Consider the following 72,089-nt stretch of genomic DNA (forward strand, 5'->3'; position numbering starts at 1 on the left):
GTTGGGAAAAAAAACCACCCCCGGTTTTTTCTCTTTTTTTTTGTCATCTCTCTCTTCGCCACCTCTCCAACCACCGCAACCGTAGAGCCATTGGGAACAACTACCACACAACCCCCCCCCACCAACCCATCTCCTCACCAGTAGTAGAGACAACTTGTAACATCCTCTATTTAGAGATAAAAACAACACTCATATCAATCAAATACAGAGTAATTTTTTTCTTATATATATATATATTCATGGTACGAAGTACCCCCTATACCGAAAGGTCCCAAATTATTGATTTGTAACCTGTTTACACTTCTAATAACTCGCATTTCATAACTTAATCCAGACACAATCATTTTGGGTTTCAATTTCCACAATATTCTCACACCTATTACCCACGATATTCATGATATACATTATATAACAAAATATTATTATGGATGAAAATATAAGTAAATACTTAGACATGAAAAATGGTTACATGAACTACAGAGATTAAGTTCATTCAATCAAGTTTAAACATTAATTATACAAATTAAGTTATACAAACATTTTCATATTTACAAAATATAAAGGTATACCCCCTATGACCTAAATTACAAGAAGGGAAACATAAGTTAGGATCTACTCATGCCGTGCATGTGATGTTCCTGAAACAAAATACATATTATTGAAAGGTGACTATCACATAAAAAATAACAACACGAATATCAGATAATTTAAAAAGGGTAACATGCATTCATATTTTGTTCACTTCTCCTTTCTGGTTTTCATTAGAATCTCTTTCTTATTCAAACCATTAATAATCGTTCCCTCTTTCACTATTAACTTCCATTCCAGACTTTATAAGATCAAACATGATTATCTTCGTTTAACCCATTACCGATACCCCTTTCACTAGTATCATCATCATCATCCTATAGGAGTCGATGCAAGACGATCCCCTTACCCATTATCCTAACATACACTGAATGTATGCTAGTCGAAACATGGCGATCCCCTTACCTGGGATCCTAACATACACTGAATCTATGCTAGCCGAAACATGGCGATCCCCTTACCCAGGATCCTAACATACACTGAATGTATGCTAGTCCAACCATGGCGATCCTCTTACCTGGGATCCTAACATACACTGAATGTATGCTAGTCCAACCATGACGATCCCCTTACTCGGGATCCTAACATACACTGAATGTATGCTAGTTTACAACTCAATCACACTTCTTATATTTCATTTGTCAGTGATAATTTCATCACTTAGCAATTCACACAACAACCTTTCCCCTTGAGTACACATACATTCGGTAATTCACATTTCATATCAGTAATATATATTAAAACGTGGAATTTACGTAGAAGGTAAAGGTGTGATTCACCTACCTGTAATAGAAGCTCTACTCGTGCTCCCCTATTGTTGCTGTTGCACCACGCCTGTGGTCCCTCCTGCAAATTATAGGTTTATCTCATAAATTTTCCTCACTCAAGGATATGTTTTATAATAACCATATCAACAACCAATAAGTCTTTCTTTCAGTCCTTTCTTAATACTTTATGTTTTTCTCATTTCACTCATTATTATTGTCGTTCTTTGTCCAATCCTAGTTATCATTCCTTTCTTTATATTTGGATTGTCACTGTCCAACTATTACTGCCTCGTTTTTGAACTATTACTGTCTGACATCTCCTTAGATTTTTAACTATATTTGGAGTTATAGAACTCCGATTCAAGTGAAATTAGTGTCGTTGGAAAGCTAAGACATGAGGCTACTAGTTCTATGATTTAAGGAGAACCCAGTTATGCCACTAGTAGTCAAAATCGCTCATCAACAAACACTTGGATTGTTACTGTCCGTTTTTGAACTGTTACTGTCTGACCTCTTCTCAAATTTTTAACTATATCTGAAGTTATAGAACTCTGATTCAAGCGAAATTTATGTCGTTAGAAAGCTAAGACATGAGGCTACAAGTTCTATGATTTAAGGAGAACCCAGTTCTGCCTCTAAGATAGTCAAAACTGCTATCAAACACTTGGACTGTTACTGTCCGTTTTTGAACTGTTACTGTCTGACCTCTTCTTAAATTTTTAACTATATCTGAAGTTATAGATCTCTGATTCAAGCAAAATTTATGTCGTTGGAAAGCTAAGACATGAGGCTACATATTCTATGATTTAAGGAGAACCCAGTTCTCCCTCTAAGATAGTCAAAATCGCTCATCAACAAACACTTGGACTGTTACTGTCCAACTGTTACTGTCCGTTTTTGAATTGTTACTGTGTGACCTCTCCTTGGATTTTTAACTATATCTAGAGTTATAGAACTCAAATCTTAATTTAACATCCAGGCATCAATTCATAATCGACTTTAAAACAACTCATAAGACCATGTTTAGAATATCTTACCTGATACAAATCAAGGTTTCGATCTCTCATTTTCTTTCTAAGGACAGCCGACCCTCCCCTCTTCTCTTCTTGTTCAATTTTTTTCTTATAAATCCCTTGCCTACCAGTGTTTATTTTTACCTATAACCCTTAATCTTGGATGGGTTCTTGAAATTTAGTGTTTCTCTCTTGATCTGTAAAAATAGATACCAAAACTCCCTCTCTTCTTTCTTCACGATAGTTGCAGATCTGTTTTTGGTAAGAAGAGTAGTATTTATGCTCTATAATTATTCTTATTTGTATTTAGACCTCATTTTCTTTAAATGTATTCGTTTTGCCTCCACTTCTTTTTAGTTTAGTTTATTTTCTTTAATTTAATCCATGCTTGATTATCTCGGGATTTACACAACCACCGCAAACTCCTCTCTCCTCTACAAGCTTCTTTTTTTTCTCCTTCAGTAGCTAACGCTGGCCACCATTTCCTCCACCAATGCCTCCTTAGCCACCAATCAAGCCTCTTTATCACAATTGAAGCCCCACGCCAAGTAACCTTCTCCCCCTTGCTCCTTTTTCTTCTCCATCCCTTACCCTTCAATAAGGTTATTGCATACAGAACGATAATTCATTCTGCATGCATCATAAATAATTAACATGATTGTTGTGCTGGACCAATAATCACGTGGGCCATGAGTTGTACCCGTTTCAGCGCAGCCCAACACATTAAAAAAGGAGACCAGGTTTGTTGGGCCATTGTCGGCCCAACCTACCCAAGTTAGGTCTGGCCTAGATGGTTGGGCCAGGCAAGCTCATAAAAAAAGGGGGAACAAGTTTGTTAGGTCGTTGTCAGCCCAACCCAACCCAATATATTTAATAATAATATAAAAAATAAAAAATTCAAATTTTCCAATTGTCATTTTAAAAATATTTGGGGGCCCCTTGCATGTTAAGAATTAGTTATATTTAGGAAAGAAATGTGATGTTATAATTTGGACTTTAGAACTTGACACGACCAAAAGATTGATGTCTTCTCCCAAGTGTAGGAGTGTCGAAGTAATAAATAACCCGGCAAGACTGGGGTCGAACCACAAGGAGGTTAACTATATAAATTATAAACAACAACAACAACAACAACAACAATAAGTTAAAGAGAGCTTTGAGATGTGATATTGATGTAAGGATTAAACAAGGATAAAATAATTGTCAAGGTTAGAGGATCCACTAATGGTATTTCAAACAAGTATAGTATAAACTCTTTTTATTACTCAACTGGAAACCACACACAAAGGAGGTTCCAATCGAATTATAAATTGTTAACATGATTACATTACTTATCTTATTCGAATAATGCTAATACTTGTAAATGTTGTCAGGCATTCATGATTATAACTTATGTTCACAACAAATCAAGTTCCTTTCATAGCACAGGTGTCGGTTATACCATACAGTTGGGTTATGAAAGTGCCAAGTATTTGTTGTATCAAGGGTTACACAACATAAATCTAGATTACCATTTAACAAGCAAAGTATTAAAAGTGAACAAGATAACAAATATAAAACATGTTAGTATCAAACATTAAGGTCCATGTTGAGTTTATATTATACTTATTCTTACACCATTAGTGTAACCTTTTCACCTTGACATGATAAACTTAGCTAAACATAATGAAAGAGAGAAACATAACTAAATAAGGAAAGGAAATGAAAAGCATAAGCAAGAGATTAATATAAGCAAAACTTAAGCATTACAAAATATAAAAAGAGAGCAAGAGCATGATCTTGATCTGCAAACCAAGATGCCTAAATACATGGCAAATGCCTCCTTTTATAGGTCAAAATTCGGAACTATTGATTTGTTGACTAATTGTTGAGTGGGTAGCCACATCTTGACTTGGTAACAATCTTTATCTTCTTGTCTACCAAAAACGTCATTGATAACGTCATAATTTGAACAGACTTAAATCATGAAAGTTCTAGAAAAAATTTTCTCAGCTTTTCAGGTAAAAAATGTTGAGGTCATTTGGACTTCTAGAACTCGAGATATGGGCTAAACACTGAACAGTGTCTGGGCTGTAGGACAAATTCGGACTTCTCCATTGTTTCTACAATTTGGACTTGAAAACGACCTTTTTAAATCTTGAACTCCCCATAAAAGTTTTAGGCTTATGTCTTAGCTTTCCAATCATATAAGGCAGACCTAAATCCAAGATCTACAGCTCTAGATATTACCCAACGACCGAACAGTGTTCCAGTTTGGACTGAACCAGCATCTCTTTTCTAAGTTTAGCCCTCTCTTTGTCCTTTCAATTTTCGTACTTAAACTCATCAATTAATCCTTTTATTTATGTGATAGGCCTGCATTTAAGATGAACATTTACCATAAATTAAAAGTATTTTATGGTATCAGACTTGTTATTATAAAACATGATTTAGTTAAGGAGTTATTGATTCTTTAAGTGCGGAATGATGATATGAAATCTTGATAAAAATGCACTTTTAAGCAAGGCATTCATCATTCAACTTCCATTAATCTATCCAAATAAACAAACTCTCATTAAATTTATATATCTGCTCAATACCTCTTAAACAAAATATTAATAAACCTTCCTTTTTATGTGGTCATTGTATGAAAACATAGATGATTGGGCTTTTATTGGAAGAAAACAATATTTTGTTCTAATGTTTAAAGTTAACTTCCTTGGGTTGGGATTATTTCATCATTCAACTTCCATTAATCTATCCAGATAAACAAACTCATTAAATTTATATATCTGCTCAATACCTCTTAAACAAAATATTAATAAACCTTCCTTTTTATGTGCTCAATGTATGAAAACATAGATGATGGGGCTTTTATTGGAAGAAAACAATATTTTGTTCTAATGTTTAAGGTTAACTTTCTTGGGTTGGGATTATTATCTTTTCTTTTTCTTTTTCTTTTTTAATATATATACATATAACTTAAAACGCAATGTATTTTTAACCTATGTAACGAGCTTTCGACTAATGACTCCCATACCAGTTGGTCTTAGGGCATTAGGTGTTGAGACACCCCTACGAGCTTAGTAAATTGGGTTACAGATATTGATACGTAGATAGTGCAATATTTGATTCCCTTAATCTTTTCTCCTTAACCCATGTAACAAGCTTTGGGTCAATAGCTCCCAAGCCAGTTGACTTTAGGGTATTAGGTGTTAAAACACCCCTTAGGGCTTAATTGCTTAGGTTAGGGAGGCTACAAAACCAAACTTATCTATGTTTTTATTATTATCAATATTATCAATTTGTTTTGTTTTTTTGTTTTGTTTTTTTTTGTTTTGCAAATTATATACTATCATTTTCCCTTAGTTGTTACATTTAACAAAAGAACATAAATAATGTAATAATCTAATGTGCAACCCACAATCATATGTTAGAGTGTGTGTGTGAAAATAAAGGTTTAAGAATACTTATTAAATGAGTATATGAGCAGAATCAAGTGATAACAATGCGAGAATTTGCAAGCCTGAATATTTCAAAAAGTATTCTGATAGACCTTGATAAGACTATTTACTAAGATGCGTCTCAAGAGTCAATAAAATTCCTCCTTACTCTGTCATCCTAATAACATTTTTGTCAAATGGTTTTAATAATAGCAAAAACAGTTAGTAAATTAGTTTTTTTTTAATATCAACTACTACCTTCTCCCCCCAACCAGAACGAGACATTGTCCTCAATGTCATAAGGTAAAAAGATAGAGTATAAAAGACATCACCTGAAATAGCGAACACTAACAAACCTGAAACACACTTAAACAAGTATAAGAAATAACAAAACAAAATAATATGTTATTAATAAAACCAAAAGACATAAGGATTCACAAACGAAGGCTCAAATCCAATCTAAGCTTTTTACGGCTTTCCTTAGTTGACCAATTTATGTGACTCATTGAAGGATCAATTACAAGGATGAAAAGATTGTAGTTGGTCTATCAATTGTTCAGTAGTAGCAGCAAAGATGATGATTTGTTGTGCCGCAGATGTTTGAAATTCCTGTTCCACAGCGTGATCAAGAAAAGATAACAATTTATCATAAAAACCATTAACATTTAACAGACCTATGGGTTTATGATGAATGTGTAGTTAGGCCCAAGAGGAAATATGAAAGATCTCTTTCAATGTGCCCAAACCACCTGGTAAGGCAATGAAAGCGTCAATATGGTTAAACATTGCATTTAATCGATCAGACATTGTGGAAACCTGTAGTTCCTCTCCAAATGTCCCTTTTTGCTAAAGCTTTAGGGATGACTCCCAAAACTTGACTACCTCCTAAAAATAAAGCTATTGACACACCCCTCATTAACCCAAGGCTGCCTCCCTCATACACTAAATGAATTTTTCTCTCAACTAGTACCTGACCAAGATGATTTGCTTATTCTAAAAATTCTTTTTCTTTCCGAGGACTAAATCCACCGAAAACACAAATATTTCTTATGTGATGACTTGAGAAACCTGTCATTTCTACATACTTCTATATTGTTGAATGTATGGGTTGAGTAGAGATAAAGGGAAGGAAGAGAAGATTTTATAGATGAGAAATTGAAAATGCAATCATACCACCAATATGTAGGCCAGCTGGAGTCTCACACACACACTCTTTCTCTCTATGTATTTATTTATTTTGAAAAAGCGTGTGTATGTACAGCTAGTTGTGATTGTGGCTCACATCTTCCCTTGATTTTACGTCCAAGAACGGCTTAAACGCCCTTTATGGGTCGGGGATAGGCTTCCCATCCAGTTTTCTTAAAAACTGGCAAATAGGGTCTTTTATAGTCAGATTCCCAAAACTAAGTCGATCATGTTCTTTATGGAATTGTGGCCATATATCATGAATTGCACGATGCACATTTCCACTAGGATGCATCTCAAGAGTCAATAGAAGATTATCTAAAGACCCTTTACTTAGGCCATCCTTAATGAATTGTATTTTATCTTCACGGTTTATAGATACCATTCCTAAAGAATGACATGTTGCATTACAAGTCCATCTAGCACATCGGTGACAGACTTTCAGTTGTTTTACATGGCGTTTCTTTGCAAAGATGCTTTTACTTGTTCCAGGCATGTATGAAATGAAAGAATTGGAGGACTCACCTGATAATCGGACCTTTGCTTCAATTAGCCAGTGAATATCTTCAGGAATTCCATGATTCATTAACAACCTCAATCTTGCACACCTAGTACGGTAAATTTTTGTAATCGCATTCTAAGGCAGAGCGGGAAAGTACTTTTTCAATTTTTCAAGAGTGGTGTTCATTTTCAAATATATACAGATATCAGTTATTATGGGAAACTAAAAGAACCGACTTAAGTCACGGAGTACCGTTATCCGCCATTTGACCGGGGTGAGAGAGACTAGCAAAACAAAATTCACACCAAAATGAAACACAAAACGATGTGAGAAAAAAAAATCAATCTTTATATACAGGATCACTCAATTCAATAAAGTCATTTTTAACTAAAAAATTGTCAAAATAAACTTTCAAACAATGTCCATTTACCTTGAAAACATTGCCATTCTTTGGATTCTCCATATCACAGGCCCTATATAGATACACATGTTTCACAATAAATGGACCGCTCCATCTTGATCTTAGCTTTCCAGAAAATAAATGGAGTCGAGAATTATAAAGCAAAACTTTTTTACCAACATCAAATGTTTTTTCTCAAGATTCTCTTGTCATAAAACTCTTTGATTCTTGCTTTATGAATTTTTGAATTCTCATATGCATCATATCTTATTTCCTCAAGCTCATTTATTTGTAATTTTCATAGCTGACTAGCATCATCAAGGTTAGAATTGAAAGCTTTAATAGCCCAATAAGCTTTATATTCAAGTTCCACAGGCAAGTGACAAGGTTTTCCATAGACTAATCTATAAGGTGACATACCTAATGATGTTTTATAAGCAGTTCAATAAGCCCAAAATGCATCATTAAGTCTTAAAGACTAGTCTTTTCTATTAGGGTTCACTGTTTTCTCCAAGATCTGTTTGATCTCCCTATTAGCAAGCTCTACTTGTCCACTTGTCTGAGGATGATAAGGAGTGGCAACTTTGTGTGTGATTCCATATTTTTTCATTAAAGACTCAAATGGCTTGTTACAGCAATGTGTTCCACCATCACTTATCATAGCTCGATGGATTCCAAATCAACTCAAAATATTTTCTTTCAAGAACTTTATCATTGTTTTGTGGTCATTGTTTCGACTTGGAATTACCTCTATCCATTTTGAAATATAATCTATTGCGACTAATATGTACAAGAAACCAAATGATAGAGGAAATGGACCCATGAAATTTATACCCCACTAGTTAAAGATCTCAATGACAAGAATAAGATTTAAAAGGCATCATGTGACGTTTTGAAATAGATCCCAACTTTTGACAATTTTCACAAGTCTTGCAGAATGCATGTAAGTCGTTGAACATGGTGGGCCAGTAAAATCCACTTTGTAAGATTTTTGCAGTGGTCTTTCTTGATGAGAAATGACCCTAACATGCCTCAACATGACAAAATTTAATGACACTACTTACCTCATTATCAGGAATGCATCTTTGAAATATTTGAATAAATAAAGGTCATCGCAATAAAAGTTCTTCACTTCCTTCAAGAACTTTCTTTTATCTTGGGTACTCCAATGAGCTGGCAATTGTCCTGAAACAAGAAAATTGCCAATATTATCAAACCAAGGCATTGTAGAGACAGAAAATAAAGATTCATTTATGCAACCATATTATTCGATAGTTTCACCCACATTTAACTAGTGTTTTGCCTATGTTTTATATATAAAATGCCTTGATATTCTTTGTTTTATGTTTTGAAGGCACTTTTGGATGAAAGATGCAAAAATGAGTAAATTGGAGATAATTGGCAGATTTGACCTTCAGTTGATGTTTTGTGCAGAGCGTGAGCTCTAGAGGTTGAAATGAAGTGGTTCTAGTGGCATTAAAAAGCTAACATCCATACCTTTCTGGACATCTAAGGCAAGAAAATAAAATAAGGAAGAGCATGGAAATCACAGCCATCAAAGTCAAATCTCACAATCTGCCAATGTTGACCTTCGGCCATTCTGACTTGAATGGAGCTACAGAAGTCTAATTGATGCAAACTCAATTTTTTTCGATTCCTTACTCAAAGGTCTATAGACGCTCCAAATTTCAGCCAAAAAAGATGTCATATGAAGGAGATATGATTTTTCAAAGATGACAACTGAATTCTACCAGCAAACAGGTTTCATGAAGAAACGAGTCCAAATTACGTTCCGAAGCATCTAAATTGATATCCAAGTTTTTATTTCAGTAATTTAGCTCGTTTAAGTCAAAGCTTGAAGATTTCATGCAAGGCTATTTCTCCTTTTTTAGGAAAATAGTTATTAAAGTATTTAAATGTAAACAGTCTACTTAAAGGAGGATTATTTTGTAAAATAGAGACTAGGGTTTCCTAGGATATAAAAAGAATGAGAGAAGAGAAGAGGGCAGCCAGCCAAGAGGAGAAAAATGCCCCCTTCCTCTAGAAACCTAAAATTATGCATTCTTCCTTTTTTTGATTAATTTTTCAACAAACATGCAAGGCTAAACACTTTTTCTTGGTTGTAAGGACATGGAAACCTTCGGATTTCAAGAACTGTGAGATTTATATTACCTTTTCTTTTCAGTTTATATGATGAATGTGTTTGTTCTCCTATGCTTATTTTTCCTATGATTGTTTATTTTAATTGCTAGAACGAACTCTAAGTTATTATTGTAGACAATCTATTGCTAAGTTTGATATCAAAACCAGTGTTGTGGTATATGAACTTGTGAAGCAACTGAGTTTAATAATTGTGCCGGATCTACGTTATTAATCTTAGGCAGAACATTCAATCAAATCAAACATAGACTGCAGACAATTATGTTTTCTTGATTAATCAACTTATCTAGTTCTTAAGGCTGTCATTGAATTGAATTACTAGTGTGAACGCTGTGGTTGTTTGATGGTTAAGGTTAGTTATACGGCGGATCCGTTAACTAACCAATGTTAAGAAGAGATAAATATTTAGAATATAAATTGATGTTTCGTTTCCATGATCAATTCTGATTTGTGTAGGTGGATGTGTGCTTGCGACCAAGGTTTGTTCTCTTGATAATTTTCTGATTTTATTAAATTTTGTTTGATAGTTTTCTGTTTTCTTTTGCTTTAGCCTAGATAATGTCCAAACCCCCCCCTCAAATTGCATATCATCTAGCATAAAAATCTGACTTGAACCTTCCTCGTGGAATCGACTCGTTACTTGCTTTATATTATCTTATGTGTTGTGTTTGAAGCTAGGGTAATTAATTTGTGCGACCGCGACATCGCAACATTCATCAGGAAAGTAGTCATCGATTGGTGTGATGTCAGATCTTGAATCTGTTGTCAATCTTGACAAATGTCTGCGACAACATTTTCGGTGCCTTTCTTGTCTTTGATTGTGATATCAAATTCTTGAAGTAACAAAATCCACCACACCAATCTAGCCTTATAATCTTTCTTAGACAGAAGATAAGACCTGAATTTTTCACATGCAAATACTACTGCAAGTAATTCTTTTTTAGTGGTGGTGTAATTCATTTGAGCACTATTTAAAGTTTTACTTGCACGGTAAATCAAATAAGGTTTCTTGTCTTTGAGCACTATTTAAAGTTTTACTTGCATAGTAAATCTAATAAAGTTTCTTGTCTTTGAGCACTATTTAAAGTTTTACTTGCATAGTAAATAGTGCTTGAAAATACATTTCCTTTTTTCTCAAAGCGAGCAAATATAGGTTAGATTAATTCAACTCATTACAAGCTTATTAAACGTGAATAATGGCTTTTAAACACTTTTTCACTGTAATAATTAGAAACAAATTCAAGCTCAATTAATCATTTACCATCTTTTTATATCCAAAGCTTGTTATCGTCAAAAGTGAGGATCAAGTCTTTTTTGGTCCAAATCCAAAATCACTTTCTTTTAGGTTTATTTAGTTTTTACGATGATAATAAACACATATATTAATTTATACAACATTGCATAAAGCATAACTTATAACATAGTCTTTAAAACAAACTCTTAGCAACTTAAAGAAATCTTGCCAGAAATTACTAGTAAATAAAGCACCACGATCACTAATAATAATACGAGGAATACCATAGAGACGGGCTACATTTTCCACATATAATTTTGTTATTTTTTTTGCTATAAAAGGGTGGCTAACACCAATAAAATGGGTATATTTCGCTAATCAATCCACCACCACGAATATGGCATTCTTATTGTTGGAGTTATGTAAGCCTTTTATAAAATTCATAAAGATATCCTCTCACATTTGTGATGGCATTAGGAGAGGTTGCAAAAGGCCTGCAGGTGATCGAGAATCAACTTTATTCCTTTGGCACACATCGCATGTTGCCACATAATTCTGCACATTTTTCTTAATATCATTCCAGTTAAAAGTTTGAGCAATCCTCTTCCATGTCCGTAGTACTTTTAAATGACCACCTGTCTTAGTGTCATGAAACTTCTTGAGTAAACATGGCTTAATGGTAAATTCTGATGGAACCACTACATGCCCCTTATACCATAACAAATTATCTTTCCACATATAGACAACCAATTTGTCAAGTTTTTCTTCCATGTAATTTTTCACCTTTTAGACCCATGGACTTTCAAATGTTGCCTTTCTCATTTCAGCCTACACATTGAATTAAGGCTTACAAATAGCCCAAATGGTTGGTAACCCACTTTCTCTAAACAATGAATCTGCAACATTATTCTCCTTGTCAGACCTGTATATTATTTCATACTCACAACCAAGCAACCTAATCACTATTTCTACTATTCTGGAGTAGAAACTCATTGTTCAAGGAAGAAAAGTAAGTTACACTGGTCAGTCAAAACTTGAATATTTTTTTGCAAAAGATAAGGCCTCCAACAACGAATTGCTTCGATAATTGACAACATCTCTTTGGAATAAATATGCCAAGCTTTCTTTCTTGAACCCAAGGCTCACTTAAATATGCTATTGGCTGACGTTATTGAGGATAAACAACCATTATTCTTGCATTTAAAGCATCGATTTCAATTGCAAAGATTTAATTGAAATTAGGAATAGTCAATACCGAGGTTGTGGTCATGATGACTTTTAGCTCTTCGAATGCCTTTTCTGGCTTCTCATCCCACTAAAATTCTCCTTTCTTCAGTATTATGTTAATAGGTTTACAATAGTACCATAATTGCACACGAACTTACAATAGTACCCAATGAGTCCCAAGAATCCTCGTAACTTGGTGACATTATCAGGCCTTGGCCAATTCTTTATAGTTGCAATTTTGCATTCATTTATTTGTACTCCTTCATTAGAAATAAAATGCCCCAAAAATTCCACCTTAACTTGCTTGAATGCACACTTGGAGTGTTTAAAAAAAATTGTTGGCTTTGCAAAATTTTAAAGACAACTCTAATGTGTTTTAAATGCACTTCCCACAAATGACTATATATCAAAATATCATCGAAGAACACAAGAACAAACTTACGCAATAGTGATGTAAAAAAGGCATTCATGGTTGCATGGAATGACGATGGCGCATTACACAATCTAAAAGGCATGACCAAATACTAGGAGTGAGCAAAAAATTCGAAAAACTGATTAAATTGAGAAAATAAAAAAAATTAATCGAAAAAACCGAAAAGTGAAAAAAACTGATTAAACCAATTAGAATATTTAAAAAACCAACTGGTTCGGTTTGGTTTTGGTTTCATAAGCTTGAAACCAAAAAACTAAATCAAATTGAAATTAATAACTGAACCGAACCGGGAAAAAACTGAGCCCAACAGAAAAAAACCAAGCCAAACCAGGCAAAACTGAGCGAAACAAAAAAAAACCAAGCCAATTAGTTGGGTTATGGTTTTTGCTCTAAAATAACCAAACCGAAAGCGGTCAGTTTGAACCGGTTTCAGTTTGTTTTTTAAAAAATTTCAGTTTGGTTATTTTTTAGGTAAAAACCGAACCGAACTAAACAAAAAATGATCACCCTACCAAATACTCATAATGCCCATTATGAGTTTGAAAAGCCGTCTTGTGCACGTCATCTAGTTGAACTCGAATTTGATGATATCTCGCTTGAAGATACAACTTTGTAAAATACTTGGCACCATATAACTCATCAATCATATCATCCACCGTCAATATAAGCGATCCTTGCTCGTAACTTCATTTAATGCTCAATCTGTACAGAAGCGCATGAACCTTTTTTTTTAACTAGTAAAACTAACGAGGAAAAGACTACGACTAGGATGAACGGTCCCACTTTCCAACATCTTAGATACTTAGCATTCAATCTCATTCTTCTAAAAGTGTGCATACCTATAAGGGTGCATATTAACAACTAAGACTCCTTCTTTAAGTGGGATTCAGTAGTCCACTTCTTTGTAAGGAGGTAAGGATTGTGGTTCTTTAAAAATTACAGCAAAATTTTCTAAGAACCTACCTGTGCCAACGGCACCGAAGCACCTCTTCCTTCACTATCTATAATTTCCTTGACCACTACTGCAAATAAGGCCTTTCCACCTTCAATTTCTTTTTCAAGAGACTGTACAATAATCTTTGTAGAAAAAGAATCCTTTTGGCCATGCAATTCCATTGGCTCTCCTTGCTAGTTAAATCTCATAGTCAAGGTGTGCCAATCACACAAGACTGGTCCCAACTCCACTAGCCACTATATACCTAAGACTACATCCAGTCCTTGTAATGGGAGAGAAAATAATGTGACCACAAAACAAAAACCTTGGATCTCCAGCTATACTGCTTCATATTTCTCATGGCAAGAAAGTTATCCTCCATCAATAATCTTCACATTGAATTTCTCGGTAGAAGTAATTGGTAAATGAAAGTGTCGAGCAACTCTGTAACTTACAAAGTTATGGCCCGAGCCACTGTCAACCAGCATAGTAACATGTTGTTTACCAATGAATGCCTGCAATTTTATGGTACGAGGTCCCTTCCAACTTGAAAAACATAGGGGGTGATTTATGTTTGCTCTCCTCCTACTTTTTGCTCGAACTCTTTAGTTATTTTCCCAAATTTGAGTCCATGTCCATTAGTTTCACCCTCCTTGTCTTCTCCTTCTTCAATAAAAACAATTGTAGGGTCTGACACCTATGGCTAGGGGTGAAATGTTTGTTGCAGTTGAAGTAGAGGCCTCTATCTCTTCTTCACTACATTTCTTCCCATGATAGACACTTAACTAGAAAGCTAACCACCTATTTTGGATTTGCAGGTGTTGTTAAAAATGGTGGTGCTACGAGAAGGCGCTATGGAAGTGCAGGTCATACTGCTTCTGTTTACCTTTGTCTTCATCTTCTTATGAGCTGGTTATCTTTCATATTGGCTATCTTAATAGCTTCTCGCAAAGTTTATGGTTTAGCCATGTGCACCTTATCTGTAATTTCATCCCTTAGGCCTTCAATGAAAGTGCCAATAAGGGCTGATTGAGGCCACTCAACAACCCTGTTGGCCAACCTCTTAAATTCACATTGATAGTCCCTAAGAGTACTAGTTTGCTTAACTCAGAACAAGGCTTCATCAAAGCACTCATAGTAGGATCAAAACGAGTTATGATCTCCCATTCAAATAAGCTCGAAGTAATCTTTAGTCCCTTATTTTTTTTTGAACCCGTTTGAGCTATTGCCATCACTGTTGGCTTCATCCTCTAGGTGAAAAGATGCTAGAGTAACCTTCTGTTCCTCCACAGTCTCTTGAAATTTAAAGTACCGAGAAGCTTTATTAAGCCATTTAGTTGGGTCATCACCAAAAAAATTTGGAAAATCCATCTTGGTAAATCATGAGTGGTTGTGCTAGTGGAACCCTCCTTTTTTAGTGTGCTCTCCTCAAGAACTAGTGCCTTTCTCACCATAATTCTAGGATGATTTTTCCCAAGAAAGACAAAATCCAGATAAAGAGTTAAGGACCTCGTTTAATTGGCCCTCCATCCATTACATTTGAACTTGTGTCTCCCCCGTCTCAGCTGTTGATCTCATCAAGCCATCATGTACCTCTAGAAATTCAAACTCTAGCCTGTCAAGTCTCTTTTTGTTAGTGGCTATAATCTGCTTTGATACCAAATATGATAGAACCCAAAAATTGACTCAAACTAAAATAGTAAATTGCTAAATAACTCTCCAATTTATGCTGGAGATAACACCATGATTACAATCAAATTATATACCTAAACTACTTGTCCTAAAGAGTTATATAAAGAAATCAACCAATGACTATCTCCTAAATAATTTTAACTAACCTTTAAACAAACTTAACAATATTTCCTAACCCTACGCCTAAAGACAAGCATCTGGTTCATGACTTCCTTTCTTTTGAATAGCTCCAACTCTAACATTAACATCAATCTGACTTGATCTTCCTTGTTTTGTGGTTAACACATCAAGATATCTTGAATTAGGCTTTTTAAGTCTTCGTGATCTATCAATATGTGTTTTGTTTTGTTTTTGTTATGCCTTGGTATTTTTAAACAAATGTTTGCTTTTAAAAATACATTTTCTTTTTTCCAAAGTGAGCAAATTTATGCTAGGTTAATTCAACTCATTGCATGTTCAGTAATCATTTACCTTCCTTTTATATCCAAAGCTTGTTATCGTCAAAAGTGAGGATTAAGACTCTTTTTTTGTCCAAATCCAAAATCATTTTTTTTTAGGTTCATTTAGTTTTTACCATGATAATAAACAGATATATTAACTTATACAACATAATATAAAGCATAACTTACAACATGGTTATTAAAACAAACTCTTAACAACCTGTGATAAGTAAAATATTTCAGGATAATTTTTATATTTTTTTAATAACAAAACCCTTATGTCATGATTATATTAACAACTCTTTTATTATTTTTTTACCTGCCTAAATTTCCACTATAACAAGTTAAATCTTAATAACAAACACAAATTAAAAATTGAACATAAAAAAATAAAAAGAAAAGGATTTATTTAAAGAACTCATTATCAAATACATGTTTATTCAATTTTTTCCTTTAAAATATGATTAGTAAATAGTATAATTATAAATCATTTGTAATGCATATTTAAAAATTTTATTTCAATCTTTTAATTTGATTAATCAAACCCTGTAACAAATAATTGATAGTAATATCAATTGTTTTTATCAAATATACTATTGATTTATTAATTAATGATTATTGGTTTTATGTTTGTTAGTGATTATTGGTTTTGTCACCATATTGTTGATTTATTAGTTGATGATTATTTCCTTGTAACATTACAAAAACGTAAAAATAGTCTTCCTTTGAGCTTTAGGGTTTCTTTTATTACAGTTCTAATCTTTAGTGGTTTTCATAACTTTTCAAATTATTTCATGATTTTTCTTCATTTTCAATATAAACAATATTAAAAAATAACAAATTTTATATTTTATATTTTTAATTATGTATGCGATATCATTTAAATATTAACTAAAAGTAGAAGTTTGATCTTATCAAACTACTGTAAGAGGGTTCTATTGAATCAAAATTTAAAATTTTAGGGATTGACAAGCTTTTTTATTAATGAATTAAATGAAAAATTGAGAAAAGGAAAGTGAAATAAAAAAGCTAGAAATTCAAAGTCTATATCTCTCCCCCTCTCTGCTTAAAATTCAAGCAGTCTTTCGCGCATATATAAATATAAATCATCCTCTCTCTCTCTCTCTCTCTCTCTCTCTCTCTAAACTGTTCGCTCACTACAACGAACATAAAACCCTTCCACTTTCTCTCTCTTTTTTCCCTCTCTAGAAACACCGCCTTCCCGTTTAGTCTCTCTCTTAGGGTTTGCTGGTCGAAGTAGCAGTGGTGGAAGCAGCGAGGGTTTTTGTGCGGGTTTGAAATCCAGTAATAATGGCTTCTTTGGTTATGGCGGCCGAGAAATTTAGGGATTTAAGTCAAGCGATTGATGTTCCTTTACTGGATGCTACTGTAGCTGCCTTCTATGGCACTGGATCCAAAGAAGAGGTCAGGTTTTCTTTATTCCATTTCAAATGCGAAGGCCTATATAACAATTCAACTCTTCTTCAATCCCAGGTTTAGGGTTTAGTAAGAGTGTTTCTACTTAGCTAGTCAGCAATGGACTTTATATATTTTTTTAGGGTTTAAAGCTCTCTTAAGAGGGATTTTGCTATTTATGTTGTATTTGGTACTGTAAAGTGTGAAAATAAACGGACGAAGGAACGGGCGAGCGACCTGCTTAATTATTATTGAATGGAAGTGTATTATATTTTGTTTCAAAGATGGGTTTATTTCTATTTTGAATTTGAAATGCGGTAATAATGATTATTATTGTTGCTCAAATTGTCTATTGCACCGGGGGTTGGTGTTTCTCATTTTTTACTAGACGTCTTCGAATTTGGTTCCTGTTTTTGGTTGTTTTGGTTTTGCTTGCAGAGCTAAATTTCTCCCCTCTCTATTGTCTACAGAGGGTAGCTGCTGACCGTATTTTGCAGGACTTGCAAAACAATCCAGATATGTGGCTCCAAGTGGTGCACATTCTACAAAATACAAAGAACCTCAACACCAAGTTCTTTGCCTTGCAGGTTAGTTGTTATATGATATATTGGAATTTTGTTTTTTTATTTATTGCTTAGGAGGATATTCTTTTTGTAAATTATGAAGCAAGTCATCATGGGTTCAACTTTGTTGTCTGCTGTTACAGATATTTTAGTCATAATTTGGCATCTAGCTGTAGGCATTACTTGTGAAAGCTCTAGAACACTTTTATATATATTTGTTTAAATCTAGCTGAGACTGTTGCATTCATCTGTTGTGACTGAGCTAGTATTATGGTAGTTGGTGCTTGATGACTTGTTTTCTTTTTATCAGTTTTTGAGATGTTGTAGTAAAGAACCTAACAGAACTTAGCTCTAATTCTCACTTGTGCTGTACAACCAATCTTTTATCTACCATTGTAGTGATAGAAAATGATGTTTCCAATTTGTATGAAAGAGGCATGTGTGTTTCAATGTGTAGAAGAGAGTCATGTGCCGCCTTGAGCTTTTGACCTGAATCCTGTTTTCATTTCTACCATTCCTGCAAAGAAATTGCGCATTGCTTGATTGTTATACATGCTTATAGGAATTGAATAGAAGGTTAATTTAGCCATTTGGATGATGCTGAAAAAGATCTTTCAGAAACATCATGGGGCATAAAGACATCTGCTATGGTCAAATTACCTCCTCAAGAACTTTCAAGATGGTCTCTCTCTTGTCACTGGCATGATACTCCTGGATATATGCCCAGGTGCTAGTACTATAGATGCACCAAGATCCTGCAAGGACATAGGAGGGCAGCCTCACATACCCTATCAGTGGTTGGATGGACTATGCCGAGTGTAGACACGATAAAATGTTTGTGGATGAGTCTGTATGCCTTCTCAGGGTCGGAATTATGGATGCTCATCCATTGCTTACACATCTAATGATCTACTAAAATAGATATTGTTTGAGGTACGGCTAGAAGCAATGGAAATAAACATAAGAATACCCTTTTCTTTTGGCTTTAGCCTAGGGGATTATTTTCTTGGTTGTGTTAATAAAAGGAACAACCTAATGACTGATGTCTACAAAACATACAGGAAGCTTATAGACCTCAAAGGTGATGTCTGGCTTATGTACAGGAAGCCTATTACTCTCAAGGGAAAAGGCACAAATTGATGATGTTTAAAAGGCTCAAGACTGATATTAAATAATGTTTTTTCTTCATCTGCAATAGAAATTAGGGAGAATATATGTCCTTTTGCTTTGACTCTTCTTCTGTATTTTTTCTAAAATAAGTCCATAGCTACCCTTTTCACATGAAAGGGGAGTTCTGTAATTTATGCAATGTAATGCATACATTATGGAGTATTTATTTATTCATTTATTTTTGTTTACTCATATCTTTGAGGTGATGATTTTACAAGAGATTATTCTGTGTTTTTTCTGTAAGTCTTGTCCAAGATGTGGATTGATGCATTTACTTTTGTGGTATTGGCAATTAACTAGATGATGATTTAGTGCTTTGGAGAACCAAGTGACTGAGCAGCTGTTTTTGGATGTTTTACATTTTTATGTAGGTCCTAGAGGGCGTTATAAAGTATAGATGGAATGCATTGCCTGTCGAACAACGAGATGGAATGAAAAATTACATTTCTGAAGTCATTGTACAGGTATTTACTTCTCAAAGCTGTAGTTTTGGGAATGATTGAGCTTCACTATGTTCTTTCATAACTTGAACTTCATGTTACCTGTTATTGATAATTTTACCATTTTTTTCTCTTACATAGCTTTCAAGTAATGAGGCCTCTTTTCGGATGGAAAGGCTATATGTAAACAAGCTCAATGTTACTTTGGTTCAGGTATGATTAAAACTAAGAATCCATTGATGGTTAGTTTTGGTGATTTTTTGGATATCCTATCTCGTGCCATGCACTATATTATAGCAATTGGAGACGCTTATTTTGGGATTGCTTTTTATTTATAACTAGTCACTCTAGTGTGGTTTTTCAAGTTTTCATTTAATTCAAGAAATCTTTAATTCTCAGTTATTATTCAGATTAAAATTTTAAGTTTTCTATTTATATTTTTAGCGTTAATTAATGTAAGTTTTGGTTTGGTTTATTTGAACACATTTTATTACCTTATTATAACATGAATAATTTCTGTACTGATAGTTAATGCTTGTTTTGGTTTGTTTTATTCAAACACATGTTATTACCTTATTATAACATGAATAATTTCTGTAACTGATCATATATAGATACTCAAGCATGAGTGGCCTGCTAGATGGCGAAGCTTTATCCCTGATCTTGTTGCTGCAGCAAAAACTAGTGAAACTATTTGTGAGAATTGCATGGTTATATTGAAAGTAAGTCTCTCTCTCTCTCTCTCTCTCTCTCTCTCTCCTCTCTGTACATAAACACATATTTGGATGATACTTTGTTTTGCAATATGTAGCTAATATAAGCTATTGCAGCTTCTTAGTGAAGAAGTTTTTGATTTCTCACGAGGAGAGATGACTCAACAGAAGATCAAAGAGCTTAAACAATCATTAAACAGGTAATTGCTTTGGGCTTTCACTTCTCTAGGTGCTGTAGTGCCATCTATTTCCTTGTGGAGGTTTGAAGTTACAGGATAGTCACACATAAAAACTAGTTGTTTTTGCATGGCTTGTTTTTCAATTCAGATCATCATTTATAAGTTTCTGAAATCCCTCACTTCACAGAACCAAAATCCATGGTGTTTCAAAATGGAAACCATTGTAAAAAAAATTATAAATAACAATGTCGATCATTCTAATTTCTTTTATGTGACAAACACTTTAATTAACCATGCATATGATTTGTGTGATATAATGCCAAAGACCGTATAATTGAAATTTTCTACTAAAACAACTACAACTAAGCACCTTTCTTATGTTTCTTGATCATAATTCCAAGAAAATAAAATACAATGAACACTGTAATATTCTATATGTCTATCCAAATGGAGCTCGTTCTTGTTCACATGTCAGCCCTAAACATAAAGCTCCCCCAAAGCTACTCTATATGTGTTTATTGTGTTTTTGTGTCTGTGCACACGAAGGCAGTTAATATTGGCACCAGCAGCTGCTGAAATCTACAGGAATTCTAGTTGTTTGATTTTTTTGAGTTTAGTTTCTAACTTAAGTTGGAAATGGTGGGAGTCATCTTGACCTAGTGTTAAACAATGAGACAAATATCACTTGTCTTTCATTCGAGTATTTCTTGAAATGCTTTGTTTTCTTGCTTGATTCTTGACAGTTAGCTTATTGGTAAATGGTGTGCCAATATAACTTTGTAATGATTGTTTAGAATGTGCTGCTTCCCTAGTCTTGGTGTGTGTATTGCTTGGACTTCACTGACAACTTATGTTATATGAAACTGCAGCAATTCTTCTTGACCTCTTCTCTGTTATCATACTGTCCCTTTTTTTGTTATGTATTTGTGCAATTTATTTCACTAAGAGTTGTGTTTGGTTGTTTACAGCGAGTTTCAACTCATCCATGAGCTATGCTTGTATGTCTTGTCAGCTTCCCAAAGAACCGAGCTTATTCGAGCAACATTGTCCACCTTGCATGCTTTTCTTTCTTGGATTCCTTTGGGTTATATTTTTGAATCTCCCTTGGTATGTAATATTGTATGTAAAATCTTCATGAATAGCTTTCAGACAGAAAATTTCATGAAAAGAATAGTTGTTACAGAAACAATTGGATTTATAGGTGTCAACTTGCATTAGTTATTCTTGTTCTCATGGTATGTACTCACATCACATTTTGTCTTCCTGCTATGCTTTACAGCTTGAAACACTTCTGAAATTTTTTCCAATGCCATCTTATCGGAACCTTACCCTTCAGTGTTTGACAGAGGTATGCTGTTAACATTTCAAAAGAAGAATGTTTTCTCGTGGACTGTTAAGTGTTGATTGGTTTATTGTCTGAAATTTTCAGGTTGCGGCTCTTAATTTTGGGGATTTCTATAACATACAGTATGTTAAGATGTATAATTTTTTCATGGTCCAGTTGCAGGTACAATGGGGCATCTTAGTTCAGATATGGGAACTCCAACCCAATTGGGATATGCTTATCAATTTATATAATTGTGATATCTGTTTCTAAGCTGCTTCTGTTTCCTCTTTTTTATTTTTTTTATTTTTTTGTAGGCTATTCTTCCACTAACCACTAATATCCCAGAGGCTTATGCAAATGGATCTAGTGAAGAACAAGTCTGTGTTGCTAATAAAATGCAATTTGTTCTCTCAAGGATTAATGTTCGATACTGATTTTCTCTTGACTTTTTTGTTGCATGCTTAGGCATTCATTCAGAATCTGGCGCTGTTTTTCACCTCATTTTATAAGGTAGTATTCATTTCTCAGCAAGTTAATAATTCCTCTTGTAAATTCTCAAGGGCTTAGCCTAAGAAATGCTAATGTGAATATTAGAACAAAGAAAAATTATGGTTTTGTAGTTTTTGTTTTGATTGCTTCTTGACAATAATCACCTTTTGTTCTAAGTAGTTTTAACACACATATGTTAGATATAATTAGACTCTTGGATGTCAGTAATGGTTAGCAATGTGGTTGTTTTGATTAGAATGGAATCAATGGACAATGAGAGCAGAGGAGGGACCTTTGTTGGGGTGGGTTAAAATTGTAAGAGATGATATGGTTTCTGAACCTCTCACAAAATGTGGCCCAAGATAAGGACATGTTTGACATAGAAATGTGATGCAGGATAGCTTTGAGGGCTGTTCTGGATCTGCATTTCATGGCTGTTTAGGGCTATCAACAGTGGCGTGGAAAGTAATTTTAGGAGAATTTAGGCTGAATCTTTGATGGGTAATTGTTGTAGGGTTGATTAGGTGTGTGTGAGAGGTTGTTTAGGGATTATTGGTAAGTGTTTTAAGGTTAGATTGAAGGGTTTTGTATGCTGGGAATTGTATAAACTATTAGTCACACTAATAGGGTTTCTAGGAGTAGGAGTCACAACTAGAGGACAGAAAAACCTAAGCTTCAGACCTAGGGTTTTTAGGAGTCACACCTAAGGGAGATTGAGTAACACAATCAAAAGCAAATTGCTGGAATTTTATTCATCAACTGTAGTCAAAATATTGAAAGATTAAATGCTTATTTATAGAGTTCTAGCATTCCTAATCTAATAAGGACTTGGGATCCTAAACCTCCAACATAACTAGTCCTGGTGTTGTCAAGAGGAGCCGAGGAGCTTGCCTAGGCGAGGCGAGGCCCCAATGCCTTTATTAGCCTTAGGCGTTGGATTTCAATGAGGCGTCGCCTAGGTAGGCGCCTTGTGAGTGGGTGCAAGGCACTAAGGCTAGTGCCTGCTTGAAGCTCTTCCTTTCTTGTTGGATTTTTTTTAAATGATTTATGTTTTGACCTATTTCTCCATTTTTTAAAATTTACCCCAAGAAACAACTTAGGGTTTTTTTTTGTAAAAAACAAAGATTATGGTAAAAAACCTAAGCTTCAGACCTAGGGTTTTTAGGAGTCACACCTAAGGGAGATTGAGTAACACAATCAAAAGCAAATTGCTGGAATTTTATTCATCAACTGTAGTCAAAATATTGGAAGATTACATGCTTATTTATAGAGTTTTAGCATTCCTAATCTAATAAGGACTTGGGATCCTAAACCTCCAACATAACTAGTCACGGTGTTGTCAAGAGGTGCCGAGGCGCTCGCCTAGGCGAGGCGAGGCAAGGCCCCAATGCCTTTATTAGCCTTAGGTGTTGGATTTCAATGAGGCATCGCCTAGGCGGGCGCCTTGTGAGTGGGTGCAAGGCACTAAGGCTAGTGCCTGCTTGAAGCTCTTCCTTTTTTGTTGGATTTTTTTAAAATGATTTATGTTGACTTATTTCTCCATTTGTTTTTTAAATTTACCACAAGAAACAACTTAGGGTTTTTTTTTTTGTTTTTGTAAAAAACAAAGATTATGGTAAAAAAATCATTAAAGTGGGAGACAAATGGACAATGAAGGACACTTAGAAGAGAAACACCAACCACACTTTCTTTTTTCAACAGTGGGAGTCAAAGAACAACACATCTGTATAGTTAATACTTTAATTTTTTCTAAACAAGTGCTATATAGTTTGAGAGATGAGGAGTTTGACTGTAATCATGAAATGGAGAATATGGAGGATTCAAGTGAAGGAGAGGAAATCATGGATGGAGATGTTTTCGAAGATTAATGAATAATGATGATGATATTTAATTTTACTTTTAATCTATTTGGTACTTCCTACTTAACATATAACTTTATATGACTGTAATGGTAATTTATATTTTCTTTTGATTTTCTAATAATCTAATTTTAATTGGGAAGATAAATATTTTAGATTTATATAATATAATATAATATATATATTTTTTTAATTTATAGCATATCGCCTTCGTTCTTTCGGGCATGCGCCTAGCGCCTCGAGCTTCTTACAAGCTTGGCGCCTTTTGCCTTTGACAACACTACCTAGTCCTATTTAGAATAGGAAAACCTAATAACTTTAAGAGAACTAAAATACTAGACCTAGACAATTTTCCAGTGAATCTGGAAATTTACTGAAATAACCTTGTCCAGAAAAAGACAATTTCTGCTTTTGTTGTCCCCATCAAAATGATTCCAATTTGTTTCCAACTGCTGTACTGTTGAATTGAGAAATCTCTGTTATGTTTCATAGAACAAGACAAAAAAGATGACTTAAATGTGCTATCATTCAGGAAAAAAAACAGGTTAATCTCATATGTGAGCTCATTGCTTGTTGATGGAATATTTTGAACTTGACTGTTGATGCAATTTTGGGTCATGATGAGTTTGCAAAGCAGATCCATATGGTAGAATTTGTGTGCTTAGCTTGAGATATTTTTGCTTTCTCTGTATTTTGCATCAAGGCCTCTAGGCATTGTCTCAAGATTGCATGTATATCCTGTTAAAAAAAAAATGTTTACCCTGTTAAAGAGATGAAATTACAGATGCCTTCATCTCTTTGCAGTCTCATATTCAAGTGCTGGAGTCTACGCAGGAGAACATAACTGCTCTGCTAATGGGTCTCGAGTATCTAATTAACATCTGTTATGTTGATGACACAGAAGTTTTTAAGGTGAAGTTATTTTCCTTCTCTTGCTCTCCTTCATCTTTCTCGATGTGTATGTGTGGGTGCACACGTGTACTGGTGTTGTAGTATGCATGTCTGTATATGTGAATTATTATGTAATTCCAAGTCTGATAATATGACTAGTCTTGCTGCCTTGCACGCTTTATAGGTGTGCTTGGACTATTGGAACTCCTTGGTTTTGGAGCTTTTCGAGGCACGCCATAATTTGGACAACCCTGCAGTGGCTGTAAACATGATGGGACTGCAGGTAGAATGTATTTATTACCAGATGGTGGTTGGCAAGTGGAGTAATGTGGTGTTCAGCTATTGTGTCATTCTGCTGCATTGTGGTTCTCCTTTTACTAATTCTGACTTCTGTTTTTCGTTGCCTTACTATAACACATACCATTATCCCTTTGCATCTCTTGTGAAATACACCATATTTCAGACAACCCTGAAGTAGCTGTAAATTTTCTAGGAGTCTCTTTAATGGATCGATTTTATATAGATAGTATTCTCATGTTTTATTGATGTTTTTTTTTTTTTTCTTGTTTGTTGTGGAGGATATCCATTACTATGTATTTCTTCTCCTCCCTTTTTCAAAATGCCTTTTCCCATGTGGGATACTATCTTATCCCACATATTTTTCAGTAAAAAAATGTGGGTAAATATCCAATAAGAAGCGTGACAATATTTTAGATGTTTGAAAATTTTCTTGTGTATTTTGTTTGATGTCTTGCACTCTGCTCATATTTGTAGACAATCTTATCTGCTTCATGTAGTTCATTGTTTTCTCATTTTACATATATAATGTGCAGATATTAGAAATTCTTGCATTTTCATCATTATGAATCGGTTACAAGTTTCTTGTTTAACACTTCCATTCTTCCATGGAGATTACTGATTCTAGACTATCAATTCTCGGAATCTGCAGATGCCTTTGCTGCATGGCATGGTTGATGGTTTAGGGTCACAAATTCTGCAGAGGAGGCAGCTTTATGCTACTCCAATGTCCAAGTTGCGAATGCTTATGATCTGTCGTATGGCTAAACCTGAGGAGGTTTTGATAGTTGAAGATGAAAATGGTAATATTGTTCGTGAAACCATGAAGGATAATGATGTTCTTGTTCAATACAAGGTGATATATCGTTACTTGGCTGGTGCATTTATGTAATAATTTCTTATTGGCCTTTGAATATGGACATGGAGCATTTTTTTGAAATCAATTAGTGTATTTAGGGCCTTGTGCTAGCTCAAATAGAGTGTTGATTAAAGTGTGTACTGGTGATTATTTTGAAATTTTGAAAAATGAAACTTTTATGTCCGTGATTGAACTGTGGATAATCAAGATATAGACTTGAGGTGCATAGGGCATGATTTATTGGTGCAGCTTCATTTTACATGCTGAAAAAGATCGGTTTATATATAATGTGCATAATTTGCCGTGGTACTGTAAATTTTTTTAATACAAGATTTCAAAACATTTAACATTTGGTTGTTAGTTGTAATGCTTGCTTTAACAATGTCCAAGGCTAGGCCTATTCTGTTAATGGGCAGGATGTCAAATTTCAAACTGCTTTTCAGTATCGGTATGTTTTTGTTGTGGAGATCTTATGTTTTAGTATATATATGCATTGGCCTTAATTCTCTGTTTTCGACTATTTTACGACACCAGTTTCTAAGGTTAATCAAAATGCAATTATGCAGATTATGAGGGAAACACTAATCTATTTGTCACATCTTGATCACGAGGATACTGAAAAGCAGGTAAGAGCTTGTCACTGAACTCATTGACTGTGGAATTTATTTTAGGAATACTGTCCATGCATCTTTCAGCTATTTTCTTTTTAGTTTAAAGCTTTAGATTCATAATGTGTGATTAATAAATGAATTGTTTACTTCTTAACCTCTTTTGTGAAGTACATCAAGATATTCAGATGAAAAAACGAGTATAGTGAATATAGTACATTAAGGTATCAGATGAGAGAACAAGCATATCTTTAGTGAATGTATATTGGTTTTTTATTTGCTTCTCTTCTATACGATGAAGTGTGGTATCTTAATATAGATGTTGCTGTCTTCCCTTTTCGGTGCCACACAGATGCTGAAGAAATTAAGTAAACAACTGAGTGGTGAAGATTGGAATTGGAACAATTTGAACACTTTATGCTGGGCAATTGGATCCATATCTGGTTCCATGATGGAAGAACAGGTAACTGCCTTTTCTGGATCAATAGAGGCTTAGTTTGTTGAAATATCCTTACTCAAAATAGGAAAGTTTATCAATTAACACTTGGATCTTTTTGTAGTTGCATAATGCCTTCAAGACACTTAAGTTTTTGTATGAAATTTTGTAGCGTGTACAAATGGAAATTTTTTTGTAGCATGAGGACACATTGTTTTTAACCTGGACCTAATATAGAAGTGATGGAATTCTAGTTTCTTATTTGCTTATAACTCCTTGATGATGATATACCAGTGAAATGTCCGTGAATTTTGTTCTCATGATTCAAAAGAAAAAATTGTGTTCTCATTGTCTTGCCATATTATAGGATCCTTCATTATAAATCATTTCATGACCTCTTAATTTCTTCCATGGATACTAATTGTTTGTTGTTCATTGCCTAATGTTTTGGGATCTCATATATATGAAAGAGTGTGTTCCATGCCCATATATTAAACGGTTGCAATTTATGTTAACACTTGTTAGCATGTCACATCACCTGTTCAAATTTTTAGTTTAGTACTAGCAAGCTTGCTGGTGATTGTTATTTTGCTTTTCTAAGATTGTAGTTTCATCCTGGTTGTCAAATCTTTTTAATCTCTGCTTTGTTTTTTGCAACTGTTTCATACCTTTTCTCCCTGTTGCCACTTCCTGTTTGATATTATTTTTGGTTTAGTACCAAACAATTCAATGACAATCGGTCGAGCACAATCCTTTAATGATGTATTGTTATATAACCCAACCATTTCAGATTTTGAAGATTTCTTAATTGGCTAATGCTTACTTGTTTGTTGCAATGATCGTATGTTCTTCAATAATGCATTAACACTTTTGACCATCTTTGTTCTGTTGCAGGAAAACAGATTTCTAGTGATGGTCATTCGTGATCTACTGAATTTATGTGAAATCACGAAAGGGAAAGATAACAAAGCTGTTATTGCAAGTAACATCATGTAAGAATTTATGATTGCAGAAGGTGTTCGAGAGCTTCTTTCGTGGAGTTATACGTCTTCGATTCTTTTTGTACCTCATAGTTATCACCAATTTGGGGTTATCACTTTCTGATGTTTCTCCAGCACACAATTGTTTTTAAAAAAGAAAAAAATAGGGAGAGAGACAGGTAGAACTTTTCTACGGACTGTATTTCAATTTGAGTACACACTTGTTCCTTGACAAGGGTTGTACCCACTGAGATTGGTAGCTGTAGAAGCATAAAGTAAATTTGTCAGGGATGTGGTTGTACAAGTACACAAATTTCATATCTGTTTGTTTCAAACTTACTGGCTCTGATTGCCTGATTGCAGGTATGTTGTTGGTCAGTACCCAAGATTTCTCAGAGCTCACTGGAAGTTCTTGAAAACTGTTGTCAATAAATTGTTTGAATTTATGCATGAAACTCATCCTGGAGTGCAGGTGATTTTGTTTTCTCTATAATCTATATACTATTGTCTAGACAGGCTGCATATACTGTAGACTATCTTATCATTTTTGTGTCACATTTATCAGTGGTACATAAACCCCTTTGAGTGATTGGAGGACTAGCAATTATGTGTTATAGTGTGGTGTTGCATTTGTTATATTTTCTTGTATAGCTTCACTGTAACTTGCATCTCTAAATTTTCCAGGACATGGCCTGTGACACATTCTTGAAAATTGTACAGAAATGCAAGCGGAAATTCGTTATTGTACAGGTGACTTATATTTTTCCACTGGCACTTTGCCTTTGGGTTGTAATTGCAATGCATCAAAAATTCATTGATAAGCTGCTTCTCTGGTTATCAGGTTGGAGAAAGTGAGCCATTTGTATCTGAACTTCTAGCAGGCCTACCAACGACTGTTGCTGATCTTGAGCCACATCAGATTCATACATTTTATGAATCTGTATGCATCTATATGTTTTGAGGACTAACATATTGACACTACAAATGTGTGAAGCTTGTGACCTTTGCTTTTGTTCTTTTTTCACCAGGTTGGCCATATGATTCAAGCAGAATCTGATCCACAGAAGAGAGATGAATACCTGCAGAGGTTGATGGATCTTCCTAACCAGGTTTGTTTGAGATCCCCCCCCCCCCTCTCCTCTCAATTCTGTGAAAGAAATCTACACAGGATAAAAATAGCTTAAGGTATAATTTTATATAGAAAAAAAGGTCTCAAGGTTTTTCTATATTTTCACCATGTAACGAATAATGATGGGCCCTATATATACATTAATGAACCCCTCACTAAAATATGAAAGTTCCTTGTTCAGTTACAATCCAACTTTTTTTCCTTTGTTTACTTAGTTTGATTGCAATTCTTTTCCATTTAAAATCTTGCCACAAAAATCTCCAAACAAATCCAAGCCAGTATTTGACAAACATTTAAATAATCAAATTAAATTAAATTGGCATATGATTTTTTCGAAGATCAATTACCATCTGACAGTTTGAAAACTGCTCCCTTTTCATGAGAAATGATTATGTTCGATTTGTAAGTATTTTGAAGTGATGGTTTTTGTTGGAGAATAGATTCCTTTACCAGACATATTTTAGGACCGAACAAAATGGATGCCTGGAAACTGTCAGATAGGAGTATTGCTTCAGTTTACTTGCCAACCGTGAGAGCTATTCAGGATCAGTTTCATTTTAGTATTTTTATTCTTGTTTATAAGAGCTAAGAGGCTAATAAGATTGCATTGTTTTCCAGAAATGGGCTGAAATTATCGGGCAGGCACGTCAAAGTGTAGATTTTCTGAAGGATCAAGATGTGATCAGAACTGTCCTTAATATAATGCAGGTATGGCTTTTTTTTTAATTCACTATGAGGATCCAAATCGTGTTTGTAAGGGATTTGACAAAGGATATTGTTTTAAATGACCTTGATGATTCTCCTTTAGTCATAGTTTGGTAACTTGATTTACTTGCAATTACCTTCTCAATGTAGGCTTTTACTACCCATTGTTTTAAAACAAGGTTGAAATTTAGGGATGGGTCAGGTCAAATTGGGGTGGGTTTTTTATGTACTTGCCCTCAACATGGTGTACCCATAATCATCACCCACCCTCGATGTACATTTGGTCATTTTGGGTGAATGACTTTATATAATTAGCATAGCTATAAAACCCAAACCAGCTTGACAAGTCGACCTGGGACTTGGCCAGCCTGGGGCCTAAACTAGTCCAGGTTGAAGAAAAAATAGAAGGAAAAAACCAGCTGACCTAGTCAAAAACCCAGGTTGACCCTTGACATAGTCAAAACCAGGCCTTCAACCTGTTTTTTTTTTGTAAAAAGAATTTTTTTGGTTAAAACAACATTGTTTTAATCCTTTTGTTTTTGAGGTCGACACCGGGTTGGGTTTAATAATTATGATAATTAGTTGTATATCGACCGGATACCCGACTTTGATTTTTTAAATTCTTAAAGTACATTTTTCACTCTTGAAATTTTATTTAACACTGCCAAATCACATCTTTATAAATTAGTCTGAAAAATCTAACATGCTCAATTTTTCGAAGTCACAATTAAAATATTAACAGTAGATGTGATTTAAAAATACATAATTATGTCATTAAACATCACCAATGATCTATATTAATTAGTATGGTCATATGGATATGTGAATCATGGAAGATCTCTTTTGTCTTGAGAAATCATGTCTATGATAAGAAGATATCACATATCATGCCTAGGTGAAACTGGGTTGGGTTTTCACTTGGCTTTCTTTGGCTCTGGTCAAACTTGTTAAAAACCCAACCTAACCAGGTAACCTTGTGACGCCAAATACGTAGTGGGTTGGGTGAAATTGCCATCCCTAGGTTAATTTTCTACTGTCTTAAATGATCTCGTTAGGTGTCTCACTAGTTAATTTTATTGCTATGTCATGATCTAATGCCATTGACTCAACTCATTGTTGGTTTGCAGACCAATACAAGTGTTGCAAGTGCCCTTGGGACATACTTTTTATCCCAAATTTCTCTTATCTTTTTGGACATGCTTAACGTATACAGGTGTGCTTTTCACTGTTTTCTTGAATGCTATTTTAGAAACAGCTTTGAGCTTGCCAGAGATATTTTGCTTGCTCTTATTAGCTAATACATTTCTCTTGATTTCAAATTTTATTGGCAGAATGTATAGTGAGCTTATATCAAGCAGTATTGCAGAAGGAGGGCCTTATGCATCTAAAACATCTTATGTGAAACTTTTGCGGTGAGTCATCATTTGGGTTTTGTTTTAGATGTAATGGACATTTAAAATTTATTTGGCTTTTAATGTGCTACCAAACAGATCTGTTAAGAGGGAGACACTTAAGCTCATTGAGACATTTTTGGACAAGGCCGAAGACCAGACACAAATTGGGAAGCAGTTCGTGCCCCCAATGATGGATCCTGTTCTTGGTGATTATGCTAGGAATTTGCCTGATGCTAGAGAATCAGAAGTTTTGTCACTTTTTGCAACAATTATAAACAAGTATGTTGCACTTTCTTAGTATTCTTTGCTTGCAATGTAATGATTTGGTGTAAGATCAGATCAGTAGTTCTTGAATCTACTATTATTTAGTGTTTACATCTGAACATTCTGCTCCTTGTAGCACGATAGATTTTATTCATCTTCAAGAGAATTTTCTTACTGCTAGCTCCTGTGGTTCTTGTTAATTTAATTGAATGAGTAGATGGGTTGAAAGATAGTGTGAGGGTTGGACTAATTAATATCAACTTAACTAAATGTTGATCTCAAACATCTAGTCAGTAGTGTCATTGGTGGAAGGTGACAGTTAGATTCTCTATTTGTGAAATTGCAAATGCACATGCATTTATACTTGACCAAATGGATAGAGTAAGAGTTGCCTTTGTTGCATCTGTGTTATATGCAGTTAAACATCACTGCTCTTTAAGGCATTGCTAGTTTTATATTTTTTACTAATGAGTCTGAGCCAACCCCAACTAATTTGGGATTGAGGCTTTGCTGCTGCTGCTGCATCAGTCTTAGATCTTCACACTCTCTGCTGTGCTGGCAGCCTGGAGGCAATATAGACCACTGCAAAATGCTCTGTTCCCTGTTAGTTTCCTGCTGTCAGATATCTCTTTCTGATGTTTTCCTTTTCTGGACAAAGGTACAAAGCTGCAATGATAGAAGATGTACCTAGAATATTTGAAGCTGTTTTCCAGTGTACGTTGGAGGTAAGTACAAGGACTGTAAATCTTTGTGCTTGTTTATGTGGCTTCTATATGTTGAAATTTTCTGTCAATGCATCATCTTTCATTTCATTACATCTTGCAACAGCAGTTGAGGACTGATTTTCTGCAACTCTATCTTAATGTTTAAAAGGAATTTGTGAAATGGACAGAAATAATGTAGTTGATGGAACAATGAAACCGGTAGACTATTGTGTGTGCATGGAATGCAAAATTCCAGAGTGTTCGCTTATTGTGTTTCAATAGTTGTTTAAAAGCATCCAAAACTAATAGATCCTTGTATAGTATCAGTCTATCCAACAATATTCTCTTCTATTTATGATTTGCTCTTTTAGCTTCCTTATGCACTAGGAAATCTTTTCCTTATTAGCCTTCCGACCTGAGCTCATATCTCTCTTTCGGAGAATAACCAATCCTGTCCATCACTCATTGAGTGGCTACATCGTGGTGAAGCTCATTCCCCGGAGAATCATACATGTTCTGAATCAATCCCCTTCCCAAATGTAAGAGCATCGATTCAATAAGATTGTGTATATATATATATATATATATATATATATCCATTGGAAAGTCAGTAGAGCAACATTACATTGATCTTTGGTTAGGAGTTCAGACCCTGTCATTGTATAATCCACTTGCAGTTAGTGGAAAAATTCTCACATGATGCTTTTTTTTTCTGTTTTTTTTTTTTTGGAGATTAGTTATGCCTACACTATGCTTATATCTTAGGAGGATGTCATGCTATCATCAAATATTGCTTATAGGAATGCTATCTTGCACATCTTAGCACTTCTGCACAAAATATCTCCCACTCTTGATATCTGGCCAGAAAAGGTGCATTGGTTCATGTTGGTGTTAAATATTGCATAGCATAGCATATGCCATTGAAGATCAATATATATATGAGCGTATAAGATCAAGGCTGAATTTTTTTTTTAACTGTGTATTAGAAGTTGTGCAGCTGAGATGAGTAGTTCTGTGCTGCAGATGATAACCAAAAATTTTGAAGATTATCCAGAACATCGCCTTAAGTTCTTCTCATTACTCCGTGCCATTGCTACACATTGTTTCCCTGCCTTGATTCGTTTGTCAAGTGAGGTTTGTGTTTGAAGTTATTTTGTTTCTTCTACCAATCCTAATGTGTTGCTCAGTTCTACTTGCAATGATTCATTAGATTGGTTTTGCTATGTGATCTTAGAAGAGTACAGTTTTCTTTGATTAAAATACGTTAGAAAAGTGGAAAAAATTGAAGGAATGGACCGCTAAGTTCGATTATATTAGTCAGAAAAGGCTAAGCTTGAGGAGCAACAACCTTTTTACACCTTGGGATAAATGCTATTTTTTAAAAATATTATTATTTTAAAATTGTCAATTATAAAACTTCCATTGAATCGAAATCTTTTGTTTCATGTTATTCAATATCAGCAACTGAAGCTAGTGATGGATTCAATCATATGGGCATTCCGTCATACAGAGAGGAACATAGCTGAGACTGGTCTAAACCTATTGGTGGAGATGCTGAAGAACTTTCAGGTGCGTTTCCCCCTTGCATTCTTGTTCTATCAATATCATGCTGTGGGATACTTTGTTTACTCTTCTGTGTTATTTGACAGGCTTCAGAGTTCTGTAATCAGTTCTACAGGTCATACTTTTTGACAATTGAGCAGGAAATATTTGCTGTCTTGACAGATACATTTCACAAACCTGGTTTTAAGTTGCATGTCTTGGTGCTGCAACACTTGTTTTGCTTGGTATGTGCCTTGTTCTTATCTTTTCCTAGTTTTAGGCATGACCAACTATGGTTAATGAGGATGCCACCTTTCAGGTCGAGAGTGGTGCTTTGACAGAGCCTCTGTGGGATGCTGCAACAATCTCTTATTCATACCCAAATAATGCAATGTTTGTTCGTGAGTATACCATTAAACTTCTGGGTACATCATTCCCAAACATGACTGCATCAGAGGTGAGATCATTTATTTATATTTTTTTCTGTTACTTTATTATGGTCTTTATTCCAAAGCCATCCATTGGATATCACTAATATGAAGACACTTTCAGGTCACTCAATTTGTTAATGGACTATTTGAGTCGAGAAACGACCTGTCTGCATTTAAGAATCACATCCGAGACTTTCTCGTGCAATCAAAGGAATTCTCCGCTCAGGTAACTCTTTGAATTGCCAACCATTTACTTAAACTGTCTCCTTTCTTCCTCGTTCCCACAAATTAGTGAATGGTATAAAAGATGTTAAATACTTGTGGGCACACAAGGGAAGGTCACACTTGTCTTTTACAGACCTTCTGGACTTCCACAATTATATGGTTTTTTAGGGGTGGCAAAAGCTAATGGGTTGGATAAGGGTTATTCATAGAATCCCCCTTTTTTTTTTAAGAGAGAAGGAACTTTTTGCAGACATCCATCCTAGTTTCTGAGATTTTTTTTAGTTCCAAAATAAAATGTTTTTCTCATAAATTAATCCTTTGGTAGTTTTTTTGCTTCTACCTGCTTCATAGTAAATACACTTTCGTCCTTGAAAGAAAATGATATTATTATTATTATTATTTTGCAATTAAAGTCCCTACAAGTCAAATAATAAAATGGGTAAAAAATAGTTTAAACAATTTAGTTAAAAAATAAATGGGTAATGGGTAAAAACATTACCCATCCCCATCAATTTCTCACCACTATGGTTGAGATAGCAAGTGCAATCTGAATGCTTGGTTGTTTGTACAGGATAATAAAGATCTCTACGCTGAAGAGGCTGCTGCTCAGAGGGAAAGAGAGCGACAAAGAATGCTTTCCATTCCAGGGCTTATTGCCCCTAATGAAATACAAGATGAGATGTTAGATTCATAGAAAGCAATTTTTGCAGCAAAAGCTAACTTTATGAAATATAACTCAGGGAGTTGCTGTGGGCATCGTATATGAGCAGATGCAACATTTTCCCCTTGATTCCCCATAGTTTTCTTGTTTCGAACCAGTGAGATCATGAAGGTGGCTTGGTGTGGGGGTTAGGCTGCTGGCTTTACTGCCTTTACTGGTTGGGCTAGGTTTAGAGTATTTAGGGGTTGATGTAGGATCATTTGTACGGTTTGTTGGATCCAGCTTAAGACTGTATTCACATGGACGGGTGGGATCAAACTGTTTAAATGACACATTTTGCATTGTTGATTGATTCATCGTAGTGCATACTAATGTTGGCGAGTTGTGCAGGAATTGTTTCCTTTCGAATGCTGTTCTCTAGTTTAGCGGTTTTTGTTTGGTTGTTTAGTTCCGTACTTAGTCAAATATATTATGATTTCGTTTTAAAAAATGGCTTCTTATTTACTCGATTTCCATATGCAAAATGTCGTGATAACTTAACGTTAAACATTCCGTGCTTTAGAAACACGAAAACTTAACATATCGTGCTTCATGTTGTGAAATTTAGAGTGTTTGGTATTGTGGTAGTGGTTGCGGTTGTGATTTGAAAAAAATTATTCTATAAAAAGTATTTTTAATTGAGAATGGTTTAAAAAAATAGATGTTTAGTTAAAACTGTGGTTGAAATTGAGATTGAACAAAAAGTAGTTTAATTTGTTTGGTTAAAAAATGCTTTTCAAATTGAGGTTATAAAATAATTAAAAAAGACATTAATATTGATGATTTTTAATTGAAATATTAACGATTTAATTACTGTTATTACATCATGAAATAAACAATATTTTATATAAAGTATTTTTATTGTCAAATTAAATTATGTTTAATTTTATCATGTATGAAATCTATTCAATAAGGACTACAGTTTCCATGATTTCCTGAGCATGCAACAACATAAGGTAAAATATCATTAGAAAAAAATTGGGATTGCGATTAAATTTTGCAAATGCTACGCCATCATACGATCTCCTTCAAATGTAATTATTTGGTGCCATTGAATCATGTGAAACATTAGTTTTTCAAATAAAACACAATATTGAGAAATTTTTTTAGATTTCTTTTATTTTACTGGGTCACAACCGGTTCAATGCATTTAGGTTTGGGTCGGACCGGTTCAATGTATTTAGGTTCGGGTCCGGCTCATTAACAATGGAGCTGATCTCCACTGTTCACGTAGCTGAACAGTGGAGACATGGAGAAGTGCAGAACAAGAAGAAGAAGAAGGAGAAGAAGAAGAAGAAAGAGAAGGGGAAGGGGCGGCGGCCTTGGGTGGTGGTGAGGGAGCCGCGCTCCACTGTTCTGCAACGTGAACAGTGGAGACTACACTGTTCACATTGCAGAACAGTGGAGACATGGTGCAGAAGAAGAAGAAGGGGAAGGGGAAGGGCTGGTTATTTCTCTGCTGCAAAGCGCGCCATTGTTACTATGTTGTAACACAGTTGCAACAAAAGTAGCCCAAGCTGCTTTGAAGAAGGGGAAGGGGAAGGGGAAGGGCTGATTATCCCTCTGCTACAAGGTGTGCCATTGTTTACTGTGTTGTAACACAGTTGCAACAAAAGCAGCTCCAAGCTGCTTCGATCGTTGCTACGTTGCGATCACTTGTTTTTTTTGCCATTAAAATATTAAAAAATTAAACCTATCTTAATCTCCACGCATCCTATAACATTTTTCTCTTCAAAATTTCCCTTTGCCATCGTTGCGTATTTGCTGCTATCATCTTAGCTTTTTTTTAAAAAAAAACTCCTACAAGTAATGAAAACATACTATATTGCTATGAAGTTATGTTCAATTTAGTTGAATTGAAATCATTGTTTAGAGTTTAGGTTGAATTTAGAGTTTGTTGAATTAGTGATAAATTAGCTATGAATAACATCAATTAGGGTTGATTTGATATAGTTGAATATGACAATAAGTTAAATTAATTACAAATAAATTATTTCAATTAATTATGTGTTGCGTTGAATTTTAGATATGTTGCTGAATTAGGGGTTTTAAATTGTTGATTTTCGTTATTAATATTATCAACTATGCTTGATTATTTCATGCAATAAAATTATAATGAATTACATGTTGTATTGTTGTATTGAATTGTGGATAAGTTGTCAAATTTGGTATTTTCTTTGAATTATTTTAATTTGCTATGAATTTGGGTTTGATTTAATGCAATTGAGCATGAAAATATCAATTAGATTTGATATCAGGAATTATGTTTAATTTTGGTCAAGTATGTTTTTGCATTAAATTTTAGAAATTTGATTGAATTTGCTATGAATTTTGTCAATTAGGGTTGAGGTAATGCAATTTAGTTAAAATTACAATTAATTGATGATAATCCAATTTGTTTATTTTTATTTTTATAAAATATCTTCTAACATATTTATACTATATCATTATGGTGACACTATTATTTCTGCTATGAACAATAGTATCACATATAATGGCATAAACAATTTATTGTTAAATGGTAATTTAGGCATGTCATTTGAGGAAATGAAAGAAACTATTTGTCATGAACTTAGGTGGAATTATAATGATATTGATGTTGAAATAACTTGAAAGTGTCAAACTAGTGAATATCAATATTATCTTGTACTAATTGTTTATAATGACAGTTTTAAGACAATGATTGATTCTTTCATCCAAAGTGGATTGAATATGATAGTATTGTATGTGAGTAGTTGCCCTAAATCTTTGTGTGTCCTAACTTCTGGTCGAATATGTATAAGTGTCTCACAATCTGTCGATCCTTCAAAGTCAGTTAGTAAAATGAAAAAAAAAATTATTGTTAGATGATTGCTATATTTAACAATCTATTTGCTGATCTACATAGATTTAACTATTATGAGCTTAGCAACAATATGATGATACGTTAAACCTGAATGTAATAGTAAATGTTGATATTTGGGTTGATGATGCAATAATACAGCTATTCTTGAATTTGAAGATGCTTCTGGGTCTACTTTTTTTGTTTCTCATGACTGGGCATTTAGTAATAAGTGTTTGTTAGGAGGCTCTAATTTGAAAGTTGGATAAACATTCATTAGTAAAAATGAATTGGTTAAAGTAGTTAAATAGTGGTAAATTGCACATTTGGTTAAATACCGAGTCTAACGATCGAACTCAACATTTGTTTAATTACAATATGTGCAAGCACCTAAATGTAAATGGTATTTGCGTAGGGAATATCATAAAAGGTTGGATTCATTTAAGATAAAAAAGTTAAAAGTGCTAGACATATATACCTTGACCTTTATCCAAAAAGACCACCATCAACTCAATACAAAATTTATTTCTAATGCTATATTAAACCTTGTGATGAATAATCTTTCAATGACTGTTGCAAGCATACAAGATGAAATAAAACTTCATTACAAGTAAAAAATATCATATGATAAAGTATGGGTTGAAACATAAAAGGCGCTTAAGCATCTTTTGAACAATTGCCAAGATAATTGTTAGCAATCAAAGAATTAAATCCTGAAACAATTGTTGATTAGATGCATAAAGAAAATCTTGATGATGGTATAGTGGTTTTAGGGAGAGGTTTTTTGGTCATTTGGAGCATGTATTAAAGGTTTCAAGTATTGTAGGCCACTTATCAAAATTGATGGTACATATTTGTATGAGCGATATGATGAGATGTTATTGATTGCAATTTCTTCTGATGCAAATAATTGGATATTCCCATTAGCTTTGCTTATAGAGATACATTACTATTGATAAAACAAGTATATGTATAATATTATATAGACATATAGACATGAACCTATAGGATACCATCGGTATTGTGCCCAATATTATGTTAGCAACTCCAATCATAAATTCAAAGACCCATATACAAAAAAAACATTTGATGGGGATATGTTATGAACCTTTAAGGCGCAAATTTGATTTGTGGTAAGAAAGAATGTGTAACTTGGTCCCAGCATATCAAGAATGACTTGAATAAGAACCAAAAGTAAAATGAGCATTATGTTACAATAGCGTCACCAGTATGGTAATATGACAAATATTTCAGAATCATTTAATCATGTTCTTAAAAGTGCTTGTACAATGCATGTTTCAGCTTTAGTGCAAATAATATTTTTCAAGCGTAATAGTTATTGAGTTAAATGGAGACGTGAAGCGAATGATTTTATTCAACGTGGAATAATTTGGCCCCATCAATTTAGGTTGAATTGACAATAAGTAGAGATAAATAAAGAGGTCATATTGCAATGTTATTCAACTTCAAGCAATAGTTTTTCCATGCCAACACCTCTATTAAACTGGGTGTTGTAAAAGAAGTCAGACAAACAATTAGATTGAATTATAGAACATGCACATATGGTAAATGACAAACATTCTAACATCTATATTCACATGTTCTTGCATGTTGTGTTGAGAATCACTTAGATATAAAATACAATTCATTAAGGATGGCCTGAGTAAGGGGTCTTTAGATAATCTTTTGTTGACCCTTGAGACGCATCCTAGTGGAGATGTGCATCGTGCAATTCATGATTTATGGCCCCAATTTCATAAAGAACATGATAGACTTAGTCTTGGGAATCTGACTAAAAAAGACCCTGTTTGCCAGTTTTTAAGAAAACTGGATGGGAAGCCTATCCCCGACCCATAGAGGGCGTTTAAGCCGTTCTTGGACGTAAAAACAAGGGAAGATGTGAGCCACAATCACAACTACCTGTACATACACATGCTTTTTCAAAATAAATAAATAAATAAATAGAGAGAGAGTGTGAGACTCCAGCTGGCCTACATATAGGTGGTATGATTGCATCTTCAATTTCTCATCTATAAAATCTTCTCTTCCTTCCCCTCATTTCTACTCATCCCTTACATTAGACAGATATAGAAGCGTGTAGAAATGGCAGGTTCCTCAAGTTATCACAAAAAAAATATTTGTGTTTTCGGTGGATCCAGTCCTGGGAAGGAAATAGCTTTTTTAGAAGCAGCAAATCATCTTGGTCAGGTACTAGCTGAGAAAAAGATTCATTTAGTGTATGGGGGAGGCAGCCTTGGGTTAATGGGGGATGTGGCAATAGCTGCATTTTTAGGAGGTAGTCAAGTTTTGGGGGTCGTCCCCGAAGCTTTAACAAAAGGGGACATCATTGGAAGAACAATTGGAGAGGAACTACAGGTCTCCACAATGTTTGATCGAATGAATACAATGTTTAACCATGCTGATGCCTTCATTGCCTTACCAGGTGGTCTGGGCATATTGGAAGAGATCTTTCATATTTCCTCTTGGGCCCAACTTCACATTCACCATAAACCTATAGGTTTGCTCAATGTTAATGGTTTTTATGATACTTTGTTGTCTTTTCTTGATCAAGCTGTGGAACAGGAATTTCTAACATCTTCGGCACGACAAATCATAATCTCTGCTGCTACGGCTGAACAATTGATCGACAAACTACAATCTTTCACCCCTGTAATTGATCCTTCCATGAGTCGCATCAATTGGTCAACTACAGAAAGCCGTAAAAAGCTTAGATTGGATTTGAGCCTTCGTTTGTGAATCCTTGTGTCTTTTGGTTTTATTTCTAACATAGTATTTTGTTCTGTTATTTCTTATATTTGTTTAAGTGTGTTTCAGGTTTGTCAGTGTTCGTTGTTTCAGGTGATGTCTTCTATACTCTATCTTTCTACCTTAGGACATTGAGGACAATGTCTCGTTTTGGTTGGGGGGAGAGGGTAGTAGTAATAAAAAAAAAAAAAAAAACTAACCAACTAACTGTTTTTGTTTTTAAAAACCATTGGGCAAAACTGTTATTACTAGGATGGTAGAGTAAGGGGGAATGACTCTTGAGACGCATCTTAGTAAACATTTTCTAATGGTTATTTGCAATATTCATAACAAGGCCTATTAGAATACTTCTTGAAATATTCAGGTTTACAAACTCTCGCATTGTTATCACTTAATTCTGCTCATATACTCATTTAACAAGTATTCTTAAACCTTCATTTTCACACACACACTTTAACATATGATTGTGGGTTGCACATTGGATTATTACATTATATTTTTTTTTTTGTTAAAGGTAACAACTAAGGGATAGGGATAGTCTATAATTTGCAAAAAATAAAAAAATAAAAAAAATAAAAAAAAAATAAAAAAAAGAAAAAAAAAAGAAAAAGAAAAAGAAAAAGAAAATGATGATAATAAAAACGTAGATAAGTTTGATTTCGTAGCCTCCCTAACCTAAGCAATTAAGCCCGAAGGGGTGTTTTAACACCTAATACCCTAAAGTCAACTGACTTGGGAGCTATTGGCCCAAAGCTTATTACATGGGTTAAGGAGAAAAGCTTAAGGGAATCAAACATTGCACTATCTACGTATCAGTATCTGCAACCCGAGTTACTAAGCTCGTAGGGGTGTCTCAACACCTAATGCCCTAAGATCAACTGGTCTGGGAATCATTAGCCGAAAGCTCGTTACATGGGTTTAAAGATGCATTGTGTTTTATGTTATATGTATAGATATTAAAAAAAAAAAGTAAAATAAAATAAAATAATCCCAACCGAAGGAAGTTAACCTTAAACATTAGAACAAAATATTGTTTTCTTCCAACAAAAGCCCCATCATCTATGTTTCATACATTGAGCACATAACAAGGAAGGTTTATTAATATTTTGTTTAAGAGGTATTGAGCAGATATATAAAATTTAATGACAGTTTGTTTATCTGGATAGATTAATGGAAGTTGAATGATGAATGCCTTGCTTTGTGGAATTTGCAAATTGTTTTTCTATTTTAACGCTTTAATTACTAGGGACTAGTAATAAGCTGGTTGGGGGGTGTGATTAGTACTTAAAAGTGTATTTTTATTAAGGTTTTATATCATCATTTTGCACTTGAAGTATCAATAACTCCTTAACTAAAGCATGTTTTATAATAACATATCTAATTACATAAGATACCTTTAATTTATGGTAAATGTTAATCTTAAATGCAGGCCTATCACATAAATGAAAGAATTAATTGATGAGTTGAAGTACTGAAATTGAAAGGACAAAAAGATGGCCATAGAGATGCTGGTGCAGTCCAAATTGGAACACAGTTCGGTAATTGGGTCATATCTGGAGCTGTAGATCTTGGATTTAGGTCCATTTTATATGGATGGAAAGATAAGACATAGGCCTACAACTTTCATGTGGAGCCCAAGATTTAACAAGGCCGTTTTCAAGTCCAAATTGTAGCAACAACAAAGAAGTCCGAATCTGTCCTGCAGCCCAGACACTGTTCAGTGTTCAGCCCATATCTCCAGTTCTAAAAGTCCAAATGATCTCAAATTTTTACCCTGGAAAGATGAGACAATTTCCTAGAACTTTCATGATTCAAGTTTGTTCAAATTATGACGTCATCAATGACGTTTTTGGCAGACAAGAAGATAAGAATTGTCACTAAGTCAAGATGTGGCCACCCACTCATCAATTAGTCAACAAATCAATAGTTCCGAATTTTGGCCTATAAAAGGAGGCATTTGCCATGTATTTAGGCATCTTGGTTTCAGATCAAGATCATGCTCTTGCTCTCTCTTTATATTGCTTAAGTTTTGCTTATATTAATTTCTTGCTTATGGTTTTCATTTCCTTTCCTTGTTTATTTATGTCTCTTCCTTTCATTATGTTTAACTAAGTTAATTATGTCAAGGTGAAAAGGGTACACTAATGGTGTAAGAATAAGTATAATATAAACTTAACATGGACCTTAATGTTGGATACTAACATGCTTTATATTTGTTATCTTGTTCACTTTTAATACTTTGCTTGTTAAATGGTTAATCTAGATTTATGTTGTATAACACTTGGTACAACAAATACTTGGCACTTTCATAGCCCATACTGTATGGTATAACCGACACCTGAGCTATGAAAGGAACTTGATTTGTTGTTAACATAAGTTATAATCATGAATGCCTAAAAACATTTACAAGTATTAGCATTATTCGAATAAGATAACTAATGTAATCATGTTAACAATTTATAATCTGATTGGAACCTCCTTTGTGTGTGGTTTCCAATTGAATAATAAGAGTTTATACTATACTTGTTTGAAGTACCATTAGTGGATCCTCTAACCTTGACATTTGTTGTTATCATTGTTTAATCCTTACGTTAATCTTCCATCTCAAAGTTCTCATCGACTTCTTCCTCTTCTTCTTCACTATTATTATCATCATCATTATTGTTGTTGTTGTTGTTACTATTGTTGTTGTATTATTGTTGCTTATAATTTATACAAGTAACCTCCCTATGGTTCGACCCCGGTCTTACCGGGTTATTTATTACTTCGACACTCCTGCACTTGGGAAAAGACATCAATCTTTTAGTCGTGTCACCTACCATTGAAGGAACTAGTTTTGTAGGTTTGAAATCATGATGAAATTATTGAAATAGAATAGCCAGGAGTGGCCACCTTTATTATTTTGAAGGAAAAAAGGCATTAAATTATTGCTTGTTGATAATCCAAGTATGAATAAGAATGGTCAATGGAATCACCAAGTTTGACATAATAGCTGATCAGAAATTGGATTGTTTGGTGAAAAGGGTTGTTTTCAATAAAAAGGATGAAGGATATTAGATAATGCATGTGGAGTGGGCATATTGAGAATGATTTTGTTATAGTTTGAAATGTTTGAATTTGACAGATCCTGTTATTTCAAGTATTGTCGTGTAATAAGATTGGAATTTAGATAAGTCACAGGGTTTGGAATACCAATTTAGAGGGAAGATTTTTGCGGTTGCAATAGAAAGATCAGGATGAAAAAATCCATTTTTTATAGTTAAAACATTTTGATAATTTAGTTTTTCAATATAATCGGATTTTTCTTTTGAAACTTTTTGAGATAGTTCAAATGGAAAATTTGAATTAAAATGAAGCAGGGATTTTTTAGAGGAATAACCTGCTTTGATTTTGAAAATTGGTCTGGAGAATTTACCTAGATGTGAGGATTTCTCTTTCTAAGAGGACTTCTTGTTAATAGCTTGTAAAGCCAGAAGTAATTCTGGTGAATTGGATAGGAATTCTACCCAATTTTATACTTGTGAAAAACATTCTTCTTCTTCTTCTTCTTTGATAACTATTTCATACCATGATTTGATTGGTTTTGCAGAGGAAATTGCTGATGCAAGTAGTTTTGTAAGGCTTTGATATTTTTTAGATTTTGGAGACTTAGACTTTGTTTATGGGTCTTTGCCTTTGTGTTTGGATTTAGATTTGGGAGGCATCAAAACCTATTTTGGAGGAATTTTTTGGTTAGGAAATCAGGAATAGAATTTGTACCTCCTTTTATATATTCTATATTATCAAATTAAAAAAATAACAATAAAAAGAATAAGGATCAAAATTTATGGGAAAAAAATAAAGGAGTATGAAATCATTAAAAAACTTTATTTTAAAAAATTATCTATAATAAAACAAATAGCAATAAAAAAAATGAAGACCAAATCTAACAAATTAAAAAGTTGAAGGACGATAAAATTGAAAAAAAATAATCTAATTTTACAAATTATTTCAAATAAAAAATAGTAATCAAATAACATGATCAAATTTGAAAGATAAACAAATGAAATGACTGCTTTGAAAATTCGAAGGGTCATATACTGAAATCAAGGAGGAGAGAGAGAAAAAAGGATCATCAGTTACAAACTAGAGGTTAGTAAGCCACACACGTCATTTAGGGATGGAAGGGCCGACAAAATAATTTGAATGCAATCTCAGTTTGATCATTGAACGCCTCATCTAATGTCGCTTGAATGGCAAGGTCACAACTCATGCTTTGACGCGTGTATTGCACGTGTCAACCACTTTTGCTTTAAACAATATTTTATTTATTAAATTACCAAGTTACACCTTAATCAACTTAATTATATAAAAAAAACTAAGAAGAAAAGACGATAAAATCTCGAGGCACAAGTTAAAGAAATTTTGCTTTTAAAAATAATTAATTCATTTGACTATGTTTTAAAAGTGAAAATGAAAAAAAAAACATAACTTTTTTTTTAATAATATAATCATTTTATTATTAGAAAATTTTATTATTAGAAATGATAAACTGATTTTTTCCCTTATTAATCTAATAAAGAATAATAAACCCTATAAAAAAACACTATATTATTTTTAAAAACTAATTTATTGATTTTTTAAAAATAAAATAATTATTATATTATTTTAATCCACATTGAAATATGTTTTAGTTTATCCTAATAGACTCGGGCCTCTTAGTTTTTCTTTTTAATTTTAATGTTAAAAAATTTGATAAAAAAAAACTGAAAATATAAAAGGAAACAATACGAAACAAATGCTAAATTTTAATAAAGTAAAAATAGAAAGAGAGAGAAAAGAGACGAAAATAAAAGGGAAAGCAGTCGCTGTTACTTACCTCCGTCATGTCATGTAAGTCTCTCGTGAGAGAAGTATAAACAAAAACGAAACAGAACAGCGGAAATACTCTATTAGATTAGATTAAAGAAAAGCTGGAAATATTTTAGAAAAACTTAATAACAGATAAAGAAAAGGAGAGACGAGTGATCAAAAATCAAACCAAAGAGAGAAGGAATGGGTCAAGCCTTTCGCAAGCTTTTCGATACCTTCTTTGGCAACACCGAGATGCGGGTACTCTCTCTATCTCTGTCATTTACCGGTTACCTCTGTCATGTCATATCTTAAAAGACTAATTATTCTTTTTAATCATGATTTAGGGTTCTTTCTTGTGATTAGCGTATTTTATTTTTATACTTCTTCAATTAATTGTTGTAAAAAAATCGCATCAGGTATTAAATTTATATGATCTGATTCTGTTTAAATTGGAAACTGACATTGATGCTATGGTTTCAAGAGATTTTGATTTGATTCTTGAAACTCTCCAATCCAATCGAATCCGGACCTGGTTACTGTTTACTTTTATCCTTGAAACAACATTTAAGCTGTAGATAGATGTTTTTGTTGAAGTGAAGTAATAGAATTAGTGGCTGTGTGTTTATCGTATGTGATTTGATTGTGCAGTGCAGTGCCGAGTCCACATGTTTTATGATCTCATCCTTTTTCCTTATTTAGGTTGTGATGCTGGGACTTGATGCAGCTGGTAAAACTACCATACTTTACAAGTTGCACATTGGAGAAGTATTATCTACTGTACCTACCATTGGTTGGTATTTTTCCTTATGATTGCTTACTTCATTTCTTTCCATCAAGTGTTTCGCTATATTTGAACAACCTTTTTAAACTTTTGGTGTTGCTACTTTATGTTCTCTCTTCTTTTTTGGTCACATATCATATAGATGATGTATGCTGATATTGTACTATTGAAGGGACGAAACTACATATATTTGGCTGTCTCAAATATTTTCTTCTTCTTCTTTTTTTCTTATTCTTTGTGATATGTGAAATTTTTTGTTTATTAATCCTATTTTTGGTTTATCAATTTTTTTCTTTGTTTTTAAACCATCAGTGCCCACAGTTATGATATGGTGGATGTAGCTTGCTCTTAATATAGACCTACTATTGATATTATAAGATACTGATTCTTCCCATCACCCATAGGGTTCAATGTGGAGAAAGTTCAGTACAAGAATGTGGTATTCACCGTTTGGGATGTTGGTGGACAAGAGAAATTAAGGCCGCTGTGGAGGCATTACTTCAATAACACTGATGGACTGGTAATGTTTATTGTCTGCATGTCTTATTTTGCCAAGCTATGCTTCTTGCAATTCTTTGTTTCTTTTTAAAGCTCAGTTCTCTCTTTGCATCGATCCTCATGCTTCTACAGTGAATCTGTGTAAGTTATCAGCTTTGTCTTGAAGCTGAAGGGTTTATAATAGTACAGTAATCTGTACCTTGTTTTCAGGTTTGATGGAGTAGTTAATATATTTCCCCATGCAGATATATGTTGTTGATTCATTGGACCGAGAGAGAATCGGAAAAGCAAAGGCAGAATTTCAGGTTGTATATTCAGAAAGGTATGTGGATTTTACCATGCTAATGCTAGAAAGAGTTCTAAGTTGACCATCATCTTCTCTTTCAGACCATCATCAAAGATCCATTTATGCTCAACAGTGTCATCTTGGTGTTTGCCAACAAACAGGACATGGTAAGCTCTATTAATGGTTTTGGATATGCTTTCCCTCACATATAAAACTCATTAAACAAGGACTTCTTGAGTGATTCTGATGAGTTGCATGTGTATTACAATATTAATAAACAAACAAATAAAAATGTCCAAGTCAGTGTCTTGCACTGATACAAACTATCTGACCATCGCAATCTTGCAAATTGAACAATAGCATAGAGACAATTAATTCTATTCTTCTGATGTAGATGGAGATCATAGAGGATATAAAAGTCCAGTACAAGTTTGTAATTATAATTCGAAAGACAACTGCATAAAGACACACACTCATGTTGTCAAAGAACCATCTCAACCCAAAAGCTTAAACTGTTAGGTGAAGTCATAGGATATGATTTATATTATTCTCTAACACACCCCCTCAAGTGAAAGCCCTTTGGGCTTGAAACTTGCACAGACTCACATTATCTTGTGCTTAATTTTTATCAAATAAATGGGGATGATGAGATTCGAACTCGTGACCGCTTAGTCATCAAGGCTCTGATACCATGTCAAGGAACCATCTCGACCCAATAGCTTAAACTGTTAGGTGAGATCCCAGAATATGATTTATATTTACCTGCTGCAATGATTAATTACCAAGTCTATCCATTTCTGTGCTGTTTTTTTGCTGTGTCTGCATTCTAGAGCTTGTGGTGCAAGTTATTTTTCCTGCAATTCTCTATGTTTGGATTGACTGAAACCATGCATTACAATTTGATATTCTATGTTGTACGTGAATTGTTACTGTCCCTACTTTATTTGTAGTGCAGGTGATCAATTATTTAGTTTCATAGAGGAAAGTGCCATTTCATTTCCAGCTATGTGTATTACCCACATCAGTAATTTATTGGATAAGCTATAATCTAGGCAAATTTGCATACATTTGTTTTCTTATTACTAAAAAAAAAAATAAGAGCCATTACCTGATTATTTTTAGATTAAAGGAAGTTATATTAGCTTCCTAAAAAGAATTGCAAAATTGTGATAGATGATAAGAGTCATAAGACATCGTCCAAAATATAAAAGCTTAAAAGAATGCTGCTGAATATCAGCTAACAAAACTCCCCTAAATGAACCTAAAGCATGACATCATAGAGAAAAAATAAAACTATCCTATCCCACAACATTTGTCTCGAAGAGTACTTGTCCACTATGCAATCATAAGCTCATCAATGTGGGGCAATGAGAAGGAGGTTGGTTGGTGGCAACCCTACCTTTAGCATACCTGCATGAATAGATCTCTAAGTCTAGCTTGTTCCTATTGGTTGCTAACCTAAGGATTTGACCCCTTGTTTGGTTAGGCATGCATGCTTCTCTTAAAAATGTGAGATTAATGAAAGACAAGATATAAATTAAAAAGTGGTATCATACCTGGTCTTTTATGCATAATTAACTTTCTGAGAGCTATGAACAAGGATTTTTCTGTACTGTTGTACGTATCTAGTGATAATGTTAAATCTCAATCTTTTCTTTTTTCTGTAAATGAGTTTTATAATTAGTAAATTCTTGGGTGGTATTTCTTTCCTCTTACTTCTGGATGAAATCTGTATGTGTATGATAGATAAGGCAGCTTTTTTCTAATTCTTACAACATTACAAAAAGAGGTATTGAATCCTGATATGATACCTTGAGAACAGTGAAAGATCAGGATAATAGTAAGACTCTTTTGGTCAGAAAAGACTCATCTGAACTTGATGCTGAACTTGGATGTTTGGCAAGTTCCAGCTAGAACGTTGGTAAACTTGACTTATTTTGGAAATATACAGGACTGAAAACTTATGTTTCAGATCAATCTCTTGTTCTATTAAACAATGAGAATCAATTGGTGAAGCCTCTCTAATTTTGAGTAAAATTCATAACTTCAAGCTATAAACTTTATAAAGTAGGGATTTGATTAAATAACTTATTGCCAGATTGCTTTCTAAGTTTATCAACTGCACTAAATGTGAGTGGTAACCATGTACTCAGACTTGCTTCTTATGTGATGCTTGATGCCTCTTGCTCGCTGAAGAGTTCTTGGCACTTAGACTTTGGGCTTTAGAAATTTGCAAGGTGAAATGGAGCTGCTATGAGGGAGCTTGTTTATCTAATCTGCAATGCTTTCAATATTGAAGTCTCTGCTCATATCTCATTTGGCCTTTTGACTATACATAACAGCATTGAGCTGGGTAATGGAGGGAAAGGTGCCTATCCATCTGCCTAAAACAGCGGTTAGATGCCTTGGGGCCTGTTTGCGTGTCTTTCAATCCCTGCCCTTCCCCCCACCCCGGGCCCTGTTTTTTCCTGTTTTAATTTGCTAAGAGCACATATTTTGAGTGGAAAGCAAAGCAGATTGTTTTTTCCAGTTTTTTCTGAGAGTTCCAAGTCTCATGATGGTGTTGGTGGGAGTGCTGGAGGTTTGGTAAGATGGTTTTTGTTTTGGTGGATGTAATTTTCCAGCAAAGATGGCTGTAATGGTCAGCAAAAGTTGGTAGCAGTAGTGATGGAGAAAATGGTATAGTTGTGACTCTTAGCTACTGCGATGGTTGTTTCAATTGCTACAGAGTTTAAAATTGGAATTAGAACGTTCATTAATTTGAGACAAAATATCAATCAATTTTATATACAAACAGATGAAATGAGGAGCAAAAGCACTCCAATAAAATAGAGGCGAACTAGAGAAAACTGAAAGGAGCAAATGCTTTCTTTATGTTGAGGTCCATTTGTTTGTCTATTTCTTTTTGCTTCACATTGATGGCTGAGACATCCCAGCCTATATCTATATCCCACTCTATAGTAATTTGTATCCTTGTTAATAGATTTTCCATAAGCATGCCTTGGAAGTCATGAGAGTGTTGTATTGAACTGCAAATACCTGTTGATTTTTATTGCATCTGATATGTTGGATTCTGTTTTGCTTGTTCAGAAAGGAGCAATGACCCCAATGGAAGTATGCGAAGGACTAGGTCTTTTTGAACTCAAGAACAGAAAATGGCACATACAAGGGACTTGTGCTCTCAGAGGAGATGGACTTTATGAGGGCTTGGACTGGTTATCTGGAACTTTAAAAGAGATGAGAGCTGCAGGATACTCTTCAGTGGGCACTTCATCATTCTAACATACCAAGGTTATTAACAAATTTCCAATTTACCATTAAGATTCAAGAAACAGCAAGCTGGCGATGTTTTCACTGTTTTTAGTTACTTCCTTTCACAGGTTTGTTGGAGCGTCGAGTTCATCTTGATAAAGCTGAAGAGTTGGCCGTTGCTTCTGTGGAAGTCCGGAGTTAATCATTTGGAGGTTGTCTAAATCACGTATGTTTACTACCTTGCCTACCTTTGGCCTTTGACTTTCTCCAGTGTATATTGAAATACAGTGCCTGACATTGATGAAAGTGAATTGACATTGGGGATCATTATGTAATTTGGGGTGTCCCTCTTGTAAAGTCGATTACTTTGATTCGGTCTCTTGCTGTGTTGGTTCTTTAAAAGGGAACCATCATTTTTGCCTTTATTTTCGTTAACCAGTGAAGGTAAAACTTCGACAATCCTCTCCTGTCTTTAAAAATAGCTTGGCGTTGGGCATGGCAGAGGACGGTGGCTCATCACCACGTAGGAAGTGCTGTCATGATATTAAGATTTACCTGTTTTTTTTTTTTCTTTTGATTTTTCAAAACAAACCATTTTGGTCTTTCTCGTAACCAGTATTAGCGTACCTTAGTATTGACTTGTGATTTGGAAATTTCCCTTTATTCTTTACAATTGGCTCATTTCTCTGTCTGGAGCAATTTGGTTACTTTATTATTAATTATTCATTAACAAAATACTAAAAAGTTTTGTTAAATTACTGTAGCTACAGCCACAAAACTTTATTCATTGAAATAGGGTTGTTTTTTTTTCAATTTTTTTTTTACCAACCTAATTTTTTTTTTGTTTTTTTTTTCAATTTCATATGTTAGATTGTTTTGAAAAATTATATTTTCTAATTTTTTTATTTTTTTTATTCATTGAAATATGTTGTTTTTTTTTAATTTTATCCTTTAATATTATGTTGTTTTGAAAATTGTGCTTCTTAATTATTTTTTTATTTCTTTTCTATTAGGCCATTTCATAGATTTAGTTTTTATTTTTTATTTTAACTTTCAATATTAGATCTACTGGAAGTGGGATTGTATTTTTTTATTTATTATTTTGTATGTATTTATTTTAATTTTATAATCTAAGTCGTAGTTTTAGCAAGTTATCCCGAGCTGACTCATGTTAACTTTTTTTTTTTTGCTTTTTTTAATTGATTTTTTTTTTAATTTTATCATTCAATATTTGGTTGGTTGAGAATTTAATTTTGTATTTTTTTTATTTTTTTTATTTTCTTTTTATGACATGAACTCAATGTCATAACCCCAGGTCTCGGGGTTGACAAATTACTTGAGTTGACTCTTTATTTTTTTTGAATCTTTTGTTAATTATGCTTCATATTTTTTTTTCTATGGAGTTATCTTGATATTTATTTGCTATATTATCTGCTATAGAGTTATCTTGATCTTGTGACACGTGTTGCAGATTAAGCAAGTTAACTTACGTTGACTTGATTGTTTTTTGTTATTTTTTAATTGATTTTTTTTTTCAATTTCATCATTTAATATATTGTTCGAGAATTAGACTTTGTAATTTTTTTTATTTTTTTCTGTGAAGTAATCTTAGTTTCATAGATTTTGTTTTTCTTCTCAATTTCAATCTTTAACATTGGATCTGTTTGAAATGAGATTTTATATTTTTTTATATTTGTTTTTTTATTTTATCTTTCATCATTGAGTTTGTTGGAAATTGGATTTTTTATTTTTTTTTCTTTATGTGGTGTTATCTCGTTCTCATGATTCGATTGACCAAATTAGTTTTTTTTTTATTTTAATAGTTTTTTCTGGTCAATATTCTCATCTATTTTTCTCATCTTTTCTGGAGGGCAAGTTGTTCATATTCAATTGATTATTATTGGTGTCAATCATCTAGTTGTGGTGTTTGAGCATTTCGTTCTTTTCTTCCAAATTCTTTGTGGCATTTTCTTTGCCGAGCTTTTCCTCTATCTGGTTAATCTTATTTTTTATTTTATCCAAATCAATTTTGAAAACCCCGACAGCCTTTGGCTTTTGATCGAGCCAGCTTGCTTTCCAGCATCACATTTTTTTTGTATAGCCTTTCATACTGCTTAATTTGATTTTCTAATTCAACTTGGGTTTTTAATGACATAGCATTTTTTTGACAATAATTGAAATTGATTTTCAAAGCCTCTAGCTCAATACTGGTTTGCTCTCACACCCGCACCTAATATGCTCATAATTCTTTCTTCTCAATCTTTCTTAGCTTGGCTTCTAGTTGCCTTTTCTCCTTCCAGTTGCTTTTCAAAGGACATGATTATCTTGTCCTTTTCCTTCAGTTATTGCTCTGCAAACTTTCTCAATTTCTCTTTAGTGAGGATTTGCTTCTCAAAGGATATCCTGAGAGCTTTAACAGTACCCATCTCTATTTGTAGTCTTTCTAATTGTTCTCTCAACTCTTCCTCATTATTAATCCTTTTTCTTTTAGTTAGTTAAACAACTTGTGAAGTCTCGACTTCAAATCCAAGAGTCATGAGGATGGTAACTGGTGATAGATTTCTCCACCTTGGATGCTTTTCACTAGTAACCAAATCTCTCAAACCATCTGATTCCTTCTTAACTAATACCAAAAGCTTCCAGTCTTACTTGATGTTTTTCTCAACTTCCAAAATAGATTGATCCTTGAATAACTAGGAGAATTGGGACAACCCGGTTATCCTTGGCACATGTTGTACACCTCTAAGTTGCCTCATAACTAAAGTGGGTGTGTAACTGACATATTCGGTCACTCCCATCAGAAGCACCCATCATCTTTGCCCACAACTCATCAATCAATCTCTTACTCTCATTCATAGGGCTTTCCACTTCATTTCTCCTTGCGAGATTCCTTGCAATTTTATTTTCCAGTTTTCCTCACTCAAGTTCTTCCATTTCTCTTCTTTAACTATCTCTAATGGTCTTTGATTAAACTACCAGAAGTTGTTAAATATCGGTCTCTCGGTTTTTGTATGGCCAATTAGTTATGTGTACAACAATTGTTCACAACATCTCATTAATCCTTTGCCAACCGTCCTACAATGGTTGAGTGTTAAGATAGTTTCTACTAGTATTGTCATAATGGGATTTATCTTAGTGTTTTTATATGCAACAAAAGCTAAAATTGTCTCTAAACTGGTTATTCTAGTAAGGTTTGGAAATAACATCAACCTAAAGATTTCTCAAGTAAGTATTATGCCTTTTTCTTTAACAAATCGAGAGTTATTTTTTCTCCTCTCAAATACCTCTTCGATTATCTTCCATTTTAGACTGGTAGTACTGATTTGGAACTTTAATAAATTCAATCAATTTAGTTATCACTTTGTTGTGCCTTTGGTGGAAGTAGACTTTGTATAAATTTCAAGAGAATTCAGTCAGTAAACCATACTCTTTCAAAGTAAGACACATATCTACATTTCCAAAAGCGAAGCACTAGTACTCAGGGTCCTAAAAATGCATTGTTGAATTATGCACAAATACCTTCATGATTTCCACAATCCTCCCATACTTCTTTAAAAACTCATCCTCACAGATGCTTTTCGAGTGTGATAAGCTTCTTCAAGTCATTCCCAAAACAACTCATATTTTTTACGGGTGGCAATTTACTATCATCTAGTTTCAGGCAATCCTTTTTTAACAACTGTAGGGATTTAGAATCCAACTCATATTCAACATAGGTCATCTTTTTAATGATGGTCATGTTATCAACCCCAAGTCCTGCAATTCAAGATGTTTTTTAGGGTTAAGCATGTCTTAATGTAATAATGTTTATTTGTTAAGCATACTTCTTACAGGCAAGTTTTATGTTATTTTACATGAGATATTGAGGCAGGCACTATCTAACCTTAAAAAGGTCTCTTACTAACCCAATGATTACCCTCATATAGGTAATATGAGGGTCAATTGGTAGTGTGATAATTCATATATCAATCACTACTAGTTCAAGCAACCAACAAAAAGTTGGATGATTTCACGAACTTAAACCTTAACTGAAAGTGTAAGTCGCTACTTCCCTACTTAACCTAAAATTTCCATGTGTGTGCATTCCAAATCTATATATCACAAAATAAACTAGTGATGCATGAAGATATTCATCCATATCCAGCATACATGTATGAACAAGACAAAACATGCTAAAGCGTAAAAGAATTTAAGCCAAATGCAAAAATTTAAACGCATCAATTCAAATAAACCACATAAAACACATAAAGCCTAGTCCAAAACTATATAAAAAAAGTCTCAAGTGGAGTCGTTATTTTGTTGCACGTGGGCACTCAAGAAGTCGCTACCTAATTTTTGGTTCAGGGTTATTAGAAGAACCAGTTATATTGGTCTTATCAAAAATTCTAAGGTAAGAGACTGATTGTGGCTAGAGAAGGTATTAACACCCTAAGCGTACCTTACCTAAGGTATGTTGTATTGTGTGGTCTTCATGTAGTTTAAAGGTATTGATGGGTTTCTAACTGATGGTCGTCTATAGCTCAAAAACATTGACTCTTAAGAATAAATCTAACATTTTGAATTTATTATAGGCTCTTACCAGTCAAATTCTTATAGGAAGGGTTCATGTAGGTGCCCTGACATGGTTCAACTATTATGGAAGATGAAAGGGTTTTTCACAACTCATGTACTATAGTGAGAAAATACTCTCAGTTAGAATTGATGAATATTCAGATTAATTATGAGAATTTTCTGACCAACTTATGGTATTTAAATATCATCATACTAGTAGGTCCAACATTTATATTAGAATGTTGATAATTAATTCTCATGAATTAAAATTTTTAAGGGGGTTCTTGAAATATTGGTCAAGTTCTTATCGATTTAATAAACTGATTATTAAATCAAAAAATATATGCAAAAATATTTTTGTATAAAAAATGATAAAATTCACCATATTTTTTTTTAAATATGATTTTTTGTTATTTTTTGATAGACTTGGTCATATGCACACCAAATAAAACATATTTTTATATTTTTAAGATGGGAAGATTTTTTTGAATTGTTTTCTTTTTTTAAGTTTGGTAGAAAGCAGGTATTTTAATATAAGACTCCCATCTTACAATATAAGTATACATTTTCGATATTAAATAAAAGTGTTGGAAAAAGGTGCGAGAGAACCACAAATAATTTTAAATTAGTCTTAAAATTTTTGGAATCTTTTGGAATTTATTTGGGGTTTGTTTGGCAAAATCCATTTTCATTAAAAAAAACATAGTCAAAATAAGTCTCAGGGTATGTTTACCAAACAACCCCTTAGGCCATAAACCATTTCACAAAAATATTAGCGAACCAAACAGGGCTTTACCAAGTGATGTGATTTTGACCTGATCGAGTTGACCTGAAAATATCAATTCAAACCATTGGCTGAACCAAAAACTAAGGTGTAGCCCAAAACTAAATCACAAAAGAGATTTAAACGAAAATAAAATCAAAACTAAAAAAAAACACAAAATCATAAAATTGTTTTTATGAAAACAGATCAAACATCAAGAAAAATGAAGATCATGAAAAACAATGAAGAACATGAAAATTCAAACCTAGCAACTTGAACATCAAACCAAGCCAGATTTCAAGCAATAAAAGGCAAAGTTTTGTTCGCAATGAAGCATAGATTAAGAATCAAGGGTCCATTTGCTTCAATTATCATTAAATCAACATAATTTTGTCGAAAGAGGGTTTCGGTTCGAAACTAAACCCTAAGATTAAAACATTTAAAAATGTTATTGATGCAAGAACAACCTAAATTATTGACTAATGATGATGTATGAACTTGAAGAGACCAAAACAAACTTAAAAGGAAACCTATATCTAGTATTCAAGACAATATTCTTTAGATGAATATGAAGAACACAAACACTCTAAAAAACAAGGATTAATGTCAAACCCAAAAATTAACCTTTTAGGTATCTAAACTTTCATTTTTTGGTCCATATAAACCAAATTGTTTATAACAAACATATTTGAATTAGAAACAATGACAAATAACATTAAATCATTAAAAACATGAGTAGGATTTCAACTTCCAAAACTATAGCCTCATTGACAGCCAACAAAATATCAAACTTTAATTCGAAATTAACTCTTTAGGACAAAAACCAAACTCGAGACATGAACTAACAACTCAGAAATATGCATCAAATACCTATTACCACATTTGATAGATTCCAAAAAAAACACTCATTTCAATAAGAACAATATTCAAACACCATTCTAAACATCCAGCAAACATTAACAACTAACTCAAAGCAACTTTAAGAGAAAAAAAACAACATTTTCATTCATCAATCCACATAAATGCTAAACATATAAAATAATGCTAAAAATATTCAAAAGTATCATTAAGCATTGAAAAAAAACTTGAATGGACAGGCCACATGGACTTTACCCTTGAGTTTTCATAGGATTATACTTTCTCCAAGCATGCTGGCAATAGGCTGGTACTTTCCTTTTCTTTTCTTCTTTCTTTCCATTTCACTTTATATTCTTTCTAAAACTTGCTTGACCTTCTGTGTTAGACTCTTGAACCTTCACAATAGGGTCTTTCCAAATGGTATTTACTTATGTTTTTCTCTCTATTTTTTTTCCTTTCATTTCAGGTATTGATAGAGTTTTTTCTAGGGTTTTTAGTGGATTTCCTCAAAGATTGGTCAAAACTCAGCCCTTCGATCAAAATGAGAGAGTTCTGGACAAACGCTAACAACTGAAAGCTATTGTACGAGGCTGGATTTGCAATGGTGGTTTTGTTTTTAGGGATACTTGGTGGTTTACTAGACTTGGAGGGCAAAGAGTTATTTCTAGCCTTTTGATCTTGAGATGGAGGTTTTAAATTCATTGATAAGAACCCTCTGAGAAGCTTTAAGTGTGAACAAATAAAAAAAATATGTGTTTTTTGTTTTTGTTTTTTTTTTTTAAATAAGTGTCACAATCTAGGCTGACTTGGTTAACCACTTTCGAAGCTTCACCAGAAATATCATTGAAAATCATCTAAAGTTGGTAGAGGAGGCGTATATCTTTCATTTGGATCCAACCTTACTTAATTTGAAGGTTTATAGCTTCACATTCATTTATCAAAAAATATCAACTCGATTAGCCTAGAATCTAAAATTGTAATAATGGCTGATTAGTGGCAAAATGTTGGAGACTTTTATGAAATAATTGGGATGTAAATGTCTAATTTCATGGAAATAGCGTTGTACAAGGGATATTTTTCTTCCATTTGCAAAAAAAAAAAGAAACTTCATGCCATTTAGAGGTTTAGAAAGTCATAATGAACTCTTGAAAAGTGCTAACTCGATCATCCAAAACAACCAAGGAAAGAGATGAATAGTGGGTAAACGATGCATCATCTAGATTAAATCCCTAGAAATTAAGGCTTTTAATTTGGGATCTGACAAATTTTATTTTAGTCCATGTTCTTCTAACTTCTTTTAATTGCACCCGTAATTACCTCCCAAACTCTTAATTTCATGCAATTTCACATCTGCTAATCTCAATCATCAACTCTAGAGTTTAATGCCATTTTCATCTTGGTCCTTGGTTTTCAATTTGTTCATTTGGACCCTTAATTGACCATCAAACTTTTAATTTTCTTTAATTTTCTCACCGATTCGATCAATTTCAACCTTTGAAGTCTCGGCGCCTTTCATGATATGGTTCTTGGTTTTGAATTTCTTCAATCAAACCCCTAATTGGCTATCAAACTTTATTTTTCACAATTAAGCCTTTGATTTAACCAAATAAACTTTTCAAAGTTCAATTCCAGTCCCTAACTTCAATTTCTTCCAATTAAAACCCAAATTGACTCCAAAGCAATTGATTTTCCTTGCAATTAAGTCTTTAATAAAAATAATTAAGCCTTACAAAATCCTTATTGAATCCTTACTCATCCAAATTTGTATTTTTTTACACCAAATACAAATATTTTCACTAATCAAGTCTTTTTGTCAATAAGAATTCGGTCGTCAATTTTGTCAATCTTTTAGGATTTCTTCATGTGTATCCTCTTGTAATTTTAGATTTTCCTTTTCTTTTTCTTTTCTTTTCTTGATTTTTTTATGGGGTAAAAAACGGATAACAACAAGTAGAAAATAATTTAAACCATGAGGGGGTTAAACGTAGTTTAACTAAAAAACTTTAAGACGATATTTTTTTTTTTAATATTGAGACAATAACATATTAAATTGACTAGGATCAACTCGTGTTAACCTACCAAATCTTTGACCTAGGTCACAAGATCATGATAATCCTCATAGTTTTGAAACCCAACACGGTGGTCAACCCGGTCTAATAATTGGGTCATGGGTCAGATGGGTTGACCTGGGTCAACCCATGTCCACCCAAAAAAAAAACAATTATCATACTTTAAAACTAATAAGTGACTGCAAAATCTATTGCCTTGTCACTCTCTGCTTCGAAGTTATCTTCTTGTCAACAACCATCAAACCCCCACTTCAAATTTTTCACTATCTCTCAAAACCCAGCACCAAAAACTCAAAAAAACTTGAACTTTGAAATAAGAACCTCCAGAATTAGTGAGAATTTAGGAGTTTTGGAAGAGATCTATGAGAAAAAGAGCAAGGGTTGTGAGATGGATCTGACTTCTGAAGGGAAGAGAACAAGAGAGAGAAACAAAGCGAGATTCAAAGGGGTGTTGCAGTGATTGTTTAAATAATAAGGAGAAAATTAATTTGTCTTGTTAGTTTAAAGTTACGAGCGAGGAGAACTTGGTTAAGGAATTTGAAATTCTAGAGGTTTGTTTTCAAGTGAGGTAAGGGATACTGTTTTCTTCTTTATTTCTTCTTTCTTTTTTTTTGGATTTCGCTTTCTTCTTGCATGGAAATAAATCTATCATTTTCCTCATCTGTGACCAGATCCCATCAGCTTGGCTCATAATCTAGGGCTTTAGTTCTTATTTTTCCAAATTAGTTCAGTGAGGAGAAGCTTTTGATCATATATAAGAAGTTTTTGCTGGAGGATTTTGGAGAATATTTGAAAACTTTGCAAGATTTTTGTTGAGATATTGAAATACAGATTGGAGATATCTAACTATTAAATGAGGGTTGTCTTCTTGTTTTCAGGTGAGGTAGGGGATACTTGTTTTGATCAAAAAAAGAAAGGTACCCGGGTTTCGCCGGGCCAACTCCCTGATGGGTTTTTACTTAGACTCGGACCGGTCCCAGGCCCGGGTCGGCCGGATCCCGAGTTGACCCGCCGGGCCGGTACGGGTTTCAAAACTATGATAATCCTATATAAAGCAAATTGAAATACATTATAAAGCTGAATTCTCAATCAATTAAATGTAGATGGATGAAATAAAAAAAAAGATTGATTAAAAAAGATTAAAAAAAACCAGAGTCTACCTATCAAACCAACAACACGAGTCGTAAGATTAAGATAACTCTATAGAAAATAAATCAAAACAAATTATGAAGTCTAATTCCTAATCAACATAATGTGGAAAGATAAAATTAAAAAGAAATCAACTAAAAAAGATTTTAAAAAAATACCTCAATCAACCCACCAATCTCATGACCCTAGTCATAAGATTATTATAACCTCATAGAAAGTAAAAAAAAAAAAAACATGAGTCAATTTGGGTTAACTTTTCAAACCCACGACTTATGTCATAAAATTATGATAACCTCATAGAAACTAAATTGAAACAAATTATGAAGTCAAATTCTCAATCAACCTATGATAGATTGGCTAAACTAAGGGAAAAAATAGCATTGAAATCTATTTTTATTGACCAACTCGAATTGGCTCCTAAGATTTATAATTACCTAAAAAGGTCCAACACACATACATTGGGGGACTTTTTGAAGAATAGTCAAGAAGACCTTACGAAAATTGAACATTTTTGCATAGAAGATGTAAAACATATATTCAGCATTCTAAAAATAGAAAAGCATTTCACAATTAATTTACCAAAGAATAAATTTTAAGTCCAATAGATTTATATCTTTTTTTCCTAAATCTTTTCTAAACTTAAAGAAGATGAAAATGAATTTTCAATCTTTAACACAATCCATATATTCGTAATAGAGATCAATAATTTAATTGAATAAATGTTATCTAGGGAGAATTCACTTTGAAGCGGTTATTCCCTAGATACACAAGATACACACATCATGATATTTTATTTTCAAATTGAATCAATTTAAAAAAGATCTAAAGTTAAGGATTTATCAATAGGTAATGTTGCTCTGATACCCAACCAAATGGCCACTACAGAACCAATAAAAAAAAATAGTTGTCGCGATCGGACGACAAAATGGATTTTGAAATTTATTAACATTCTCCAAAAAAAGTAATGTTAATAATCTCGTAGGTAAAAAAACCATTAAAAGAACACCCAATAACTTATTGGGTATTGTATGAAGTATTTGAAATACGGGAAAGAAATACCATGAAGACAATATTTCCAAAGGAGTTGCAAATGGATCTACAACTTCACCAATCATTAATGGTTCTAGAATCGCTAATCCTACATTACAATATTTCCAAAGGAGTTGCAAATGGATATGCAAGTTCACCAATCATTAATATTTCTAGAATCGCTAATCCTACATTACATGTAATAGTACCTAGAATTACTACTAGAAAAATATATAAAAGATCATTTGGCCATACGGCTTCTCCATAATAATTATGACCCATTCCTTTAGCCAATTTAGCTCTTGATACAGGAACATTCAAGTCAAGTTTTTTTGTTATTGAGATAGATGAATTCTTAAAAATCCATCCCCAAAGGAACAGGGCATGATAATTTTTCATCATCCGACTCGAGCAAAAATCATACGAACCAAATGGATACATATAAAAAAAATCTATATCTCTATATGTTACAAAATCTAATTCATAATAAAAAAATTATGATTTGGCTTATGCGACCGAAATAGCCTCATGGAAAGCAAACCAAAACAAATCATGAAGCTTAATTCATAATAAAATCAATGTTGAAGGATAAAATTGAAAAAAAAAATGCTATCCAAAAGAAGGACACAAAAAAACAACCCAAGTCTACCTAAGTTAACCCATAAAAATCATGATTTGGGTTATGCGACCGAAATAGCCTTATAGAAAGCAAACCAAAACAAACCATGAAGCCTAATTCATAATAAATCAATGTTGAAGGATGAAATTGTAAAAAAATATTAATTAAAAAAAACTCGAGTCAATCATGTTAACTTTTCAAACCCGCAACATAGATCAGGAGATTGAGATAACCACCTAGAAAGTAAACTTGATAAATTATGAGGCATAATCTTTAATAAATCAAATATTAAAGAATGAAATTAAAAAAAGAAAAACATAGATTCAAAAAACAAAAGAAAAAAAGCCAAAGCCAAAGGTTAAAAAAAAAAACATTGTTATAATGGATAGTGTTTTGTGAGGGGGTGTAAAGTAAAAACACCACCTCTTTTAATTTTTTATTAGTTTTTTATTTAATCAAATGATTTTCCATTCTAATAAAAGGTAAAAAAAAATCACAAAAAGAAGTGAATTGAATCAAACAATAACGCTCAACTATAAAAATAAAAATGTTGAATGATAAAACTTAAAAAATATATATATATATATATCTGGGTCAACCAATGTTAATCCGCTAACCTCACGATCATAGGCACATGATTAAGATAATTCTATAAAAAGAAAAGTGAAAAAAAAGACACACATATCAATTCTTAAAAAATTAAATGTTGAAAGATGAAATTGAAATTGTTTTTGGAAAAAAGACACAAGTATAGACAAAAATCAACTTGTGTTGACCTTTAAAACTCGTGACTGTGATCATGAGTTATGGACTTACAGTGCAGAAGGCAAAAAAAAAAAACAACGAAGCAAAATTATCAATAAAAAATAACTATGTATGAAACTTAAAAAAATTAGTTCTAAAAAAACAAAAGAACAAATCTGAGTCAGCGAGAATTAACCTTCAAAACTCATGATTGTTGTCATGAGGTTGAGACTAACTCTGTAGAAGGTAAACAAAAAAAACAATAAAGCAAAATTCTAGATAAAAAAATGTTGAGGCATGAAACCAAAAAAATAATAATAAAAGCAATAAAAAAAATAAAAGTAAACCCAAGTTAAAGCAAAAACAAAAAGAATGAAGACCAATTCCATAAAAATCAAATATTTAAGAATGAAATTGAAAAAAAAAATTATAAATGGACCTAAAAAAGACTAAAACTCAATTTGTGTAACTTTCATAACTTGTGATACAATAAAATAAAAATGCCAAGTGATTATTTTTAAAAATGCAATAAAATAAAGATCCAAAACAAAATAAACATTAGTAAAAAGAATGGGGATAAAATCTAACATGAAAAAAAATCAAATGATGAGGGATAAAATTGAAACAAAATTTAATTAGTGAAAAAATATAAAAATATCAAAAGAATAAAGATCAAATTTGATATAACAATCAAATCAAACCTCATAACCAGGGATGAAATTAAAAAAAAATCAATTAAAAAAAAATAAATAAATAGAATGAGGACTGTGTTGGATATGAAATATAAAAGGTAGGACACTCTCATACTTTAGTCAACCACTTTTTCTTTCTATTACTATTTTTATATTTGTGAAAAATCAAATTGCCCCTAAATCAACTTGATTATATATATATATAAAAAAAAAACATAATGAAACGACAAAATAAAAAACCCTTTTAAAGTAAGCTTCAGTTTTATTGCTTCCTATGGCAATTTAGTAATTTAACTGTGCTTAGAAAATAAAAATGTCTATAAGGCCCCTTGATGCAACTTAGTGTTTTTTTTTTTTGCTTATAAGGCTAATTAAGTCATTTAACTATTTATATTGGAAGTCAAAAGTCAAGTTTGTCCCCTATTAATTTGCCAATAATTTTTTCTGAAATTTTATAATTTAAAGCATAATTTAAATAAAAATGATTTACTCCATAAGAAAAATAAAAACTTAGAAAGTTTGAATAATTTTATTTGCTTATAAATAATTAAAAAATCAACACTAAATTATCCCACATATGAAACCATACAATAAAGTAAATTCATAGTAATATACTATACTGGTGGCCACTGTTATGTTGCAAGCTATGTCAATTTGTTCTATAAAAAAGTTATCTAGATGATTATCGCACGTGGGCGAAAGACATTGGGGGGTTTAAAGAAGTCGTCACCTAGTTATTTGGTTCAAGGTTGCTAGGAAACTCAAGTATACTGATTTTATCAAAGATTCAAAAGGTAAGGGACTAGTTATGATTAAAAAATATAGTAGCACCCTTAGCACACCCTACCTAAGGTAAGTTGTTTTGTATGATTTAAAGGTTTTGATGGTTTTCTGATTTGTGGTCTATATTTGGCTTAAGATTAGGATTTATATGTGTGAATAAATTTGGTGTTAAGAAAATATTTGTATACCCAAATAAATTCTTATGAAATTTTTTTTTCATAATTTGTATATGACAATGAAAAACACTCTCAATTACAATTGATGAATATTTAAAATAACTCTGAGATTTTTTTAGTCAACTCTTGATATTTAAATACCAGCCTCGCTTGAAGGTCCATAACATTTATACCAGAATATTCAACCATTAATCGTTATGAATTAAAAATAATGATTATTAGAATATTGATCAAATTCTCATGAATTTAATAAAATAATTATTAAATTCAAGATGCATACTAAAAAAAATAAAACATACCATGCATATGATTTTCTTTAAGAAGATATGATTTTTTTTTAGAGACTTAACCGTATACAACACACCCACACCCACCAACCCCCCTCCCCCACACACACACACACACAAACACATAGACTTCTTGGAATAAAACCATCCAAAAAATCAAAGAGATCTTGCCAAACACATCTTTAAACCAAAAATTTAATTAAAAACCATCCAAACAAAGCCTAAAGACAGATCTCAATTTTTTTTTTTTACTCGGTGGACCTGACTGGGTTGACTCGGCGTGGTTGAATCAGCCGAGTTGACTCAGAAACAAACCAAAACTAAAACAGATCAAACTTCATAAAAAGTTAAAAATCTTTCAGTCAAAATGGATCAAAGGCATAAAAAACAAACAAAAAAATGAAGAACATTCATTATCATTTTGTAAACGCAAACCTCAATGTAGACCAGGTCTCGTACAAAAAAGGGTATAGTTGTTCGCAATCATACATGGAACAAAAATTAGGGGTTCATTTGCTTTGATGGTTAACAAATCAACACGATTTTGTCAAAATGGGTTTCAGTATTGAACCGAAACCCTAAAACTAAAACCTGCTAAAACTGTTTATTGATGCATGAAACTCCTAGATTACTTACAAACAATGAGAGGTGAACTTGTATGAACTTGAATTTAAACCAAACGAGCTCTAAAACTAGTACCCAAGGCAAGATTTAACGGATGAATCTACTGAAACCTAGAAAAACCAACCCGAAATGCCCAAAATGACAAAACAAGCCCAGAACAACCATTTTAATCCTCTAAAGCATGCCTTCTTTATTCTGATAGACCACAAAACGACAATAAAACTTAGAAAATGCATTGATTTTCAATCCTAAAAACTAATAACTCAAAAATAAAAGGCATGCTTGGACAAAATGAACTTCAAAATCCAACTTTTGTCATTCCTAAAAACTAAAGCAGTAACCCAAAACCTAGAACTATCTTTCAATTAACAGAAAATAACACTCCTCTTTGCTGCCACTTTTGGCATTCATTGAATCAAAACATGTAATACAATGTGTAAAGGTAATCAATAACATTTCAAAACATTCAAAACTTTGCATTAAACACAAGAGATCGATCTAGCATGCCTCATGGACTCCACTTTTAAAGTTTGAAAGCATATACCTTCTTATTTAAAACTTCTAAAATTTCAATTGAGTCTTTAAACACCTAAATAAAGCATTTTCACTAATTGGCTCCTTTGTTAATCAAAATGTTAGGTTGCTATTTCAAACATTTTGGTCTACAAACTCTCACTTGGCATTCTAGTCTTTCACCAACAAAATTAGGCAATCCTTAATGGTTTACTTCATGTGTATTCCTTGTATATATTTTTATTTTTCTATTTTTGGTTAAAATGGGTAGCAACAAATACCCCCTTTTTACAATACTTACAGAGCAAAAATCAAAGTTTTGCATGGTGAGCTTGTAAAAAAAAGTGTCTACCTGATTTACTGGGTCATCAAACCACCCAAAGAAAGGTCTCATGATCAGGGGTGACCTTTCCTTTTTCAAAACTGGTTTATTTTGTGAGCGACTTGCCCATTTAAAAGAACATGGTTTATTTTCATAGGAGACCTACTCATTTAAAAAACTAGTCTATTTTACGGGCGACCTGTCCATCTAAAAAAGCATGGTTTATTTTCATGGGCGACCTGCCTATTTGAAAAACTAGTCTAATTTGCTAGCGATCTGTCCATCTAAAAATACATGGTCTATTTTCATGGGCGACCTGTCCATTTCAAAAATTAGTTTATTTTATGGGCGACCTGCTCACTTGCAATTCCAAAAAGAACTTCAGTAAGTGTCCATGCTTTCCTCTAAGTGGTCTACTTTCACAGGCGACTTGCCCATTTTAAAATTTAAAAGCTAGTCTATTTTCACGGGTGAACTACCCTTAAAAAAACTGGTTTATTTGCGCGGACGACATGTGCTTTAAAAAAAATGGTATATTTTCATGGACGATCTGCCCATTAAAAAGTTGGTTTTTTTTTCATGAGCGACCTCCCTTTCAAAAACTGGTCTATTCTCACAGGCAACCTACCCATAAAAACTTGGTCCTTTTTGCGGGTGACCTGCTCATCTAAAAAAACTTAGTCTATTTAACAGGCGACTTGCATATGTAAAAAAACTTGATCTATTTTGCAAGCAACCTGCCCATTCTGCAACTTCAAACTAGGATCAAATCCTTTCGTATTTTTCAAAAATCAAAACAAAATACCCTTCCGAGGTAAATTCTTAAAACAAATGCCTGGTTTTGGGTGTTCACACTATATGGGTCGAATCTCTTGACCTCTATTCACAAATTCAACCACCCTTCCTCTTGATTAGCAAATCATGTATCAATACTATTTCAAATTTTAAGGTTAAATCATATGCAATGCATTTTTTTTAAATATAGCCCCTCTATTTTTCTACATAATCTCTGTCGAGGGTTGTAATTTTCGAGATAGTCACTCTTGCTGGCTTTTCTTTCGAGTTTACTTGAGTAAGTCCGTGTAAGTTACTAAAGCGTCAAGTTGTCTTGTGTGGCCTTCTTTTCGTGAGCTTTTAGGCCAAGGAAATAACATCCTAAATTAGGAACGATTTAGAAACTTCTTGCCTTATGACAATGTCGTGTGCTTTTTTAAACACTCAAGACACCTGCTTTGGGGTTTCATTATTTAAGGTGACTTCCCCAACAAAGAATTTACAAGATTTACCTTGTCTTTTTGAAAATCCGAGATTCGTTAATGTTATGTCAAATAACAATGTTTATGTAACTCTCATTATTCATATTAGTTTTTATAAAAGAAAAGTATTTCATCATGATGCTTGGTGTAGAAGATGGCCCATTTAGATTTGAGAAGGGTCAAATACTCATTTGAAGTCTCGTGTTTGGATTTTATCGACATGAACAATGACAAATATTTATTCATTTCATCATTACTCTTGCAACTAGTTCCTTAAGCGCTCCATTTGTCAGTCTTTTTCGCTTACTTGATTAGAAAGGACTTTTCAAGGTATGTAATGAAGGTTGAGTTTCATTACTAACAAAAAAAAAAAGAATTCACAAGTTCAATCGGTGTTTGAGAGTTTTAAATGCCTAGGATCACCATCAACTATTCATTAACTCTTTTGGTGTCCTTGTAATACAAATAATATATAACCATGCCATATATTTTATCAATAAATCTTATTTCCTAAAACTAGATAGGAAACTCCATCATAATCAAATAATGGCATATAATCATGAATTTTCATCAATCAAGAACTTTCAATATTACCAAGATCACATATAATTATGCCACTCTTTTCATTGTTAATCTCAAACTTAAGGAAGATATTAAAATTCATTGTCCATCTCAAATTTCGATTCAAAGGAAAGGTCAAGGTTTTCTACCAATCATTAGCCTCGTTATTTTCTTATTTCTATCTCTCTATCTTTGTAAAATAATGACATAAAATCATGTCATTCATTTTGTGTTCACCTAGAAGATCAATATCCTTTTTGTTGTAAACCATTTTTGGGTCCTCACAAATAAAATAAATAATATATAAAAAAAACAGTGTAGACACTGTTCAGCTCCCTCTCTCCCCGCATGCTGCTGCAAAAACCCAAAACCTCATGAATAGAAAACAGTGCAAGCGTGCCCTGCAAAGCCACGCCCGTTAGAGACCTCACCTGGTGTCCCCTGCTTCTCATGCGCAGCAGCAGGGATTTGCCCTATAAATACTGCTCTCAACACCAGCGCCAAAAGGGGGGAAAAGAAGAGAGAAGGGAGGAATTTTTTTTTTAATGAAAGACCATAGAGAGGTGAGAAACACGACAGAAAAGAAAGAAGGAAAACAGAGGGGAAGAGAAGAACTGTAACCTCTCTCTCTGGTCTCTCTCTCCACCATTTGAAACAACACTACCATCGCTTACCTTGCTCTTAGAACCACCGCTTGGAAGAAGAAGCAGAGAAGCAAGGTGACTGAACAAGAAGAAGAAGTAACGCAGAAGCAGCAGAGAAGAGGAAGAGCGACCACAACCGGCTACCGCGACACCAATGCCACCAGGAGCACAAACACAGCAGCATTACCCACGCCATCATCATCCTTCCTTAGCTTATCATCTTCCTCCCACACGCCGCGACACCATTGAAGAAAAAACAGGAACCTACACCTCTACGCAAACGAAAAAAACAGCAGCAAAACACTACCTTCCCAATAGACAATAGCATCGTGAGAAACAAACAGAAGCAAACAAGGAAGGAAAACAGAGGCTGGCGCCTTTGCACGGGGAAGAAGAAGAAAGAACAGTTGTGGTCACCGGGCTCCCCAGCCACCGACCACCGTCCCAGCCATCCTTCGATCAGCCGCCACCAGCATCACCGCGAGCGTACACCATTACCATCATCTTCAGCATCGTTTCCGCCACCAGGTTTGCTCCCCTCGTCTCTGTGCATGCAATTCCATTCTTTGCATCTCACTGTTCAAGTGAATTATAATTCACTTGAATAGTAACATTTGAATATGTTACTGAGCATGCAAGAGTGAGGAAGTTCATGCGTGCCTTTTGTTTTCCCACTTGGGTTACTGGCTTGGGCCAGTGACCGATTAGGCATGTTGGGCCCAGCCCAACCACATGGGCCGAACTGGGCCCAGCCCAGAAAAATTAAAATTAAAATTAAAATTCTTCAAAAATTATTTCAAAAAATCTGTGATTTTCTGCAATTTTGTTACTGCATTTTGATCAATATTGGTTTGTATTTTTATACTGTAAATATACAAATCTGGTATTAAAATACAAAAAAATGTTTTCAAAAAAATATAAAATAAAAATGTTTTGTTTTCATGCATACAGCCTAGTCTCTCCAAAATATATAAAAACAACAAAAAAAATCCTTACATCATATTTTCATACAACAGAGAAAATTTTCAAAAAATATATATGAATTAGTATGCATTTTAGCTATAATAACCAATTTATTAAAGCCACGAGAAGTAGGCCAATATTTCAAAAATTCTAAAAAAATTATTTGGTTTTCTTTTAATAACTGGGGTTACGTCCTTATACGTAAGACGTATTCCGGATATTAAATTATTGTTTTGAGGACAGAATTACCCGATAAGATAAGGATCTCTTTACCGAGGAAGACTTTTCTTAAACCATACCATCAACTAGAAAACACGACAAGACTTTAGATTTTATCAGACAATAAAGCAATGCAACTTACCTTAGGTAGGGTGTATTTGGGGTGCTAATATCTTCCCTTTATGCAACCAGTCCCCGTGCCCGATCTCTGAAACCAGTTAGGGTTCCTAGTGACCAAAATACTAGGTGGCGACTCACATTCCATTTTCCATCGATAAAAGACTAGATTTTCTTGTCCCCTCATATTTGCCAGATAAAGATAGATAGATACATACTTAGATGAATTGGAATTTTAACTGCGACGCCGCACATGTGCGACACTTTTAATAGTGACTATAATGCAAATCCAACTTTTTCTTTGATGGATAACCAGTCATTTGAAGATGCCAAAGGCTTTATCATTAATACCAAAAGTCATGTATAATATCTTTTTTTCTTTTGATTTTTTTTAACTTGCCCTTGAGCATTAACTTTTAGCCTTGGTTGTCCTTACTCAATTAAAAACCTTTTTTGCCTCTCCTAGACTTGATAGACATTTTCCTACCTTTAACCTTTTTATGGCATTCCATCATCAAAATTGATTTATCTTTCAGTGCGAGCAATTTTTACTTTTGGCTTCCTCACAGGCTTCCTTTAAGTTTTTCTAGATGCCTCCTAGTCTAGGGCTTTTTCACTTTTAGCCCTTTCTAAGTTGTTGGGCTTTCATTTTTAGCATTCTTTTTACCACTGATTCTAATGTTGTCTTCATCTTTCAACCAAAAATCCCTCATTTACCCCAATGTGGGATGTGATCCATGCCAGAGTTTCTTTTCGACAGAAAGATTCTACCAGGCTCAAATAGGGATTGTAATAGATATATTTGTTTTATAGATATCAAAGATAATCTTTTCTCATTTAAAGCAAGATCGGTTAGGACTAATAAATTTTTATTTTACCGCCATAACAAAAAACATTTTTACAAAGTTGTTTTGTGAGTTTTATGATTTATAAAAACTTTATTGTCTTTGTTACATGTAGCTTTCACATAACAAAAATTTAATGGTTAGGTCATTTGATTGGTTTTTTGATTATTTATTCATCTCTTAAGGAGTTACTATTTAACATATCATTAATTTTCTAAGAATTGTTCGACAATAGTCAAATCTTAAAGACCTTCTTCGCTTAAGAGGAAATTTGAGATCATTTTGCTAAATACACAAGATGTATTAAGAATGAAAGACCAAATTTTATTAATTCAAAGTAAAATTAAAGTAAAATGAGTACATTATGCATAATATTTCTTTACAGAGATAGAATTCACAAGCCTAAGCTAATCGTCTCCATCCATCCTTGTTAATAACAGGGCTCCCCCATCGAACATTTTTTTTACTATATAGGGGCCTTCGTAGTTGGATGCCCATTTACTCTGGTCTTCGTTGGGCAAAGCTAAGATATTTTTAAGCATCAGGTCTCCTTCTTTGGAATGCACGAGGTTTGACTTTCTTATTGTATACGTTAGCCATTCTTTTCTAGTAGAGTTGGTGATGATAGATCACAACTATCCTCTTCTTACTGATCAGGTTTAGCTATTTGTATCTCACTTTTTCCCATTCAGCCTCTTTTAGCTTAAAATCTATCAATACTCTTAATGATGATATTTCTGCTTCCAAAGCCGTCACCTCCTTCATCCCAAATACTAAAGAATACAAGGTTGCTCCTGTTGATGTTTTGACCACAGTGTGATATGCATGAAGGGCAAATGACAACATCTCATGTCAATCCTTATAAGTGACCATCATTTTCTGAATGATCTTCTTGATGTTTTTGTTGGTAGCTTCTATAGAACTGTTTATCTTTGGTCTGTATGGGGATGGATTTGAGTGTTTGATCTTCCATTTTGCATAAAGCTTACTATCATTCTTTCATTGAAGTTCTAGCCATTATTAGTCGCTATCTTTTTAGGCACTCCATATCGATAGATCAAATCTCAATTCAATGAATCTCCTTACCATATTCTAGGTTATATGAGCATATGAATTAACATCTACCTATTTTGTGAAGTAGTCAATGCCATTAGGATAAACCAATGCTTGTTACTGGCTTTTGGATTGACAAACCCAATTACTTTGATTCCCCACATCAAAAATGGCCATAGAGACATCAAATTGAATGGGGAGTTGGGGGTGCATTTATCTTATTGCTATACATCTGACATTTATGGCATCTCCTGAAATATTCTATGCAATCCCTCTCAAAGGTCAGCCAAAAGTACCTCCATCTTTGTATGTATGGCCGTCATATGCCCGTTAGCATGGTTTGCACAAATCCCTTCATAAACTTCTTGGAGCATCTTTCTTGCTTTCGTTTCATCCAGACATCTCAACAATGTTCAATCAAACAATATTAGTCTAAGGTCATCCTTCACAGAGTTTTCATATCTATATTAGATGCCTTCTAGGGATACTCTTGGTGTTGGATAAACTGTTTCATATCATGATACCACGAATTCTCATCCATTTCTTCTTCGACTGAGCAACAAAAAGCCAGACAATTTCTGACTTCAATACTTATGGGTTGTATTTTGTTTCCACAATCAATTTTGGTCATAGAAGTTAAAGTAGCCAAGGCATTAGTAAACCAATTTTTATCTCTCCTCATGTGAGTGAATTTTAT

At 33.4% G+C, this 72,089-nt stretch overlaps 2 protein-coding genes across 3 annotated transcripts; both read left to right on the forward strand.

Moving 5' to 3' along the window:
* Window positions 1–17,075: 17,075 nt before the first annotated feature.
* On the forward strand, window positions 17,076–35,672 carry LOC133669754 (protein EXPORTIN 1A). 2 transcript variants are annotated; one of them, XM_062090019.1, is made up of 32 exons: window positions 17,076–17,422; window positions 17,884–18,000; window positions 19,518–19,610; window positions 19,728–19,799; window positions 20,201–20,308; window positions 20,417–20,499; window positions 21,447–21,585; window positions 21,758–21,826; window positions 21,908–21,985; window positions 22,120–22,182; window positions 22,271–22,315; window positions 24,958–25,065; window positions 25,229–25,330; window positions 25,994–26,197; window positions 26,767–26,826; window positions 27,161–27,271; window positions 28,139–28,236; window positions 28,588–28,696; window positions 28,909–28,974; window positions 29,066–29,164; window positions 29,253–29,333; window positions 29,972–30,061; window positions 31,186–31,271; window positions 31,390–31,470; window positions 31,549–31,731; window positions 32,375–32,441; window positions 33,444–33,554; window positions 33,882–33,989; window positions 34,070–34,207; window positions 34,282–34,419; window positions 34,515–34,619; window positions 35,190–35,672. In XM_062090019.1, exons 1-32 carry the CDS (start codon window positions 17,309–17,311, stop codon window positions 35,310–35,312), a joined length of 3,249 nt encoding a protein of 1,082 aa, XP_061946003.1. In that variant the 5' UTR covers window positions 17,076–17,308; the 3' UTR covers window positions 35,313–35,672. The 2 variants fall into 2 exon arrangements, with proteins under 2 accessions (XP_061946003.1, XP_061946004.1); XM_062090020.1 differs by having other exon boundaries at window positions 25,229–25,327.
* Window positions 35,673–45,758: 10,086 nt separating this feature from the next.
* LOC133668970 (uncharacterized) lies at window positions 45,759–50,933 on the forward strand. The gene is made up of 7 exons (XM_062088984.1): window positions 45,759–45,996; window positions 46,438–46,528; window positions 46,924–47,039; window positions 47,263–47,322; window positions 47,405–47,470; window positions 50,394–50,594; window positions 50,684–50,933. The coding sequence occupies exons 1-6, from the start codon at window positions 45,940–45,942 to the stop codon at window positions 50,583–50,585; spliced, it is 582 nt and encodes a 193-aa protein (XP_061944968.1). The 5' UTR covers window positions 45,759–45,939; the 3' UTR covers window positions 50,586–50,594; window positions 50,684–50,933.
* The last annotated feature ends 21,156 nt before the right edge of the window (window positions 50,934–72,089 follow it).

The sequence above is a fragment of the Populus nigra genome, chromosome 12 (assembly GCF_951802175.1).
Source record: "Populus nigra chromosome 12, ddPopNigr1.1, whole genome shotgun sequence".
NCBI classification, from domain to species: domain Eukaryota; kingdom Viridiplantae; phylum Streptophyta; class Magnoliopsida; order Malpighiales; family Salicaceae; genus Populus; species Populus nigra.

What these genes read in the sequence shown, in the direction of transcription:
- LOC133669754 (XM_062090019.1), top strand. Translation starts at nt 17,309, where the DNA reads ATGGCTTCTTTGGTTATGGCGGCCGAGAAATTTAGGGATTTAAGTCAA. An exon ending in ATATTTTTGAATCTCCCTTG is followed by an intron (nt 21,586 to 21,757) that starts GTATGTAATATT and finishes TATGCTTTACAG; the next exon opens with CTTGAAACACTTCTGAAATT. An exon ending in ACGAGGATACTGAAAAGCAG is followed by an intron (nt 26,827 to 27,160) that starts GTAAGAGCTTGT and finishes GGTGCCACACAG; the next exon opens with ATGCTGAAGAAATTAAGTAA.
- LOC133668970 (XM_062088984.1), top strand. Translation starts at nt 45,940, where the DNA reads ATGGGTCAAGCCTTTCGCAAGCTTTTCGATACCTTCTTTGGCAACACC. An exon ending in AAGCAAAGGCAGAATTTCAG is followed by an intron (nt 47,323 to 47,404) that starts GTTGTATATTCA and finishes CTTCTCTTTCAG; the next exon opens with ACCATCATCAAAGATCCATT. An exon ending in TTGCCAACAAACAGGACATG is followed by an intron (nt 47,471 to 50,393) that starts GTAAGCTCTATT and finishes TTGCTTGTTCAG; the next exon opens with AAAGGAGCAATGACCCCAAT.